At 40.1% G+C, this 72089-nt stretch overlaps 2 protein-coding genes across 2 annotated transcripts; one reads left to right on the top strand and one right to left on the bottom strand.

The window, feature by feature from the left end:
- Nucleotides 1–40466: 40466 nt before the first annotated feature.
- On the top strand, nt 40467–46087 carry LOC147612994 (uncharacterized). Its single transcript, XM_086782735.1, has 3 exons — nt 40467–41110; nt 41195–41382; nt 46024–46087. Exons 1-3 carry the CDS (start codon nt 40499–40501, stop codon nt 46085–46087), a joined length of 864 nt encoding a protein of 287 aa, XP_086638861.1. The 5' UTR covers nt 40467–40498.
- A 9547-nt stretch (nt 46088–55634) lies between these two features.
- On the bottom strand, nt 55635–59568 carry LOC147612993 (putative E3 ubiquitin-protein ligase BAH1-like 1). Its single transcript, XM_086782296.1, has 6 exons — nt 59131–59568; nt 58264–58508; nt 56969–57214; nt 56577–56714; nt 56187–56245; nt 55635–56078 (listed from the first exon to the last, which is right to left on the bottom strand). Exons 1-6 carry the CDS (start codon nt 59309–59311, stop codon nt 55973–55975), a joined length of 975 nt encoding a protein of 324 aa, XP_086638422.1. The 5' UTR covers nt 59312–59568; the 3' UTR covers nt 55635–55972.
- Between the last annotated feature and the right edge of the window lie 12521 nt (nt 59569–72089).

The raw sequence follows: 72089 nt of genomic DNA, 5'->3' as shown, positions 1-72089 counted from the left end.
ACTCCTCAAGAGTTGAACCGAGTTCAAGGGTACAGCTTGGATGAAGGAATTATGTATTATAATAACAGGCTATGCATTCCCAATGATGAGGGGACTAAGGGTCAAATTCTAAATGAAGCCCATGATAGCCTTATAGCAGGACATCTAGGTTTCATCAAGACCTACACGTCTGTAAAGAAAAGCTTCTTTTGGCCTAGACTAAAAGAGGATGTACTTAACCATGTACGTCTGTAAAGAAAAGCTTCTTTTGGCCTAGACTAAAAGAGGATGTACTTAACCATGTACTTAACCATGTACGTCAATGCTTGATATGTCAGAAAGTCAAAGCCGAGAGAGTAAAAATGCTTGGGAAGTTACATCCATTAGACATCCCCCAGATGAAGTGGGAATGTATCAGTATGGATTTTATTACTGGACTACCTTCAGTGCAATTAGGTTACAACTCCATCTTCATGGTAGTTTGATAGACTATCCAAAGTTGCCCATCTGATTCCAGTAAAAGAAACCTACACTGCAGTGGATGTGGCCAGAGTATTCCTCAAGGAAATCTTCAGATTGCATGGCCTACCCACCAGGAGAATAGTAAGTGATTGAGATCCCAAATTCATGTCAAGATTCTGGACTGCATTCTTTGAAGCAGTAGGAACTTTCTTGGATCTCAGCACAGCTTACCACCCGAGAGACTGATGGTCAAACAGAAAGGGTGAACCAAGTAATCGAAGATATACTTCGGTCATGTTGAGGCAGGGAACCCAAGAAGTGGCTAAGCTATCTACACCTAGTCGAGTTCGCCTACAATGCTTCTTATCACCGAAGTATCGGGATGAGCCCTTTCAAAGCTCTGTATGGACAAGACTGCCTAACACCATTAACTTGGTCCGACCCATTGATTAGCATCCGGATGTCCAAACCGATGCTTGACGACATGGAGCAGTAGATGCAGTCCATCCGTAAGGATATAAAAGCTGCCCAGGATCAGAAGCAGTATGCAGATAAGAAGAGGCCAGACAAAAAAAACAAAGAAGCAGATATGGTCTTCATTCGAGTATGCCCCAAAAGAAGTTCTCTATCTCTTGGGAAGTACAAGAAATTATCCCCCAGATACTGTGGGTCATATCTGATTACAAAGAAAGTAGGTGACTTAGTCTATGCACTTCTTCTGCCTCCTCATCTCAAAGTACATAATGTATTTCATGTCAGCCTACTTAAGAAGTATGTACCGAGCCCAAATCATGTGCTTAGCAATGAACTCTTAACATCTTCAATCCAAGGGCAGATGGAACTCCAACCTAAAGAAATCCTTGATATTCAAGAGAAGGTTCTCAGGAACAGAATTCTGAGAGAATTATTAGTCAAATGGAAGTTCTATTCTTTTGAAGACGCCACCTGGGAGAAAGAAGCCGAACTGATGAGGGATTACCCCCAGTTTGCGAGATGAGGACACCTCGCATTTTTTAGGTGGGAGAGGATGTAAGATTCCTCCCTAGCCCCTCAAGATGTCCAGTTTCTTCCCCTGTAAAATCCTCTTTTCAGAATAATAAAAGATCTTGTTTCTACCTGTTTTGGCCTAGAGAGAGAAAATGTTCTAGAGAAGGTAATTCAGTTTTTAGATATCTTTAGATGTAAAAATATCCTTTCTTATTAAAATAAATTTTCCCAAAACAGAAGTTTAAAAAGAAATTCCTAAGGTGCATTAGAAATAAATTATAATATGCACAAAAGACCTTAGCCTAAGGGTCCAGATTTTCTAAAATTTTTGGATTAAGGTTCTGGACGAATAAGATTAATCCAAATGTAGGGAGGAGATAAATTGAAGAATAAAAGGAAAACCCCCCAAAAATGAGTAAATGCTCACATAAGATGAAGAGTGGACTAAGGACCAAAGAAAAGATTAAAAACAAACTGAATTTTGACACCTCAGAGTGGGGATCTCCCCTCATGAAGTAGGCACCTTTTTCTCATCATTACTCTCCAATTTTAAATAAATTAAATGAGATATTTTATCTCTCCTCTCTCCTATTTCAAAACTAGATCCAAAAAGTAAGCTGAACTGACCCAAAAAATGGTCAAAAATTGACCAAAAAGATCTAGAAAATTCTAGAATCAGTTTGCTTGGTTTGAGGCTCAATTTTACCTATAAATAGAAGCCTCCCCCTTTGTAAAAGCTTAATGGTGTTTATGCACTGTTACTCTACTCCTGCCCTGAGCCGTCTACATTTAATTGATAACTCAATTGTTTTTGGCTTAATCCTCTCCAAAGTGAATTGGTGGCCACTCTTGCTTCAAACAAGAGTAGAATCCTCAATCCCTCAAGCCAAAGAAAAGCTTACAAGCTCCATGTAAGCTAATTTTTCTAACTTGTTTGATATTTAAATCTATGGTTTTCTTGATTTTCATGTTTTACTATTGATTAAATTAAATTCAAATGCTAAGCCTTTGAGGAAAAGGCCACCCCCTTCTCTTCTTTACATTCCAGCCTTTCTTAATCCTAGAAAGATTAACTAAAAGATTAATTAAACTTTTCTTATTGTTTACTCTCTTGAATTTTGAAAATTGTGTAGATTAGAGTCCTATGCATCTAATTTGGGTTAATTTAAGCCAATTAAAGAATGATAAAAATGAGAAATGGCCAGCCATATAAAGGAGGTTATGGCAAAATTTTTTAAAATTTTGTGGAAAAGAAAGTTTGTTTTTATGTTATTCCAAAAGAGTAATTACCATCATTTTTGCATCTAAAAGAAATATTCTAATTACTCCATGTACATATTCACCTATGAATATGCATGGATATAACTGAAATTAATTATTAAAATTGATTTCTATGCATAGAAAGATGCATAATGGAAATTTTTTTATTGTAAAAGTGTTATTCTCATTAAATTTAATTTCTATTTTTAGAAAGATGCATAATGGAAATTTTTTTATTATAAAAGTGTTATTCTCATTAAATTTAATTTCTATGCATAGAAAGATGCATAATGGAATTTTTTATTATAAAATTGTTATTCTCATAAAATTTAATTTCTATGCATAGAAAGATGCATAATGGAAATTTTTTTATTATAAAAGTGGTATTTTCATTAAATCTAATTTCTATGCATAGAAAGATGCATAATGGAAATTGTATTATTATAAAAGTGTTATTTTCATTAAATCTAATTTCTATGCATAGAAAGATGTATAATGGAAAATTTTTTATTACAAAAGTGTTATTCTCATTAAATTTGATTTCTATGCATAGAAAGATGCATAATGGAATTTTTTTAATTACAAAAGTGTTATTTTCATTAAATTTGATTTCTATGCATAGAAAGATGCATAATGAAAATATTTTATTATAAAAGTGCTATTTTCATTAAATTTAATTTTTATGCATAGAAAGATGCATAAAGGAAATTTTATTATAAAAGTGTTATTCTTGAAGAAATTGATTTTTATGCATAAATAGATGCATAAAAAAATTCTTTTTATTTTAAAAGTGTTATTTCTATTAAAATTAATTTTATGCATAAATAGATGCATAAAAGGATTTCTTTAAGTGTTATTATTGAAGTTGATTTTTATGCATAAATAGATGCATAAAGAAATTTTATATCAAAATTAGAATTCTCTTAAATTCTATGAGAAATTGATAAATGAATAATTAAATACTCTAAGAGAGAAATTTCTATCGTTTTATACTCACATGGATTGTAAAAAGAAAATTCATGAAATCTAGATCGAAATATTCAGATAAATGATTAATTTATTCCTTATTGGAATTCTTAACTAATTTAGAAATCAGTTAAGTGAATATTCAAAGAAAGAAATTCAGTAAAATAGTAACTGAATGATCAAACCTTTTCGAGAAAGATAGTTCAAGAAAAATCTTATCAGACTCGAACCTTGAATCAGACTATGACCAAGACCAAGCTCTTTCGTTAGTTTCAAGGAAAGAAGATGTGACTAGTTTAGAAAAACACCCTCAAAACTCCCGCCAAATTTGAAACTAAGTTTGAGACCCTTCGAATTGATCTGTGGATCAAGGTTACAGAATTCGAGGAATTCTGGTATGAAATTTAGAATTCCGTTCAAGAAGTTTTGGGGATACTGATTCAAGATACACTAATTGTATTCAAAAGAAAATCAAACTGAAAACTTGCATAGAAACCCCGTTTTCTTAAAGGACTGTGTTACGCCAGAATGCTGGAGGGAGCATTTGGTATATGTTTTTCTAAGGGAAGTTCGGTTGCAACAGCTGGCGGGGAGTGTTCAAAGGACAACTCACACGGCAAAGCCTGCCCAGGCCTTGACTAGCCTCAGTACGGTTAAATGGTATGCTTCCGATACGATGGATGAGGGCCAACGAAGCGGTCCCCTGAGTGAAGTGCCAGGACACCTAAGGAGGATCCTGGAGGGTTCTGACTAGGCGATGCACGGGCTCGCGGTGCCTAGGACACCCATGCATATGTCATCGAAGATATGTATGATGGACGAAATGATTATTGAATCTGTTATTGGATCTCGTTTGCTGATGAGCTGGTCTCAACGGAGAGTCCAAAGTGATACTAAATTTTTTTAGAAACAAGGGGCTGGATGGAAATTTTGAGTTATGACATCTGTAACCAATAACTATTTGTCAATGGATTGTTTTATAAGTTAAAGTTTTAAAGAGGAGTGTGTGCGTATCTGTATTCGAAAGCAAAAGGGAAGGATAGTTTAGTCTCTTGACCCCGTTAGAAAATTCGTTAAGAAAATAAAAAAAGTGGAATCGTCCCCATTTTTTGGGCAAGGGAAATTTTCCCGGTTTCGGTTTCAGAATGACCACCAGATTAGTCTCGTGTCCGGACATTCGAGGGCGAGGCCCTGAGTGGGAAACCCTGCCCCGCACAAGAGGAAGCTACTTCCGTTGCTAACAACTGGGAATGGGTGTGCGGAGGGGGCAGAAGGGTCTCACACACATCACATGTCATCCATTCACATCTCATCACACCACATCACATTCACATCCATTTACATCTCATAATATCACATTCACATCACATCACATCCATTCACATCTACCTAGATTCACATCACATCCATTCACATCTCATTACGTCACATTACGTCACATTCACATCCATTCACATCTCATTACGTCACATTCACATCTCACTGCATCTCACCGCATCTCACCACATCCATTCAGATCCATCATACCCATTCACATCTCATCACACCCATTCACATCCATCACATTCATTTCATCCACATCGCATTCATTTCATCCACATCACATCACATACATTCCATCCACATCTATCCATATCACATCACATTTATCCATATCATATCACATTCCATCCACATCTATCCATATCACATCACATTGATTCCATCCATTCATTCACATTCACATCTATCCACATCCATCCATTCATTCACATGCACATCTATCACTTCACATCTCATTCTCATCCATTTACATCACATCACACCCATTCACATATCATCATGTCTCATTCTCATCTTATCACATTCTTATCCACATCCATTTACATCACATCACATCTCATCCACATCTCATCATATGCACATATATCACTTCACATCTCATTCTCATCCATTTACATCACATCACACCCATCCACATCTCATCATATGCACATATATCACTTCACATCTCATTCTCATCCATTTACATCACATCACACCCATTCACATATCATCATATCTCATTCTCATCTTATCACATTCTTATCCACATCCATTTACATCTCATCCACATCTCATCCACATCTCATCACATCTCCTCAAATCACATTCACATCTTATCACATCGCATCTCATCTAATCACATCACATCACATTCACATCTTATCACATCGCATCTCATCTAATCACATCGAATCCATTTACATCCTATTACATTGAATCTACGTATCAGAGTGTTGTTGAAGGTTTAAAAAGGAAAAATAAACCTTATCAGAATTGAATAGTAAAAACTCAAAAAAGCATTTACATATTATATTTTCATTCCTTAAGCTTCATTAATGAGATCCATACATCCATTTTCACATCCACATCCATACATCCATTTTCACATCCACATTCATACATCCATATCCACATCCACATCCACATCCACATCATCCATTCATCCATCTACATCAACCCACATCATTCATACACATTGAACCACATCGTCCATCAATCTACATTAATCTACATCATTCTCACATCAAACCACATCATCCATTCATCCATCTACATCAATCCATTCATCCATCTACATCAATCCACATCATTCTCACGTCAAACCACATCATCCATTCACATCCTAATTCACAGAACATCACATCCATTCATCCATTTTTATTTATCTGATTCATATCGCTTCCATCCATCCATTTACATCTATCTGATTCTTATCACATCTATCTGATCTATTTATAGAATGTAAGAGAATTCTAATTTTCTGATATAAAGATTCTTTATGCATCTAATTAGGCATAAAGACAACTTTAGTAGGAATAACACTTTTATAAAAATCCTTTTATGCATCTATTTATGCATAAATTTAATTTTAAGAAAAATAACACTTTCGAATTAAAAATAAACCTTTTATGCAATTTACTATGCATAAATTCCATTTTTGATGAGAATAACACTTTCAAAATAAAAATAAATCTTTTATGTGTCTATCTATGCATAAATTCAATTTCAATGAAATATACTTTCGAAATAAAAATAAATCCTTTTATGCATCTATCTATGCATAAATTTGAAATTGATAAGAATAACTCTTTTGGAATAAAAATAAAATTCTTCATGCATCTATTTATGCATAAAATCAAAATTGATGAAAATAACTCTTTTGAATTAAAATAAAATTCTTTATGCATCTTTCTATGCATGAAATTGAAATTGATAAGAATAACTCTTTTGTAATAAAAATAAAATTCTTTATGCATCTATTTATGCATAAAATCAAAATTGATGAAAATAACTCTTTTGAAATAAAAATAGATTTCTTTATGCATCTTTCTATGCATAAAATCAAAATTGATAAGAATAACTCTTTTGCAATAAAAATAAAATTCTTTATGCATCTATTTATGCATAAAATCAAAATTGATGAAAATAACTCTTTTGAAATAAAAATAGATTTCTTTATGCATCTTTCTATGCATAAAATCAAAATTGATAAGAATAACTCTTTTGCAATAAAAATAAAATTCTTTATGCATCTATTCATGCATAAAATCAAAATTGATGAAAATAACTCTTTTGAAATAAAAATAGATTTCTTTATGCATCTTTCTATGCATAAAATCAAAATTGATGAGAATAACCCTTTTGTATTAAAATAAATTCTTTATGCATCTTCCCATGCATAAATCTAATTTAGTAGGAATTACACTTTTAGAATAAAAGAATTTCTCTTATGCATCTTCCCATGCATAAAAACTAAATCCAATGAAAAATAGTTCTTTTAAAATAAAAATATTTTTTATGCATCTATTTATGCATAAATTCAATTTTGATGAAAGTCACACTTTTATAATAAAATAGTTTCTTTTATGCATCTAATTTATGCATAAAATCCATTTATGATGAAAATCATACTTTTAAAAAATATCTTTTATGCATACAAATCATTTATGCATACAAATCATTTATGATAAAAATCACTCTTTTAATATAAAAGAATTTCTTTTATGTATCCATTTATGCATAAAAATCATTTATGATGAAAATCACTCTTTTAATATAAAAAAATATCTTTTATGCATATGTTTATGCATACAAATCATTTATGATGAAAATCACTTCTTAATATAAAAGAATTTCTTTTATGTATCCATTTATGCATAAAAATCATTTATGAAAAAAATAACACTTTTATAATCAAAATAACAATTTCAATATGCTCCCTTCTATGCATAGAATTTAATTCTAAAGAAGTAACACTTTTTTAATAAAATATTTTTAGTTTGCATTTATCTATACCTAGGATGAAAAATAACACTTTAAGAATACATTTTCTTTGGGAATTACTCTTTTTGAATAAAAAAAAGTAAAACTTATTTTTCACAACTTTAGAAAATTTTGCCATAACCTCCTTTGTATGGCTGACCATTTTTTAATTTTTAATTCTCTAAAATTAATTAGAATTTCACCAAGAGTATTTAAATCATTCTAATGTAAACATTTTCTACTTATTTAAGGGAAACATTATAAAAACTTGATTTTATCCAATAATCATTCATCTAGGATAAAGAATGGTTGGATTTACTAAAGAAGAGAGGGGAATGCCTTTTTTTCAATGAGGCATAACATCATAATCATTTTAGAGAAGACAAAAATCATAAAAAAACCATAAAATGAAATAGAAAAGAGAAGAATCTCCAACTTACAAAGGAATTTGAGAGCTTTCCTTTGGCTTGATGGTTTGAGGGATCTACTCTTGTTTGAAACAAGAGTGGCCACCAATCTTTAGAAGAGGGAAGGTAAAAAACTAATGAATTATGAGTAAATTCACAGTTTTTGGCTCTTCGGAGAAGCAGGGTAACAGTGCAAAAACACTATTAAGCTTCAACAAAGGGGAAGGCTTCTATTTATAGGAAAAAGTGAGCCTCTAACCAAGCAAACTGATTCTAGAATTTTCCAAATCAGTTTGGTCAATTTTTGACCATTTTTAGGTTAGTTTAGCTCACTTTTTGGATCTAGTTGAAACAGGAGAGAGGAGAGATAAAAATATCTCATTATTTGGGAGTTTAAAACTCTCCCACACATGTGAAATAGGTGTCTCCTTCATGAGGGAAATTCCCCCATACTAAGATGTCAAAATGCATCATTTCTTCTAAATATCTCTCTTTTTTAACTATTAACCTTGTCCTTAGTCAACTCTTCATCTTATATGAGTATTTACTCATTTTGGGGGGGGGGGGAATTTTCTTTATTTCTTCCATTTATCTCCTCCCTACATTTGGATAAATCTTATTGGTCCATAGGAACCTTAATTTAAAATTTTAAAAAAATCTTGACCCCGAGGATAAGGCCTCTTGAACAGATTATACTTGATTTCTAATGCACCTTTTGAAAATATTTTTGAACTTCTGTTTCAAGGGAACTTATTTTAATAAGAAGAGATATTTTTCCATCCAAAAATATTTAAAAACTGAATTACCACTCTCTAGAAGATTTGCTCTCTCCAGGACAAAAGTGGTAGAAACAAGATCTTTTATATTTCTGAAGAGGGATTTAAAGGGGAAGACACTGGACACCCTGAGAGGCTAGGGAGGAATCTTACATTCTACGTCCCCACTTAAAAAACGTGAGATGTCCTCATCTCGCAGGAGGTGGAGTATGATCTCTTTCATCTTCTTCTTTTTCTTCAATCACTTCTAGTGTTACTGCCTTGGAAGTGGACGGTCGATTTGGGAACAACTCCCTTTGATTTCCCCTATTCTGAGGTGGAGGTCTTGCATTACTTTGGATTGAAACTGCAGGTTGGATAGAGGGTCTACCTCTGGGATTTCCCTGATTTTGGCGGATAGAACCGTGATTACTCTCGAAGGAAGGGGTTGGAGTCTGGAATCTTGATCCCTGATTTCCCTGCCCTGAAAACCTTGATCCAAAAGGAGTTGGGAAATCCATACTGCAATGTCCAAATCCTTGACAGTTATAGCATTTCACTCTCTTGTTCAAGGGTGGAACTTCTGAAGTTGAAATCCAAGGAATTGAGTTTTGGGAAAAGGACATTTCTTCCATTTTGGAACTTCCCATATCCTGGGTTTGACCCTGATATCTCTTAGGCGGAGCAAGGTTGGAATCACCTTCTAGGAATAAAAAACTTTTGAAGGTGATGTTGTCATTCCAAGACAGCAGTAGACTCAAGAGTAAAAGGGAAACAACCTAGCAAAAGCAAAAGTCAAAAACAGGTGGGTGCAAAAAAAGCAATCGTTTTTGATGCTGAACAGAGGAAAGGATCAAAGGTATGGCATAATGGCATATTAAGTTGTGACCAGAGCAAGCCACCTAGTCGTGAAGGAGGACAATGCTTGGAACCCAATCTTGGACATTCCACTATGTCAAGTGCATGTGTGCACATTACATGCAAGACTCAGGATTTTGGATAAGCTATTGATGCTCCACATAAACTATGTCTGGAACATGGAGCCCGAAGATCGACGAGAAGAGTCAATACATGCACTAGAGGGTGTACTTTCCTCTATTGGACTACATGCTGGAGTAGTGGTCTTGACAAAGGACAAAAAATCAAACCCTACACAAGACAACCCTAATAAAATTTGCATGGGTGGATCAAAGGCAAGACACTTGCTATCAAACCACTTGGGTTCTCATAGCCACACTAACTTTGAAATTTGGAAGAAGATATGTGATGTTACAACATATCGAGGAAATGATGCCAGGCTTGGCCTAAAATGTGCACATGTATGGGAGGCGTGTGATAAAATGGTCGATCTTCTAGAGCGACCTCACCTGGATGACCATGGTATTGAGGCACTTAAACAAGCCACTTGTAGATTTACAGAAGAAATGGTCGAGGCATGGGGAGAAACACACATTACTCACTACATTGTAATGTTATATTTCTTGTGTCCTTGTAGTATGTTCTTCATACTATTTGTTGACTTTTTGTAATTTTCTATGCAGCATATATTGTATGCACATGGGCCATACTTTCTCGATAGATATGGCTCTTTAGCACTTTGGAGCAATCAAGACATGGAGAAATCACATTACCAAGCAAAGGCCGTGTATTTTAAGGACACTCGCCATGGTGGTGGCAAAGTCAAGAGTAATGCGCTCCATGAAATATTCAACTGGTTCTATCGCGTTCTGGTTGGCAAAAAAAGGCAAAAATCTTGCGGTAATTTGTCTCTTAGGCATCAAATAATGAAAACTATTAATGCAAGAAGAACTGAAGGATACAACCGATCAAATGCTAGGGAGAGACTACGGCAGTGGGTTGCAAGCAAGCGTCGGTTCGGTTCCTCATGGGCTTAAACTCTCTGATTATAATCTTTTTGTGTTTTTAAATTTTCTAAAAGTTTTTAAAAAATATATTTATAGACATATTTAAGTCATTTTTCATTTATAACCACCACATTTCATTTTCTTCTTTGTGCTCTACTCTCTCTTGCTCCCCCACTATCTCTCGCACACGTACATACCTAGGCCATGCCAGAAGAACAGGAGCAAGACGAGCGGTTTTTTGATCAAAACGGCCCACTACCTACTACAGCAAAAAGGACAAATCTACCTATAGTAACAGAGCAAGAGGCAAAGGAGATGAGAGAAGAAGAGGAGCGCAGGAAGGAGGCCGTAGAAGCGCAACGCAGGAAGGAAGCTGAAGAAGCAGAGCGTAGTAGAGAAGCGGAAGAAGAGCGGCATCAAAAAGAAGCCGAGGAAGGTCAAGGGCAACCACCCGAGATTGTTATTGAGGACGACACCCTAGAGCAGCTAGAGGTTATCCTACAGAACAGGGAGGTCGAGCTCTTGTCCTATGGCATCACGAAAGATATCATTGACAAAGAGTTTGCTCTTGTGAGGGCGGCTTGGGAGAAAGAAATGCAAAAGAGACAGCAGCCGAAAGAGGACACAAAGGAGGGCAAGCCAAGCACAGCCGCAAGCAGCCACAACATCCAGACATCCAGTCAAGACGTGTGGCAAAAGAATGGAGGGCAAGTTTTGAGACCAGCTAGAAGAGGAAGAGCATGCACAAAAGAAAAAGAAGTTCAGGTCTGAACAACCACCGTGTGGGAGAATCAAAGACCTGTTAAAAGAACGGTAGAGGAGGAGGAGACACACACACAGGAGCAAACCCTAATGTCTATTGCAAACCCTAACCATAGAGGGAAGCCATGTCCACTCTCACACAAAGCATAATGCACTAATCCATAATCCACACAACACACAATGAGTTGTGTCCACACTCTACTAACCCTAGCTAATGTCCACACACTATGACCAGCTGGACACGCGGTCATTTATGTCTCACACATGTTCCTACCTAATCTGCCAGCACATAGCATAGCCGGCTCACACTGACATATCGAGCTTGAATCTCAACAGCCCCTCTCAAGCTCATGATGTACTGCCGATGAAGATGTAGATGAGCTTGGGATATCAAGACTCTCAACACTCCCCCTCAAGCTCATCCCATGTACTCCCAACATAGTCCGGAAGTACTCAAACTTCTCCCTACTAAGTGGCTTCGTGAAGATATCAGCCACCTGCTCATCAGTCTTCACATAGTGAAGATCAACTGTACCATCCAGCACCTTTTCTCTGACAAAGTGATAATGGACCTCTATGTGTTTGGTCCTCGCATGAAATACTGGATTCTTTGCCAGCTGTATACTGCTCATGTTGTCACAATGAATGACAACTTTGCCACTAATAGGCTCACATAAATCTGCCAAGAGACTCTTTAACCAAACAGCCTCGCAAGTAGCAATGGCTGCACCCCTGTACTCAGCCTCTGTACTGGATAAAGCAACTGTAGGTTGCTTTTTGCTACTCCAACTCACCACAGCACTTCCAAGTGTAAAAGCATATCCACTAGTAGACCTCCTGTCATATGCGCTACCTGCCCAATCAGCATCTGTGTAGCCATGAATGTCCAAGCTTTTACCACTCTCATAAAATAGACCATAATGTGCTGTGGTCTTCACATATCTCATGATGCGTCTCACTGCATCCAAATGTGGTTTCCTGGGGCTCTGCATAAACTGACTGACTAGCCCCACTGCATAACTCAAATCTGGGCGTGTGATAGTCATGTATATGAGACTACCAACCATCTTCCTGTACATGGAAGGATCATCCAATTCCTCGCCATAATCAGCCCGCAACTTCACATTTTTCTCCAATGGTGTACTCATAGGTTTACACCCTGTCATGCCATACTTTGCCAACATATCCAATGCATATTGGCGCTGTACTAACCAAGTACCTGCATGATCTTTCACCACTTCAATGCCAAGGAAGTATCTCAACTCACCAAGATCTTTCATGTCAAATTTTCCACTTAAAGCTTTCTTGACATGGATCACATCTGCACCATGATCACATGTAATAATCAAGTCATCCACATAGATGACTAGTAAAACAATCCCATGCTGTCTTCTTCACATACAGTGAAGAATCTGCTGTAGAAATCTGGAAACCAAGTGAGATAAGATAGCTACTCATCTTATCACTCCAGGCACGTGGTGCTTGCTTTAGACCATACAATGCCTTTTTCAACCTGCATACGTGAGTGGGATATCTAGGGTGTACATACCCTTCTGGCTGTGCCATGTAGACTTCCTCTTGTAGATCTCCATTCAGAAATGCATTCTTTACATCCATCTGATGCATTTCCCAGCCATTAGCTGCAGCCATAGCAATGACTGCTCTCACTGTGCCCATCTTAGCCACTGGGCTAAACGTCTCATCATAATCCAATCCATGGGTCTGTGCATATCCCTTTGCTACCAATCTTGCTTTATGTCTTTCAATAGAACCATCAGATTTGCACTTCACTTTGTAGACCCATTTACATCCAATAACATTCTTGTCCTTTGGTAGGGCAACCAAATCCCATGTATCATTATGGACCAATGCATCCATCTCTATGTCCATTGCTTTCTCCCATACATGCTCTCCAATAGCCTCTGTGTAGCATGTAGGTTCCACATGCTTTACCATAGATGTCATGTATGCATAGTGCATAGCAAAATCTCTATATGTCAATCTGTCAACAGGATATCTGACTCTCTGGGATCTCCGCAATTCCTGCGGGTCACTCTGAACACCTGTAACTCTAGCATGAGGTGGCACATATCTATCCTGTCTAGCATCAGGTGTGCGTAAAACAGGTATGCCAAGCTCCTCATCCAAACTTTCAGAACTGGATGACTCATATCCTGTGATTCCAATTCCTTCGACTTTTCTCTTTCCTTTGTCCATAGCACTACTCCCAGTGCTCACACTCTCATGCCTCAAACGTCCTGACCATGGACGTACACTGCTACTCTCAGCTTCTGCTGTGCTGCTGGCCCAGACATAGTAGTAGAACTAGAACTTGCTTGTGGTGGCAAGTTCTCATGTACATCAGCCTCAAGTGACTCAATAACACCCTCATCTTTTGCTTTATACCAACTAGCAAGCTCATCAAAAACCACATCACGTGAGATGACCACTTGTCTAGTTTGTGGATTATAACACTTGTAGGCCTTTCGATCCTGTGCATATCCAACAAATATACATTTCTCTGCCTTAGGATCCAACTTCCTTCTTCTTTCATCAGGCACATGAACATAAGCTATGCATCCAAAAACTTTAAGATGTCCAATGTCTGGCCTGTAACCTGTGAGCCGCATCTCTGGCGTGCTTCCATGAATGGCTGCGGTAGGTGTTTTGTTCAATATGTATACTGCAGTAGCACATGCTTCTGCCCAATAGTAATCTGGCATGCTCTTTTCATTAAGCATTGCCCTTGCCACTTCACATATAACTCTATTCTTTCTCTCAGCCACACCATTCTGCTGAGGTGTATACCTGCATGTCAACTGTCTTCTTATTCCATGCTTCCTCAAGAAATGCTCAAAAGCTTTTGAGGTGTATTCACCACCTCCATCTGTCCTCAAACATTTAATCCAACAGCCATACTGCTTTTCTGCAAAAGCTTTGAAATCCATGAATTTTTCCAACACTTCACTCTTCTCTTTGAGAAAGTATATCCATGTCATCCTGCTAAAGTCATCAATGAATGTAACATAGTATAAACTGCCTTTGATAGATGGGTTTTGTGCAGGACCCCATACATCACTGTGCACGATCTCAAGTGGCCTGTTACTCATATTTCCTTCTCTAGGAAATCTCAACCTTGCCTGCTTCCCAAACTGACAGGCTTCACAAACATGCATATGTCCATCATATTTGAACCTAGGCAACCATTGACAATGCCTCTTGTTTGCATGTTCTTTAATCTCTGTATATTGACATGGCCAATCCTCTTGTGCCACATATCAATATCCTGTACCACATTCCTGCTCTTTGAGAACATGGCTGATTTTAGCTCAGGAATTCCAGCATCCAGCTTAAACAGTCTTCCTTCTTTCTTGCCTTTAGCAATCACTCTACATCCATGTTTGAAGTCTTCAACAAAGCATCCATGCTCGTTGAATCTAACCTGTAATCCCTGTTCCACCATTTGACCAACTGAGGCCAAGCTTTTAGTGATTGAAGGCACATACGGCACATCTGACATAGACTTTGTCTGACCATTATGCATGACCAATGGTACACTTCCAACATGTGTAATGACATGCTGGGTATCATCACATGTTTCCACATAGCCTTTGACATCCATTGGCTTCATGTGCTCAAACCATTCACCATGGCATGTCATATGATTTGATGCTCCTGAGTCCATATACCATGTATCATCATTCTCAGCATTTGTTGTCATAGAACCCACAACATGCTTCATGGCAAACAAATGATTTGCAGTTCCATCATTGCTACTTGATGCATAGTTGCCACCATGTTGTGCATAGTTCCCACCATAATGACCACCACGCTGTGCTCTTCCCCCTCTCAAATTATTCTGTTTGCGAAAGCAATCTCTCGCCATATGACCATATTTGCCACAATAATGGCATTCCACATCTTGCATAGAATTTTGTTGGCCTTGCCAACGTCCTCGACCACGGGGGGTACCTCTACCTCGCTGAGGTGCATAACCACGACCACCTCGAGCACCATAAGAAGGCTGAAAATTCTGTTGTGGAGGTATATCCTGCCATCCACGACCATTACCACCACGTCCACGCGATGCAAATCTCCCCCTGCCTCTAAAACCTCTCTGCGAGTAAAATGCCTGATTTCTGCCATCATCATGGCTAGTAGATGCATCCTGAAATGAATCATTGAGCTTGATTTCCTCAACCAACAAGAGGGAAACCAACTCATCGAAGTCGGGTAGACCTGTACTCCTCACTGAGATAGATGTATCAAAGGATTTGTATTCCTTGCCAAGACCACGCAAGGTAATATCCACCAAATCATCATCAGGCATGGGGGCATTTATTGTGGCCAATGCATCTGCAAACTTCTTGATTTCTTGCACATAATCATGTATGCTCCTTTTATTCCTTTTCACATTGTGTATCTGCTGTCGCAATTGAGACTTGCGAGCACTCGTATCTGTATCAAACATTTTGACCAAAGTATCCCATGCCTCTTTGGGATTCTCAGCATCCTGAATGTGTATGAGCATAGCATCAGATATACATATAGACAAATAATGCAGCACTTTGAATGCTCTCTCTGACCATTGCCTGTGGAGCAATAAGCTGCTGCTGTGTAGGTTGCCGAGGTAGCTCAGGCTCTGGCTCAGCACCTGTAATGAGATTCCAGAATCCTTTCCCTCCTGTGAGTGTGTCTCCTCCTCCTCTACCGTTCTTTCAACATGGTATCAGAGCCTTGTGCTGTTTATTAGGGTTTATGAGTGAGTGAGTGAGTGAAGAGGGAGAAGAAGAAGCTGTGAAAAGAAGCTGTGAAGCTGCCATTGGAGCTGTGAAGCTTGGAGCACACCAAATTATCAGATCTGAGAGCTTGGCCTACCGGGTAAGGTCTTCTAAACATCCTTGAGCGGATTGCAGGTGAAACAGGCAAAGGCAAAGCAAAATAGAGCAAATCAAAGCAAAGAAAAATTCTGGTTTTTGAAGCTTTCCATTAAAGCTTGGGAACATTGATGTATGGTGGAAATACATGTAAATCTGGCAAAGCAAACATGTATCTGACAATGAGAGATGTATTGGCAACTTCTATGCAAGCCCTACTGTGATTTTGGAGCAATTTACATGCATTTAATTGAGTGGAAAACTCTGGTTTTTTGACCTCTTACAAAACAGTGAAAAAGAAGCCAAATATTGATCAATTTTTTGGAGCATGTATTTGACAAAAATCCAAGCATTGATGGGTTACACACATGCCTAGGTGTGTTGGGCACCTATAGGCATCTTCAATTAGCATCAAAAACTCTTCTAAACCCCTCTACAGCAGGCGGCGCAGCATAGAAAAATATGCCGTGGTCTACAAGATCTCTATGAGTTCTTCCTTTGTAAATTTGTTCTTCTGCATATGCATGGAAAGCGTCAAAAATCCCACTTATACTCTCCACTGGTTGCCAGTCTATCCTATTGGATGATGGGTAAATATCTGCATTAAACCAAAACATTAGACATTTTTAAAACAACAATTAGGACACTTTTAAAACAATAAGGAGACATGATTGAATGGATAAACAACTGCATAATAACAATAATTAAACACTTTTAAAACAAAAGAATCTTTGACTGAGATAGTACTCACAGTTGGGACGATATCGTGGAAGACCAGGAGGAAACTTTTTCACCCTCAAGTCTACATGCTAGAAAACATGTTGTATTAGTACCTATGTCACATGCTTGCTAGATTCACATACCTTGAACTCTTTAACTTGTCCCTTGAATGGCTCTACAAATTCATTAGCATTTCTCCTCTTCCTCTTCCTTCTCTGTAAAAGTACCTAGCTCCCGATTGTAATTGTAGATGGTATCCATGTCCCATCGTCCATATTATAACTATTGAATACAGTAATAGCTAAAATGCTAGTACGAGGCTTTCTACAGGTTGCTATTTTGTGTAGAAAAAGACACACGGAAGAAGAAGATGAGAGCTTAATTTGGAGGAGACTTAGAAAAGAAAGAATGACTATGTCGGAGACAAAGAAGATCAGAGCTAGTTTTGGGGGGAAACTTAGAGATTCTCTATCATTAACTACCACTATCTTTTAGCTTACATGTATAGATTTGGTAGTATTATTTTATTATTATTTTAAGTTGAGTAAATGTTATCTTAAGTTGCATTTTGAGCATAATTTTACTCTATTTACTTGAATTCTTGCTTTAAAATGCTGAATTTCTCCGTATTACGGAAGCCTCTTCCTCATTGGTTGAGCATCGCTCTCTCTCTAAAACTAAAAAGGCCCAAAAATGAGCCCACATTTCTCCTAATGGTTATGCCATTCGGTCTAACCCAACACACCGGCCACATTCCAAAGACTTATGAATACTGCTTTTATTAAGGACTTTGTAAGAAAGTTTTGCGAAGATTTCTTGGATGATTTGTGCATTCATTCTTGGGAAGCGCATCTAGAATGCCTAAAAAGGGTGTTTGAAAGGTGTTGATTTTATCGCATATCCTTAAACCCTTACAAATGCCAATTTTGGGTGAAACACAGAGTTATTCTTGTGCATATAGTGTCCAAAAATACGATTTCCACTGATGAGAGAAAAATCAAGGTCATCTTGGAACTACCTCCACCAACAAACTACAAGGGAGTTGAGAGATTCATAGGCCATGTGGGCTACTATTGTCGATTTATTATTTTCTATGTAGAAATAGCTCATTCCTTTGTATCAATTGTATTTATATGGACCGAGGAGTGTCAACAAGCTTATGATGCATTGAAGCAAGCCTTGGCTAGTGCTCCAATCTTGCGAACACCTAACTGGGATATGATCTTTCAAGTACACATTCATGCCTCCAATTTTATAATTGGATGTGTCCTAGTAGCAACACAGTCAAGGGAACACAAATTGGATTATCCGATTAGTTTTGCAAGGTGGCAACTAGACAAAGTTGAAATCAATTACACCACACTGAGTGTGAAGAGATAGCAATGGTTTATGCTGTAAATAAATTTTGGCATTAGCTTCGTCCATTTAAGCTAGTGAGTGATCAAGGTAAGTTTTTCATCAACAATGTTATCAAAAATCTCACTAACACATTCATGATCGCACATCGTAATTCAACACCATATTACCCATAGGAAAATGGCCAAGCAGACAACACCAACATTTTGATATTGACAAAGACTATGAGGCTTAATGCACTAACTAGGAGTCTAAGTTCACAGTAGCTTTATGGAACTATTGCACATCATACAAACTTGTAATTGGTTGCATGCCATTTAAGATGGTGTATGGACTTGAGGTAGTAATGCCTTGGGAATTCATAATCCCTAGATTAAGGGTAGCTATATAAGTGAAAAGCTTTCTGGTAATGAATTAGCTGAGCGGTTGTTTGTTTTTAGAACAACTTATAAAGGAAAGACAAATTACAATGTAAAACATGCTTGACAGAAAAAGACCCAAGAAAGACATGGTTTGACCAAAATCTCAAGGACAAGGAGATTGATACAAGAGATCTTGTACTTATTTATGGGGTTCGCAGTGAAAAGATAAAGCTTAATCTTTTCACTGCGAACCCCATAAATAAGTACAAGAGATCTTGTACTTATTTATGGGGTCTACGAACCCCATAAATAAGGTACCATTTGAGGTTTGTGAAGTTACTCCAAAGGTACTATACATGAAACGGTCAGTTTTATTAATGGTAGTAAATTTAAAAAATACTATGGATCCCTTACCAAAGAATCCTTACATGCTTCTAAGAAAGCCACCATGGAAAGGGCCGCTCAAAAGAAGATCCCAACCCAATAGGAGGCAAGGGAAAGATAGGCAAAATTTCAAAAATGTCGAGAAGCAAGCCTTGGACCTACTGCACAAGCTTATGTTGGAGAGGTAATCAATAACATGGAGGATCACACCCCAGCTCTCAAAACACCGATTGAGTTTTGCTAGCCCATATGGTAAAGTGTTCTATAATGCGAAGCTTGACACGGGTGCTAGTCACAATCTACTCTCCTTTGCTACATGGAATCTCTTGTGCTACATGGAATCAGTTGAGTAAACCTCAACTTGAAAAGTCAAACATGATAATAGAGGATATAAATTCCAAAATACCAAAGTACTTGGTTTTCTTAGAACTATCATCTATGATAATAACGGGCACTTGGTTGGTATCTTTTTGGTCATGCTTGTAGGAACTTTAAAAGAACGTGTCATTCTTGGATGGACTTGGATGATAGTGGCTCAATGTGGAATTCACTGGGCCACAAGGAGTGTCTCAATGGCAAAAAATTCTAACCCTACACTTTTACACTCCATGAGCATTGCCTCCACATAAAATGTGTTGGACCAGCAAAAGCATTTGAATGCTGCTAACAAATCCTCAACATCAACATGATCCAATGTCATTCCCTCCCCATCGACATCCACTTCACCACCATAAGGTTCTTCATCTCTTCAAGCTCCACATCTGCATCTACCTCCATATACCGAACCAACTACCAGTAGGGCATCTACCTCCATATACCGAACCAACTACCAGTAGGGCATCAGCAACAATGAAAGCCACAACCTACCCTTAAGTGGGTCCCTAAAGCCTCTCCACTAGTTCTCAACCCACCAACCCACTATCAAAAACCCAAGAGACCCCATCGCAATCAACAAAAATTAATCCAAACCAAATGCTAGATCTCAATGGATTCCAACTCATCTTCTTGAAGCTCAAGGCTACTATGAGGGCAACACATGGATTTGGTTGCAGATGTCTATAGCCTCATCATTCATAGACACATATGTCGGCCAATCAACAATCTCGGCCAACCCTAATACGAGAGCAGACAAGGGAAAACAAATTAATATACCTTCATTGCCAACATCCCACAAGATTTGGATTCCAAAAGGTGTTCAAAAGATGGCCTGCCCCTTAAGAAAAGAAGACTCTGACAAAGCCTCCAGTTCCCATGAGGCCTCTACAAGTTCTTCAATCTCCATTTCCAAAAGTACTTCAGGAGAACCTAGTACTTGAGGAAAGGCTTGCAAACCAAACAAGTTCTTGCATCAATGTCAACACCTCTCGAAGAACCTTTAAGTCCTATCCATGCTTATGAAAGCATATTACTACCTTTAATGCTCATTTACTCAACAACATCAACAAACCAGGTGCACCCCAAAGCAAGAGTACCAAGTGGATATAAGCTGAAGAGGATGGCTACTACAAAAAGCTTACATAAGCCTCTGTGAAGTCTAGGGATGACCTACAATAGGAAGGGTAGAGTTTATATAAAGCCTAAATCTTTTCCCCCCAATTCTATTCCTCGATAAATTTCATGTCTGTATCAGGAGGGCGCCTGTTGGAAAAAGCTAACCCATGACAATATAGTTTGCACAAACATGTACAACAATATAGCACCTATACACATACTAAAAATTTGACTAATCCTAAAATTTTTAAAAAGATGATTAGAAAGAGCACATGTCAAAATAAGAGAATGAAGTATGCTGTTAGTACTACACACGCCGTAAGCATGGACTTTTTGTGGATTGATACGAGTGACCCTATCCTGGACTCGGATTGTCTGGAATGGTATTCCTCCTTTCCAAACCCACTCATGCTATTTTTATGCACCACTAGGGGAGCAATGTTGTGGAGCCACATTTGTGGACTTGTTCTACCTACAGTTTATAGTTTCATCCCCTTGCACCATGTTTTACCCTTGAGCATCGCATAGTGTATGCAGAATCCTACTTATGTTAGCACTGTAGAACTTATTTTAGGTGCTATGGGGGACAGGACTATTGCAATCCATGGTAGGAGAGACACCACAATGACATGATGACGTGAGTGTACTTTACCCAATGGGAGGACCCTATCAAATAAGAAATGAATAGGAAGAGCTTGTAGAGTAGGGGAGGAGGGCAAGAACTTGTGCACTTACACTGTCATTCTATGAAATAATGTTACCAACTCCTTATCCCTCTTGAAGCATGGTGAGTCATTTCCTAGACAGATTAGCTAGTGGTAGTATCTACTTAGCTCACTTACCTATAATACCCATGCCATACCACAGTGAGAATGCACTCAGACCGTTGCCTTGCATACCAAAGGAGACATATATATTAGAAGCAAATCCAAGTGAGGAAGAAAATCAACCTAGTGACATCTAATCGGAGCATGCTTACAAGCTATGGCTATCTAATGAGACGAACTTGCTAGATGATTTTGATTTACAGGTTATTGAGATGCAATCGTGCAGACCAGATCCATATTGACAACTTGCAGTGGACATGCACCTCGATATGGACTGGATTTTTCCACTTGCTCACGTGTATCTTAACTCATTCTCAACTTTGAAACTATTCTTGCACATCATTACATACATTCATGTGACTGGGTAAACTTTAAGACCATATTCTTCCTTAGACTTAGTAACATTCCTACCTATCCATGGCTGACCTTAAATTATGCCAATGGAGTATGCAAAGTACTCCCACTAAGCTTTTAGTGACCTTTAGCTTAGTTGTAGGTGAGAAAATAAACAAATAAACCAAGAAAAAAAAAGGAAAAATGAAAACAAAAAATAGAAAAGATAAAAAAACATACAAAAAAGACCAAGAAGATAACTATCGCTATATAGGATTATGGGTTCCTATTGATGGTACCTTGAGACTAATGCCTTGTTTCTTATGGGGTAGGACCTTGTGTCATGAAAAAACTAATAAAAGAGAGGCTAACCATTGCCGTCTTAGGAGATTCCTTTGCAGTCCTTAGATACTCTTGGTGGAGGTCTCTTCACCATTACCTTGGTCTCCCCATGGGTTGGTGCCTTATCCCTTATATTATAATTACTAAACAAAAAAAAAACCTTTCGACTTAGCTTTGTTCACCAAAGTCTGTGTAACTTGAGGCTGAACCATAACTATAGGCATACGAGCATATGAATAAGACTAATTTAGGTATGGATAGGCTTATTACTAACTTCTAAGTTAAATTGGCCTTACCTTTCCTCTTCATAGCACAACTTGAAGTTTACCTAGTCATTAAATTTTTTTTTGCATGCATAACTCTGTTTCATCTTCTTTTACAAAGAACTCTTTACTGGTTGAATTTTTTTTCACACAGGTATCCAACACTTGGCCTTCAACTATCATCACCTTCCTATCTACAGCATCGATTCATCTTCACCAACATATTCCGAGGATGGAATCTACATCAGGAAGGGGGGCATGTTAACCCTCATTGGACACCTCTCCAATGTTGACGTCTTCCATTGGCAATCGTCAACTTCATTTGGCCTTTGGCATTAAAAATGCTAATATTTTATATTTTATGTATGCAATCGCCACTTATCTATGAAAGGTGCGCCACAAGATTAACCATGGTGATTGCATGCTTAGATTAAGTGTTTGTACAAGCCTAGGCAGCCTTGGATATCCATGGAGATATATTTTAAGTATGGTCAATCAAGGTGTGAATGTGTGGGGCCATTATAAGGGTCAATTTGTATTCTCACCATTCATTCTCTTATGCATAACCAATAAAGTGTTCTTCTTCTCTACTCTTTTACTCTCTTGTTTCTTGGTTGCCTATTTTGATTTGAGCTCTTGTGTGCTCATTGCATGTGTGTGTGTGTGTGTGTGTGAGAGAGAGAGAGAGAGAGAGAGAGAGAGAGAGAATGTGAGATTGAGTGAGAGGAGGCGGCGGAGTGGAGCTCTCGAGTTCTCCTATGGTGGTGCAACCTACAAGGATCCCAAGCGCAAGTATTCTTTTGTGAGTGAAACACCTTGCCCCTACATTTGTGAGCTACATCGTGGAACATTGGCTTCTTGATTGAGCTATTTTATGACCTTAGTGTGGTTGGGCAAATCCCCATGACATTGGTTTGTTCCTACACTCTTTCTATGGTGCAAGGGCTTTTTAGTAAGGTGTCAATGTGTGTGCACACATACATGTGCGAGTGAGTGTACACATGCATGTGCATACACGAGGTGCAAATGTGTGTGCACGCACAAGCGTAAGTGTATGTGCACATGCAAGTGTATGCATGTGCATGTTTTTAGTTATTTTTTGATGTTTTTGGTTATGTTTTTGTGTTTTTTTCCATTTATGGTGAAGGTAGTAAACTATACACGAGCATGGGTGCTATATTACACATTTATAACATGGGCTTAGGGTTTCTAGATTACCATGCATGCAGGCAAGAGTAGAGAATTGCTTGCCCAACCACGATGAAGCTTAGACACCACTATGTTTAGCTTCACTAGTGTTGCTGAACTTTGGCCTTCCAGTTATTAGCGAGTTGATGTTGTGGTGCACAAGGGTGTTATGATACCATGGGTATAGAACTTGTGGCATGTCTTCTATTGCTTGCTTAGTTTGGCATGCATATCTTGGGTAATGCCATTGCTCTCCATTTTTTCTTAGAATTAGGGGGTGGCATTAGAGCAAAGGCCTTAGGTCTCCACACACACACACTTAGATCCATCGTTCAAGGGTGCATTTGGCAGGGGTGGAGGTTACCAATTTCTTTGATGTTGGCACCTAGATGTGGGGGTTTCCTTTGTAGAATCCTTGTAAGACCATATTAGGGAGTCTGAGAAAACCCCCATACTTTGGGGATTCCAAATGGTGGCACTTTTGATCTACTTAATAGAGTATCTTAAGAATACCAACTCCAAATTTATTGAAGATTATATATGTAAAGTGTACACATCAAGAGATTTCCAACAATAACCCACATGAGGGGGTTTTGATAAAAGATTGATAGAGTTCATCATGCTCCCCATTTGCAGATCTTTGCAAAGTGGGAATTGGGAATTTTCCAAACTCCCTAATATTTTCTTTTATGCTTCTAGAAAATTTGTAGGATCCAACACCCACTTCTCAAGTGGTATTGGTGGGTACTGAGGCTGTCATGTAGACCTTGCTTGGATCTTTTCTGCTTTCAGGGTTATTCACATGGACAGTGAGGTTTTTGGGACCCAAATAAACATGTTTCCTTCATAGAAGCCTTGGACTTCTAGTAGGTTGATGAGAAACAACGAGGCTTGGGGTTTGGATAGAACTCTATTGTATGGGGCTCTGGTTGTTGGGACTTTGGGCCAAATGGTGTCTGCTAGTTATTTTCTTAGGCGTCGAATCTGCCTTGGCTAGCTAGGGTACCTATGGGTACCCACAGTGCTCTCCCATAGAGATTTTAGAAGTTAACATTTTGGGGGTGGTTTTCATCTTTGTCAGTGAGTTTCAATTCTCCCATAAGGTTGGAGGAGGTTGTGGCTGATGTTGCCAGGCGAGAGGAATGATGTGTGTTAGAGGCTACTTGAAATGATGGTGCATGGTTGGATGATGAGGCTTGGGATGTTGATATATTTGGGATGATCTCGTTCATCACCAAAGTTACGGTAAGCTAGTTGACGATGCAATACATGCCACGCAATCAACTCCCTACTATGGAGGATGATGCTTTCTCTTATTTTATTTACCCATGATTCACATAAAACTTGCATGATGTAGGGTTATATCTAATAAAAAAACTCCTAAGTCGACGATCATGGATTAGGAAATTGTTACCATGGTAAGGTTTGAAAAGATGCAGGGGGGAAGAGAGCTTGAGCTCTTGCAAGCACATACACACACTCACAAAACCCTAATAGAGAACACACAAGGTGAGAGGCTGAAAATCTTCTTCTTCTCTACTCAACACTCAACACACCATATACAAGATAAGAGTACACAATAATATGAAAGGTACTCAACCAATACATACACGGGTTCTCTATAGTGTGAACCTGACTAAATGAGCTGGCGCTATAACTATGCCAGTCTCTAGAATGGCTGTCACACAGCCTGTCATCCCACTGGCCGCATATCACCCAAGATCTCACCAACCATGCCAGTGGTGTAAGTGTGGGGCCTATCCCCCAGTCAGTGGTGGCCACCGCCTCACTAGACGAGCTCGATATCTCAACACTCCCCCTCGAGCTTAACTCCATCTCATGTACACCAAGCAAAGCCCTGAATCTGCGGAGCTTCTCTGTACCCAATGCTTTGGTGAAGATGTCAGCTACCTGATCCTCTGTGCTGACATAAACAAGGTCAAGGTCTCCTGCCAAGACCTTCTCTCTGACGAAGTGGTAGTGGACCTCTATGTGCTTCGTAGTACGAGCATGAAAGACTGGGTTCCTGGCCAACTGTATACTGCTAATGTTGTCACAAAAAATGACAACTTGTCTATCCACTGATAGACCCAAATCTGCAAGTAGCTTTCTCAACCAAGCTACCTCACATGCTGCCATAGCAGCTCCTCTGTACTCGGCCTCTGTACTCGATAGAGCAACCGTAGGCTGCTTCTTGCTGCTCCAAGTCACAGCAGCACTCCCCAAAGAAAACATGAATCCACTGGTAGATCTTCTATCTGAAATACTACTAGCCCAATCAGCATCTGTGTACCCATGTACACATATCTCTGTCCCAGTCTCATAGAATAGTTCACAATGCAAAGTAGACTTCACATACCTCAGTATGCGTCTCACTGCATCCAAATGCGGTTTCCGTGGAACCTGCATAAACTGACTCACCAACCCAACAGCGTAGCTCAAATCTGGTCTGGTGATCGTCATGTAGATCAAACTTCCTACTATACGCCTATACATAGTAGGATCCTCCAAGATCTCTCCTGAATCTGCACTCAACTTGCCATTCTGATCCAATGGCACAGAAATAGGCTTACAGCCTATCATATCATACTTGGACAACATGTCCAAGCCATACTGTCTCTGCAGTAATCCAATACCATGTGGTGACCTAATCACCTCAATGCCCAAGAAATATCTGAGCTCCCCCAGATCCTTCCTCTCAAACTTCTGTCTTAGCAAGATCTTTACATCAAAGATCTCTACATCATGGTCCCCCGTAATGATCAAGTCATCTACATAGATGACAACAAGCACAAGTCCTCTATCACCATGTCTCACATACAATGAGAAATCTGCATTGGCTACATGAAAGCCAATAGTGACAAGATATTCAGAAATCTTGTCATACCATGCTCTTGGTGCTTGCTTTAAGCCATACAAGGCTTTCTTCAACCTGCAAACATGCTCGGGGTGACCCACATCCTCATAACCAGGTGGCTGCAACATATACACCTCTTCTTGCAAATCCCCATGCAAGAATGCATTCTTTACATCCATCTGATGTAAAGACCATTGCTTTAACGCAGCCACTGCTATCACAACTCTCACCATTGCCATCTTGGCAACTGGGCTGAAAATTTTCTCATAATCAATCAGATATGTCTGCGCATATCCTTTGGCTACCAATCTAGCCTTGTACCTGTTTATGCTTCCATCACTGTTATGTTTAACTTTGTACACCCACTTGCATCCAATGGCTTTCTTGCCTTCAGGCAATTGCACTAAATCCCAAGTTTCATTTCCATATAGTGCATCCATCTCCTCATCCATAGCTTTCTCCCAACACACATTTCCAACAGCCTCATCAATGCATGTGGGCTCTACAACCTACACAACCTTTGCCATATATGCATAGTGATGTGCCACATAACCATCATATGTAAATCTCTGCACAGGGTTCTTCACTCTCCCTGATCTTCGCAGCTTTTCATTCATGGTTTCCATAGCCTTCTTTACACCAGGTGTTCTCATAGCTGGGATCCCAAGCTCCTCATCAAGGCTCATATCTGAGCCACTAGACTCTCCATCAACATGAGAATGCCCTGCAGAAATGTCAGGCATACCAAGGGGCTCAACCACTTTCTCTTTTCCTTTACGTGATGTAGTAATCACATTTGCAGGACTGGTATTATGACGCAGCCTGCCACTCCATGGTCTATCAACAGACCCACTAGATGAGGACTCTCTTGGTCCACTCAAAGACTGTGATTGTTACTGACCTGCATTCTGTGCAACCACACTTCCACTCACATCAGCCCCGACAGCTTCTTTTTCAGCAGCATACCAGCTGCTCATCTCATCAAAGACAACATCCCTGCTTACCCTCAACTCACGTGTAGTAGGGTTATAACACCTGTATCCCTTTTGCTCAAGGGAATATCCAATAAACACACATTTTTCAGCTTTTGGATCGAGCTTAGTTCTCAGCTCATCTGGCACATGCACATATGCAATGCATCCAAAGACTTTCAGATGAGACAAATTTGGTTTTCTGCCAGTGAACCTCTCCTCTGGGGAGTTACATCATGTATGGCTGCAGTTGGTGTCCTGTTCATGATGTATACTGCTGTAGAAACAGCCTCAGCCCAATAGCTATGCGGCATATTCTTCTCTTCCATCAATGCTCGCGCAATCTCAGCAATGTGCCTGTTTTTCCGCTCAGCAACTCCATTTTGCTGCGGAGTGTATCTGCATGTAAACTATCTCCGAATACCATTCTTCTTCAAAAATTTAGAGAACTCATTGGAGAAGTACTCTCCCCCTCCATCTGACCTTAGGCACTTTACATATTTCCCTGTTTGCTTTTCAACCAAAACTCTGAAATTTTGAAAGTGAGTGAACACCTCACTCTTCTCCTTCATGAAATATACCCACACTTTCCTTGTGTGGTCATCAATGAAAGTCACATAATACCTGTAGCCTCCCATAGATATGGTCTTCATAGGACCCCATACATCTGAATGCACAACATCTAGTGCATTTCTGCTCACATATCTATTACGTGGAAACACATGCTTTGTTTGCTTCCCAAATTGGCATGCTTCACATATTTTCTGCATACCTTCCACTTTAAATTTTGGCAGCCGTGTCACAATTCCTTTTGTCTGCATAGACTTCAATCTCTACACATTTACATGTCCAATCCTTTTATGCCAAATGTCTGTGTCTGCAACAATTCCTGAACCATTTGCAAACATCGCAGCACTCATTTCAGGCATGTCTACATTTAATGTAAACATTCTGCCCACTTTGTTGCCTTTTGCAACCAACCTGCCCACTTTGTTGCCTTTTGCAACCAACCTGCACTTGTCTTTGAAATCTTCAACATAACACCCATCAGGGTTAAACCGAACCTGCAAACCCTGCTCAATCATCTGGCCAACTGAAACCAGATTCTTTGTTATGTTCGGTACATGACGTACATCTGCAAGGTACTTCACTTTGCCATCCTGCATAGACAATGGCACATCTCTAACATGGGCAATTGGATGAGCAGTGTCATCCCCTGTTTCCACAAAACCTGGTCTTTCCGGGTTTTTCATCTCCTTGAACCACTCCCCATGACTCGTCATGTGGTTCGAAGCGCCTGAATCCACATACCATATATTATCTTTTTGTGCTGCATCAACATTTTCAGACATGGCATTCACGACATGCTGCATAACAAACAACCTTTCATTATCCTCATTATTTCTGCTTGAGGATGCATAGTTGTTTTGTTGCACTTTCCCATTTTGCATGTCAGCCTGCTTCTTATAACATTCTGCTTGCACATGTCCAGGCTTACCAAAATAATAACATTCACGTGCATCATTATATTGCCTTTGCCAGCTTCCACGGCCTCTTTGACTCCCCCTGCCTCTAAATTTACCTCTTCCATCTGCGTGTTGTTGTTGTTGTTGTTGATTCTGGGACTGTTGTTGTTGCTGCTGCTGCTGACCATAATTCTGATTACCTGTTCGGCCACCTCCTTGACCGCGTCCACGGCCTCCTCTACCTCGTCCTCTTCCTGAACTCGTGTAGAAGGCCTGTTGCTCTGAACTGTTTTTGCTTTGTGAAGACTGTTGGTCTTCACCCAAGCTCTTCTCTTCGATAATCAGCAGACACCAAATCTGTAAAGTTGGGAATGTTTTCTCGAGTCTGAATAGACGTCTTGAACGCCTTGTATTGTGGCCCGAGACCATGTAGATAGACCTCCACCTTATCATCATCATCTACTGACACACCAATAGATGCAAGGGATTCCACAATACCCTTTATCTTCAACGCATAGTCATTCACAGACATGCTCTTTTTCTCCACAGTATGAAGTTCATTCTTCAACTGTATCTTACGTGCCTTGGTATTTGTTTCATAAAGCTTTACCAAGGTGTCCCACGCCTCCTTGGGGGACTTGGCATCCTGAATGTGCCCAATCATGGTGTCCTGTATACTAATGGATAGCCAATACATAACCTTCCTGGCTCCTTGGTTCCAGTCTTTAAACTCTTTCACATCTGCAGCAATCGGATTTATATCCGGTATCTCCGGTGCCTCTTCATGCTCACCTTCTATGTAGTCCCAATAGCCTTTTCCCATTAGGAAATTCGTCAACCTGAACCTCCAAGTATGGAAGTTATTCTTGTCAAGCTTCTCAGCCACAATCTGAGTTATCCCATCATTTGACATCTTGCCAAACACACAATTTTACCAGAAACTGCACTCTGGTTTTTCTGCACAAACTGCCGTATTTTCTGCACAGCGGTACTGTAGTACTCTCAAATGTCACAACCCAGTGACTTCAATGTGCATACATACACCCAATGGCAACTGTAGACCTCTTTGCAGCACCCACAGTGTCTGCACAGTCAATCTGTCTTCCTGCAGTTCTTAAAACAGAGTTCTGCAGAGAATCGATGACTTACCCGCAGTGCTTGAAATCGCCTGCTTTCTGAAAAACGGAGGTCCAAACGCGCCCGAAATGCGTTTTCGGCCTGAAAATTTCAGTCTGTAGGACTATATAGTTGCCCAATAGCTTTACTCCCGCGAAGAAATCTCCTCAATCAGAGACCGTTTGTCGGTGCCTCCCGTAGAGCTCCCGACAAGGGTGTAGTCACCAACACAATACGGAAGAGTAGTTGAAGCTCTTACCCTTGTACCGCTTCCTGTGGTTCTCTTGCTTGCAGCTCAGCCCTTAGCACGAACCAGGCTCTGATACCATGAAAAGATGCAGGGGGGAAGAGAGCTTGAGCTCTTGCAAGCACACACACACACTCACAAAACCCTAATAGAGAACACACAAGGTGAGAGGCTGAAAATCTTCTTCTTCTTCTCTACTCAACACTCAACGCACCATATACAAGATAAGAGTACACAATAATATGAAAGGTACTCAACCAATACATACACGGGTTCTCTATAGTGTGAACCCGACTAAATGAGCTGGCGCTATAACTATGCCAGTCTCTAGAATGGCTGTCACATAGCCTGTCATCCCACTGGCCGCATATCACCCAAGATCTCACCAACCATGCCAGTGGTTGTAAGTGTGGGGCCTATCCCCCAGGCGGGTCATCAGTGGCCACCGCCTCACTAGACGAGCTTGATATCTCAACAAGGTTAGCTCTGCCGAATGGTGAGAGGGGTTGGTGGGGCCTAACGAGGTCCATGTCACCCCCAAGATAAAATATTGTGGCTACCCACACGGTGTCCCCACAAAGGCTAGCCACATTGCTAGATGGTTTTCTTGGGGGAAATCCAACTCAAGACGAGTGGGTTTCGTGAGTGTTTTTGTTTTTGCACCATCGTGGAGATCGGTTGCATCATATACATAGACCTGAATGCTTGGGTGTCTATGACCTCTTTGGTTCTTCTTTTACCAAGTGATTGTGGGCAATGCAAAAAGTTGAACCTCTTGCGGAGGATTCCTCGTTATATGAATTACTAGCTACTCCTGGCTCAAAATCATTGTTAGCTTCCAAAAGGGATGTACTAAGTATGAACATGGAGGTGATTCCCATCTTGTCTAGTCATGTAAACCTTGTTCCAAGATTTTGTAGAAGAGTGTCCATGGTTGCCAAGACATGGACCCAATCCTCAGAGTCATCAGGCTTTCGTAGTTGTCCATAATCCTAATTCTCATCTTCACTATCCAATCCTCAGAGTCATCAGGATTCGGTAGAGGTTCATAGTCTTGGTTCTCATCTTCACTATCCAACAACTTGTTTGCCACATTTACACATGTTGATCAAATCAATTCATACCATTGTGAGACTCATTGGCGCTCAACCCATGAGATGATTCTTCTCTATCTTCAGGTTTATGTTTAAGGACTGGTTTCCCAATCATCAACTAGCCTTGTGTCAGACTCATTGGTGAAAATGCCTCAACCCATGAGATGATTCTTCTCTATCTTCAGGTTTATGTTTAAGGACTGGTTTCCTTTGCATATATAAATGTGATTGGTTTCCCAATCATCAACTAGACTTGCTTCTCTCATGTAAGGCATTCCTAGGATCATTGTATATGACCCTCTTCTTTGAAAATCCATCACCACGAATGTGTGGTGGAAGCCTAGTCCAAAGGTCTTGACTCTTGTGTCTTGTAGGATGCGGCGTTAGTGTTTGGCCAATGTTTCCATCAATAAGGTTCACCACCATGAGGCTGGTGTCTATGTGTGGGGGCTACCTTAGGCCTCCTAGAATTTCTTGGTGATTATGCTAACACCAGCACCACCATCCAAGTCCCTTTGTACACACGACTAGTAACATGACATTAACTTCATCGCTTTCAAAATAGTGCCCCATCCAAGATCGAGATCATAAGTCCCTTGTACATATGATTGGTAACATGACTTCATTTTGTTGCTTTTGAAATAGCGTTCTGACTTGTTCATGGGACTTTTGGCTATCCTTTGGTTTTGGCTATTAGAGGGAGAATGCTCAATGGGGCATGGTTTGTCCTCCTCCTCCTCTTAAGGTTCAGGCTCAATAAATTAATCTATGTGGGCTCTTAATTTCCCATTCATCCAGTTAGATAGGTCTCTCCAAATTCACAAATTTCCTTGGAAAAAAAGAGAACTGATCAAAACTCAAACTTTGGAGGACAAGAATGCTGTGAGGCCTACTCTATCCTGTGGACGATACTCGCACTCATCATTGGGTTCATACTCACTTTGAGGTGGGCTAGGACCTTAAGGTAAGTAAACCAATCCTTCCCTAAGAGGTGGTGCCTCTAAAAAGGGGACAAAATAAAGTTGTCGCCAATGAAAATGTTACGCTGGCTATGTGTTGAACCCATGAAAGGCTAACTTTCAACTCCCACTAAGTCCTCCCTCACACTACATCTAGCAATTTGGGGTGGTTGGATTGGTTCCAGAGGCAGAGGAAAAGGCTCTGGAATTGGTTCTGTTAGTAGCCTCTTAAGAGTGGTTATGAGTCTGTTTAAGGCCTTTGGTAAACTTTATTAGATTTCAAATTGGCTCTTGGATAGAATCTGGGATACACTTAAGTGGCTTTAGTGGTTTATACTCGACCACTTGCTCTATCACGTGGCTCGCACATTACTCCTCACAAGCTCTTAGGCTTGTTTCATTCTCTCTTTATCCAATATATACGAGGTTGAGGTACTCCTTGAGTTTCTTTGGAAGCTTTTTGTAATCTATGGGTTTCTTTTCCTTGGGAAGAGAGGGTTTGAGTGACATATTGCTAGTTGTCTTAGCCTCGAAGATCTCATCCAAACCACTTCTGATGGTCATGATGTCATTGCCCTTGACAATTGATCGTGAAGTGTGTTTTCATGTGCTCTTTGAGGTCTTCTTCTTTTGGACCTCTGGTTCTGGTTCTTTGGCAATTTTAGGGGATGCTCCAACCTTTGGGGCTTATGCCTTTAGGTTGGTTCTTTGCTGCTTACTTCTTCGAAGTTGAAGCCTAAGCTCTGCTTATTGGCAGCCTTGGATGTTTCTTTGGCTGTTTCCCTTATCTTAGCTTTGAGCCTTGTGATGGAATTAAGGAGGGATATATAAGTAAGTTCTCCTTATACACTTAACAAATTGAGACTCATCAAAATGGTAGCAAATTCCTTTACCACATGGGTGATTATCACTACGCTGGGACAATCCTTCTAAGCATGGTCGAATCCACACTTATAGCATGTGACTTCATAAGGAATTACATTGGAGTTTGGCACAGGATTTGGAGTGCTTAGAGTATTTGAGAGATTTGACGTAGGGTCTTTGTGAGGGCACTCCACAATACGGTGTGGACCTTTGCATCAAAATTATTGTGCATCGATGGCCTATAATGTACCATATTGTTGAGGTTTCTTACTCATAGCTTTGAAAAGAGAAGCATAGTCTATGGCTGAAGCCTATTCAGCTATTACTTTTCATATGGGTCTTTTTTTTCATAAGACTCATAGCTCTCTTGTTCCTGGTTTTCTATCTCAATGGTGGGCAGGGTCACCAAGTACTATTATACAATCAATTATTCGAGGAACCGATTGGGGTGGTAGTACCGAAGGTGGATATGACAATTGGGGCAATTTATACATACCTCAAGGTAAGGGATTCTGATCAGTAGTAGGCACTGGAGCTTGTTCCTACTAAAATGAATAACTAGTGGGGCCTACAAGGCCAATGGTTGCCTTGGCGTAGGGGGCATCTAACTATTAGGGTGCCAGAGTCCACCCTAATAGGTTTTTTTTGGTACCAATAATGAGTTATTTCATGGTTCCTATGCCATGGTGCGGCAATTGAACACAAAATTATTATTATGTAGGCCTTAGCATGGACACTATACTTTTATGATTTTGGCAAAAAATTATACACCAAATCATATCTCTTCATGGGAATAGATGTGGGTATCCTGCTTAAGGTGTTGGCTCGGGCTGGCCTTGAAATTACCCTTGGGATTGGCCCTACCTTGCTAGCCTAAATGATTGAGAAGATTCTCAAACAACTCAACATGCTCATGTCCTTGACTAAGACTCTAGCTAGTGCTATGAGGCACCTGATGAGGCTTTGGATGATGGTTCAAGTGAACACATTCTACATTATTATGGTTTGGGTAGCAGAACTCATCAAAGATGTAGTTCCTAGACTTGTAAAGATGATCGTGAAGCCTCTTGCTCTTAATACCAATTGAGTAATAAATCGTATGGGTGAAGTATCTCATATGGAGATACTTGGTTTTAGCAATGCAATCCCACATTATTTCTCCCTCCTCTTGCTTGAGGTTATAGATGTGTTCATGGGGCTCCATTTGGCTCCACTGGCGGGAGAATCCCACAATGAAAGTGTGTCTCAAGACCTCGTAGTTGGCCTTTTCAAGTGGATTTAGAGATCTAAACCATTATCTTGCTTTGTCTTCAAGGCAAAGCCCAGATGAGCAGATTTTGGTGGGATCAACAATTCATCCCATGGCCTCACAAATTTGATCAAACTTCTCTAGGTATTGAATGGGATCTCTAGTTTTATCAAATTTGGTCATCATCCTTGAGATGTGGATTGGCTTGGTTTTTCCCAACACTGAGCCTCTAGGTGCTATATTAGTTGTAACCCCTCTTTCCATTTTGAATGACATCCTTAGCATATTGTTTGTGTATTCACGTGGCATTGAAACACAAGGAGGTTGTTGCATGAAACCCTCTATTTTCAAGGTACAAAATATCTTGCCCCATGGGGTTGGGCTGTGCGATTTCCAATGGCACTTATCCTTTACCATCCAACTATCTTTGGGGCTATAGGCTCACTGCAACAATTGTGGACACATTACGAGAATGCTCTCATGGATCCCTTTATGTTGATACATTCCCGCACACCGGCTTTTTACCCTTCCCCAAGTTCCTTGTTCACATCGTCCAAACGAAGAAGAATTGGAACTTAGTTTCGTGGTAAAGGAACTTTTATAATGAGCTCATGTGGAGAGTAGGAATCCTACTTACGATGTTTGTGCTTCCTGTTGGGTATATTGAGGAACACTTGTCCCTAATGGTACATCAAAAGAGACATGTCCCATTTTCCATATTACCATTTTTGGGCTACTTGTTGTTGGTCATGGTTTGCTTGAGATAGACCTAACTTGGGGTTGACACCAAATGTTTGAAACATTGTGGCATCTAACATGGTGTGACTGCTTCCTGTGGGAGTAAACCTTGAGATTCCTGGTCCCACTCTCACTCCTTCATCTTTTGGAGCTTCCTGTGGGAGTAAACCTTGAGATTCCTGGTCCCACTCTCACTCTCACTCCTTCATCTTTTGGAGCTTCACTAAAAGATACGATGATTTAATGCCTTCTTCATAAATTTTATAGTAATGTTTACAAATCTAGTTGGTAAATCCAGAGCTCGGAGGACCATGCTGGTGGTTAGGTGTTCTGTTGTTTCTATGCTCATGTATGTGTTTCGTTGGCTCATTTCTTGAGATGCTTGCGATGGATCCGAAGGATTCTAGCCTTCTTAATAGGAGAGCACTCTGTTGAGTGCTGGTCACTTACTAGAATCTAAGGCTTGGTGGGTTTGAGAATGTGTGGTTTGAAGTGCTTAGTTGATTGTATTATCATTTCTAGTAATTAGTCCATATTGGGTTCTCATCAAAATATCTTTAGTGCTTCAGATGAGGTTTGAAAATGGTTTCACACACTTTTTTTTGCTAGACTCATATCTCCTCGGCTCACCTCTCTAGGTTCACACCTCTAGACTCATGTATGTAGGTTCATGTATGTAGGTTCAGATTTACAGGCTCACGTATCCACACTCATGTATCGAGGGTCATGCCTCTAGAATCACGTATGTAGGCTCACGTATTTTTTTGTATGAACTGGGCCCATGTGCTTTCTGAAAAGATGCAGGGGAGAAGAGAGCTTGAGCTCTTACAAGCATACACTCACAAAACCCTAAAAGAGAACACACAAGGTGAGAGGCTGAAAATCTTCTTCTTCACTCAACACTCAACACACCATATACACTTCAACACTCAACACTCAACACACCATATACAAAGATAAGAGTACACACATATGAAAAAGGTACTCAACCAAATACATACTAGGTTTCTCTATAGTGTGAACCCAACTAAATGAGCTAGCACTATAACTATGCCAGTCTCTAGAATGGCTGTCATACATCCTGTCATCCCACTGGCCGCATATCACCCATGATCTCACCAACCATGCCAATGGTGTAAGTGTGGGGCCTATCCCCCAGGCGGGTCATCAGTGTCCACCGCCTCACTAGATGAGCTCGATATCTCAACACTCCCCCTCAAGCTCAACTCTATCTCATGTACACCAAGCGAAGCCCTGAATCTGTGGAGCTTCTCTGTACCCAATGGCTTTGGTGAAGATGTCAGCTACCTGATCCTATGTACTGACATAAACAAGGTCAACGTCCTACCAAGACCTTCTCTCTGACAAAATGGTAGTGGACCTCTAAATGCTTCGTGCGAGCATGAAAAACTGGGTTCCTGGCCAATTGTATACTACTAATGTAGTCACAGAAAATGACAACTTGTCTATCCACTGATAGACCCAAATCTGCAAGTAGCTTTCTCAACCAAGCTACCTCACATGCTGCCATAGCAAAACCTCTGTACTCGGCCTCTCTATAGAGGTGCTGCCATAGCAGCACCTCTGTACTCGGCCTATGTACTGGATAGAGCAACCGTAGGCTGCTTCTTGGTTGGTGCTCCAAGTCACCGTAGCACTCCCCAAAGAAAACACGAATCCACTAGTAGATCTTTTATCTGAGATACTACCAGCCCAATCAACTAGAGTAGAAAGAAATTATTCTACTATTAGAAAGGGAAACTCTCTATCTAGACGTCTAGTGTCATCTAGCATCGAAGAAAGCTCTCTCCTGAATCTGCACTCAACTTGCCATTCTGATCCAATGGCACTGAGATAGGCTTACAGCCTGTCATACCATACTTGGATAACATGTCCAAGCCATACTGTCTCTGTAGTAATCCAATACCATCATTAGGAACTCAATGGAGTCTTTTTGGGCCCTTTAATTTGCCATTGCCTAATGGAGGTGATTAAGAAATAGACAAATAGGGAGATTACATGTGGACTGAAACCAATGGTTTGTAAGAGCCTAGAAGGTAGTGGTCAAACTTAGAATAATAGGCTAAATAGGCTCTTTTTAAATTTTCAAAATCAACTAAAACTCAAAAATTCAAAACGTTTTTGCATTTTTTCCCTATTTTATATAGAAAAGGATAGCTGCAGCCTGCCACCAGCCTGCAGCCATCATTAACTAAGGCCTCCAAAGTGATAGAGGCCCAAAAACGAGTTCCCATGCATTCAATGCACATTCCCCTTCACTTTCCACTATCCCTCTCTCCCACGTTCCCTCCAAAACGCTCTCTCTTTCCCCTGTCTCATAGCAAGGCGTTTTCCACTCTCCAGACTACTTCTTTTAGCTATCTACCTCTTGATCTACCTCTCTCTTCACTCAGAAACCTAGATCTATAGCTATGGAAGCTTGATCTGCAACCTGTTCTTAGAAGCTATGGAAGTTTGATCCTCACTTACATTTCCTTCCTTCATCCTTCTTCCTTGTCCAACCTCCTTTTACAGAGTGTAACAGCAGAGCTTAGCTATGGAAGCTTGATCTGCAACCTCCTCTGAGAGGCTATAGAAGTTTGATCCTCACTTACCCTTCCTTACTTCATCCATCTTCCTTGTCCAACCTCCTTTTACAGAGTGTAACAGCAGAGCTTAGCTATGGAAGCTTGATCTGCAACCTCCTCTCAGAAGCCAGGGAAGTTTGATCCTCACTTACATCCTTCTACCTTGTCCAACCTCCTTTTTACAGAGTGTGACAGTGGAGCCAAGCTATGGAAGCTTGAGTTGCAAATGCTTTGGCTCTCATAATCTTACTCATTGTCTCCTCTCATCCCCTCCAATATCCTCTTTCAAAGTGCAGTAATAGCACAGCCAAGCCCTTGGAACTTGCTCTACAACTCCTTCTCTTTTTTACATCTCCCTAGTCTAAGTTTTTTTCTCACCATTCTATTTTTCTTTGCCATCAAGGTTTATAATCTCTCTAATATATACATCTGATGTCTTCTTCTAGAGCTCGAAGGCCTCCGATCAGTATTCAATCTCTCTCTTGTAGCAGTGGTCAAGATGAGGATGGGCACTGGAACATCAAACAGTACGAGAAGTGGAATTGGATTACGATGCAGCCTAGTACAAGAGGAAGCCACAAGGTGTCAAAGCGATACGTTGATATACAAAGTCACCATTGGAAAGGGCGGATATTGGAGCTCAAACAAGATCGTGATGGAAAAAAGCTAGCCAAGGTCCAACATGTTTACAAGGCAATAGAGCTGAAACTAGCAGACCATGACCAACGTCAACGATTTCCTGCAAATTGTAAGTTATTTCACCACTTTATATTCTTGTTTTTAAATCAATTGTGTGCTAATAATGGTATACTGAGCACTGCTTCGATTGTTCTTGGGTTCCTGTGCGTAGATATTTTTCCCTCAAACTATAGTGAATGGGAGCCTATGGAGGCAATTTCAGGAACCTTTGAAGCATACCATGTGGAGCTTGGTAGTTTAATCTTTGGAGGATGTCCAGCTGCACAACTTCTAGCACGAAACATCTTCTTCTATGAGGATACATATGTGGTTCCCACGACAGCAAATGGTACTGGAAAATTAGTTCCAAAACCTACGCCAACTCTCACATCTATTGAATGGCCAATTCCAGACAATGCTTCAGTGGCCATGGCTTGTTTGCAAATCGAAAGCAAGGTGCAAAATGCTATGAAGTGCACATATGGATCTCACAAAGCAACCATAACCTACTTCATACCTCTACACCTCTTTGTGTACTTGTTCCGTACAAGTGACACACATCGTACCCCAACTTTATGGATTGCAAAGGGGGAGAGAGCTCTGACTTGTTTCTTATCACCTGCATGGGATAAAAAAGTTGTTCAACACAATGGAGACACCATCAGATGCGAAGTAATTGTTGAGAAGGTTGTGACGCGCTATCATATTGCCAAGCAACAGTTGTCCATTGCGTTTCCTTACAGGCGATGGAAGCTTACAAATGGAGAATGGGAGGCGTTAGACTCCGACACAACCTCTACAGAACAGGGTGTGCTACATATATCCATGCAAGGTGGGGATGTAGAAGATGTTACTGTGAACGATGACTGGTCCCTTGCCAACTTACGTGACTACTTAGTTCTTCGATTCTCACTCAGTGGTGATTTTGCTTTGATAATCAATGGTAGAGTAGTGCGCAAAAGGCAGGAACGATCTTTTCTTTGTAGAGAAATTACTTTCCCTGGCTGTGTAGCTATCAGATAACCACTAGATATGTAATCTTGAATTGAAGTAAATACAATTTCAATTTTTTTGCCTCACTGTCTTATTAAGAATTTTCAATTGTCTTGTGCAGTTTTATTTTTTTGTGATAGTGTAAGGTTGGTCACAGAAGCATCTGTGGCATGAGCCACTAATAAATTGGAAATGACCTTGCGATGAAAGGATACGTTCTTGCTTTCGCATACCATTTCTTAAAAAATTTTTGGTACTTACAAATTTTAAAAGTTTTTAAAAATTTTATAACAAGGTCGCCCATTTATAAACGATACTTTACTCATTTACATCAATTGACAATTATCGTTCTCTCCTAACACTTGCTCTCAATTTCGCACACCTTTCTGTATCACACACTCTCTATTTCCTCCAATCACTCATAGACATGGCACCTCTACTTGACGCACTTATTGCACAGCTAGGAAAGCTTGAGTTACTTCATAGGGTTGATGAGATCGTCCCTATGTTTGAGGGAGCAATTGATGTACGTGCAACAATGCATCTACACGCGGATGCTTTTACAGATGTCATTCAGTATATGGATGAACACATCAGCACGTACTCCATCATGTTTGAGGGTGATGAGGGCTTATGGGTTCCAGTTGACCTCATCAAGTACATATTCAGGGAAGAGAAGAATTTTAGATTTCGCCTATCCAGGTTTTTAAAATCCCTCACAGAAAAGGACTACATAAATGAGGAGGAAGACTTACTCCTGGATCTACAAATGGGCAACATCGGCACTTCTTTCCTAAGCTGGGACATGGTTTTGGTCCTTCTGTTACAAGAGGGTGTGGCGAAAGAAAGTGGCAAGGAAAAAGAAAAGGGCAAAGTAAAGCTAATGGAGCAGGTCCAAGAGGCCCAAGCTGAGGAAGAGAATGTTACAGAACAATGGGAGGCCTCAATGGCATTGGTGGCTCTACAAGATAATGTCCCCGAGGAGGTTCCGGACCTAGTTCTAGAGGGTGATGAAGTACTTGAGGAGGTCCCAGACCTTGTTATCAAGTCTTTGCATCCAATCATTATTGATGGGAAAGAGTTTTTGTTTTTGGATGACATTGCCAAGACACTCGAGTTTCGTGAGGATGAGGCACTTTCTATTATTGCCGTGAATGCTGGGGGTCAAGACAAAGGAAAAGTGAAAATCTCTTTTGAAGATGACAACCTCACAAAAGCGCTTGCATATGATATTGGTAGCAGTACCTTGGAAGTTGTAGTGGCCAAAGCGCTCGTTGAAATAAAGCAAGAAGTGCAATTCTATGAGAGCGTAGATGCCTTTGAACCACACATGCCCTTGGTTGCTGGCGATGCTCAAGACCAAGGAAGCATAAACTTGACGAATGAGCAACTAGTTGCAAGTGACGATGCAACTGAGGTATGTCCTTACTTCTTAGTTGTAAAGCAAATTATTTTTTGTATCATTTCACGCTTCCTAACTTCTATATTGACATGTTGACAGACTGCTTTTGAAGTGGACAAGTTTGCTATGCGCGTAGGAGGAACGCGGCCAAAGTCAGAGGGTCGAGATGCATCCCTTTGGCAATACATACCTGCCCTCAGAGCCGACATAGTGCGGGTTTTTCATTTAGAATATGCAGAGATCGCCTATGCCGAGCTCCTAAAATGTAAAGCACTTAGTGCAGTCTTGTCGGAGAACCCCTTAGCCTCAAACATAAATAAATGTATTTTGGTAGCTAGGGAAGCTGCCTTGTATTGCTTCATGGGCAACCATCCCGGCTCAGTTTTAGGCCATTGTGCCCTTTCTCAGGCTCAAGGAATCAATGAGCCGAGTGATGTATTCCAAAGCTTAGGCCAGAAACCAGCCTCTAGAACTCTCTCTCCTGAGCTCTTCCAAGAGCTTATTAAAAAGATGTAATGCAAACTTCTCTTCCAAGTTTAATAAAAAAATTTTGTTGTGCATTGTAAGTTGTGATTTTTCCTGGCGTACTTGTGACATACCATTTCAAGCATCGCAATTTTAAGATTTTGTTCATGTGTTCATAGAAAAAATTGTTTAGGATTTGTTTTAATTGAGATCGTGATTAAAAAAAGTAATCGAGATTGGGTTAGAGCGGTATGAAAAAATATTGTATTTATAGATGTAAACACACTCACATATATGTAAATTTTGGTGCTGTTAGGGCACCTAAATGGTCTTATGAGCCTCTCAAGGCAAAAAAAATTAAAAAAAATTTAAAAAAAATGCCATGTGCGCTACGGCGCGTAAATCTCCATTTTGACCTGGTCAAACTGGAGATTAACGCGCCGTAGCGCACATGGCATTTTTTTTAATTTATTTTTTATTTTTTTTGCCTTGAGGCACATAAGACACTGTATAAGTTTCTCTAGTTGACTTTATAGGATCTACATTTTTTGTATATATAAATATTCATATATATATGTGTGTGTGTGTACATATATATATATATATATATATATGTGCATATGTATATATATTTGTATATGTATATATATGTGTGTGTATATATGTTTGTGTGTGTACATATATATATGTGTGTGTGTTTGTGTGTGTTTCTTCCTGTGTGTATAGTGCTTTTATATTTTTTAAATGAAATGTTCATTGGCACTGAGTATACAAAAAAAATGGACTCAACAAAGAATGTAACTTGTAACACAACTCAAAGTTTTCATTAATGTGTGAAAAAGCTACAAAGAAATCTGGGAACATTACAAAATTTTGTAGGGAGTATTACAAAATGGGTTAGCCTATTGAGGTAGAAGGCTACGCTCTAAACGTAGACGTAGGGCTAGGGACATATCTACAGGCTTCAAAGTAACTCTCTTGGCATGTACCATAGCCAGCACTAAGTCTTCAAAAACAGAAACTACAATATCTTCAGCAGCTTCTTGAAGAGCTTCAAGAGCTGTGCTCTGTATGCGGTCAACCCTGTCAGAATATTTTTCCATTGTTGCTCTCACCAGTCGAGAGAATGGTGCCTTGGGGATGAGAAGATCTGTGCTTTTCTGATATTTCCTAATCTCTCATAGCGCGACTGTCCCTGGCCTCCATTTTCTCTTCTTCTTTGTAACTGGTGGAGGCGGTGGTGGTCTTTGATTCTCCCACGGTGGTCGTTCAGACCTGAACTTCTTTCTCTTTTGTGCACGCTCTTCCTCTTCTTGTTGGTCCCGAAACTTGCCCTCCATTCTTTTACCACACTTCTTGACTGGCCGTCTGGATGTTGTGGCTGCCTGTGGTTGTGCTTGGCTTGCCCTCCTTGCGTCCTCTTTGGGCTGCTGTCTCTTTTGCATTTCTGTCTCCCAAGCTGCCCTCACAAGAGCAAACTCTTTGTCAATGGTATCTTTCGTGATGCCGTAGGACAAGAGCTCAACCTCCCTGTTCTTCAAGATAACCTCTAGCTGTTCTAGGGTGTCGGCCTCAATAACAATCTCCGGTGGCTGCCCTTGACCTTCCTCTGCTTCTTTTCGACGCCGCTCTTCTTCTGCTTCTCTACTAGACCTTGCTTCTTCAGCTTCCTTCCTGCGTTGCGCTTCTTCGGCCTCCTTCCTGCGCTCTTCTTCTCTCATCTCCTTTGCCTCTTGCTCTGTTACGATAGGTAGACTTGTCCTTTTTGCTGTAGCAGGTAGTGGGCCGAGTTGATCGAAAAACCGCAAGTCTTGCTCCTGTTCTTCTGGCATGGCCTAGGTATGTACGAGTGCAAGAGATAGTGGGAGGGCAAGAGAGAGTAGAGCACAAAGAAGAAATTGAAATGCGGTGGCTATAAATGAAAAATGACTTAAATATGTCTATAAATATAATTTTTTAAAACTTTTAAAAAATTTAAAAACACAAAAAGATTATAATCAGAGAGTTTAAGCCCATGAGGAACCACACCGACGCTTGCTGCCGTAGTCTCTCCCTAGCATTTGATCTGTTGTATCCTTCAGTTCTTCTTGCATTAACAGTTTTTATTATTTGACGCCTAAGAGACAAATTACCGCGACTTTTCTGCCTTTTTTTGCCAACCAGAACGCGATAGAACCAGTTGAACATTTCATGGAGTGCATTACTCTTGACTTTGCCACCACCATGGGGCGAGTGCCCTTAAAATACACGGTCTTTGCTTGGTAATGTGATTTCTCCATGCCTTGATTGCTCCAAAGTGCTAAAGAGCCATATCTATCGAGAAAGTATGGCCCATGTGCATACAATATATGCTGCATAGAAAATGACAAAAAGTCAACAAATAGTATGAAGAACATACTACAAGGACACAATAAATACAACATTACCATGTAGTGAGTAATGTGTGTTTCTCCCCATGCCTCGACCATTTCTTCTGTGAATCTACAAGTGGCTTCTTTAAGTGCCTCAATACCATGGTCATCCAGGTGAGGTCGCTCTAGAAGATCGACCATTTTATTACACACCTCCCATACATGTGCACGTTTTAGGCCAAGCCTGGCATCATTTCCTCGATATGTTGTGACATCACATATCTTCTTCCAAATTTCAAAGTCAGTGTGGCTATGAGAACCCAAGTGGTTTGATAGCAAGTGTCTTGCCTTTGATCCACCCATGCAAATTTTATTAGGGTTGTCTTGTGTAGGGTTTGATTTTCTGTCCTTTGTCAAGACCACTGCTCCAGCATGTAATCCCATAGAGGAAAGTACACCCTCTAGTGCACGTATTGACTCTTCTCGTCGATCTCCATGCTCCATGTTCCAGACATAGTTTATATGGAGCATCAATAGCTTATCCAAAATCCTGAGTCTTGCATGTAATGTGCACACATGCACTTGACATAGTGGAATTTCCAAGATTGGGTTCCAAGCATTGTCCTCCTGGTCACGACTAGGTGGCTTGCTCTGGTCACAACTTAATATGCCATTATGCCATACCTTTGATCCTTTCCTCTGTTCAGCATCAAAAACGATTGCTTTTTTTGCACCCACCTGTTTTTGACTTTTGCCTTTGCTAGGTTGTTTCCCTTTTGCTCTTGAGTCTACTGCTGTCTTGGAATGACAACAGTAAACACATGAGAATATAGTATTCGCACCTGTTTTACAACCCAACATACACTTTAAGGTTTTTAGATCGCTACCCAAGTGCCATTCAACATTAAAGCAGCCTATTCCGGGAACATCAAGCTTCTGACCATTGACCTGACAAGAGACGACATGTTGAATGCCAGACCGTTCAAAATACCACCTCAAGGTATCATGGTTCTCTTTTGGGAGGACCCATGCTGCTTGCCACCAGATGTTCTTCTCTGACTGAATGCCGTAGTAGTCCTGCTTATGCCCTTGACCCCTACTGTTGCTGTCTTCAGTTGCATCCAACTCTTGGGTCTCTAAAGGCCTTCCTCTAAGTGCTCGGCTCATCAAGGTTAAACTAACACGCTCCAGTCTTTGACCTTTAACCACTTGACATTCATCCAGCTTCAAGACAAACACGGCATTTCCACCTGTCTCTTCAAGTGTGACGCCATAGTACTGAATCATTGCTTTTTGTAGCACTTCCATGTCAATGTAGACATTGTTATATGCATTGTATTCAAAGGGTTTGATTGTTGGCATTGGCATAATATCCTCCACCCACTTGTACCCACCCTCGAACATGGATGCAATATCACCATTAGCACACTTCTTTGCCATCTGTAAGCTATAAAGTGTTGGAAGCAAGGATTGCATAACTCCCTTTGCTCGCAACCCTAAAGTGATTGACCTGTATATTGCTCTGTAACCTTTCTGGCTAATACCTGCTGAGTCACATATATCAAGCATCTCTTTGGGGGTGACAATTTCTTTGATTTCCTTCAAGAAATGTTGACGAAGGGTCTCCCGCAGCTTATCATTACCAGAACCTGTTATCATTTCCATAATATCCTTCTCCTGAAGGACATGCTGAAGAAGGGAGGCATTAACATTGTCCTCAGCGTTGTTACATCCTAGTATAGCTGTTGCACAAGCCCTACAATCACAATGGTCAACCATGAGAGATGCTTTATTCATTAATTGCTTCTCAAAGCTGCTATAATTCCTACAAAAATTTTTACCTGGTTGTTTGTTTACGTCTCTTGCATGTGCCTGCTGTCTTTGAAAGCAACCCAATAGCTTTACGTTTTCTTTGCCTTACGTGATATCCCATGGGAAGGTGAGTGAAATGGTGAACACGACGTCGAAGATTACGAGTGGAGTGTTGAAGACAAACATAATTATCGGTAAATTGATTTATTGTGCGTACACGATCCGCTAGATTATTCTTCTGCACCTCAAGCTCCTCTGAGAGCTCTTTAATCCTCTGCATCAAACCATTGATCTGCTTAGTCGATGCCGCTTGAAGCTGGTCAAAGACAAATTGTGTTTGTCTCTTTTCAGCTACTTCATCTAGCCACAACATGTGTAATCTCCTACAATAGCCAAGAAGCCCATTGAAACCATCACCAACAAACATAAGAAAACTTGTAATGCTTTTGAATGGTGGAGGGGCACCAGATATTGGATCTGGTGGATAAAGATTTCCATCAATCCAAAGATCAATGGCCTTTGCTCCTTGCATTCGAAGCTGATCATATGAAATATTGGGTGCAACATGCCTACTGCGTAGGGTTGCGTATTCTGTCTCCAAATCAACCTGAAGGCGGATCTTAGAAGGCTTATTGGTGATGTCTTGTAGTGCCATCTACAAGAAAGTAGGCTTGTAAGCTTGGGTTGAATAGGAGTGGAAGGATCAGGATATGGTATCAAAAAATAATGGAAAGAATGGAGATGAGGGTTGCTTCTCTAGAGCTGCATTGTGGATAGAGAAAGAAGCCAGAAAGGGAGCCAAAGAAACATAGAGAGGGTTGGCAATGGTGAGACGAAAATGCAAAGGAGACAATGCATCATGGGAAGCTTCTTTAGTGCAAGCTATGGCTGCTAAGCAATATAGAGAGAGAGAATACTTCATGAAAAGGTTCTTCTGTGCTACTACTGTGGGTTTGGAGAGAGAACCAAGTATTGTAGAAAGAATGCTCCTGGTAAGCTTCTTCCTTGCAAGCCATGGCTACTACTGTGGGTTTGGAGAGAGACGGCTCATTTAGGAGTACAGACCTACTAGCTATGGAGAGAGGACCAAGTACTGTAGAGAGAATGCTCATGGTAAGCTTCTTCCCTGCAAGCCATGGCTACTACTGTGGGTTTGGAGAGAGAAGGCTCATTTAGGAGTACAGATCTGTTAGCTATGGCTTTTGGAGTAGAGAAAGACGCTTTTTTCCATGGAGAAGGAGTGCAGGGCGTTTTAGAGAGAAGATTTAGAGAGAGAAAGAGATCTGGTGTACACACAAAAAAGGGGGGAAGAAAGTGACGAATTTTTGGAATGTTTGGAGTTCGAAAAGGTTGCTACAGGCTATGATTACTGACTGACAGCCCATTACAAAGCTTTAAAGTCACCTAGGTGGCCAGATCTAGGAATATCTCCTTTTTTTTATTTATTTTTTTGTTTTTGTGAAAAATCAAATATATGCTTTTAGGACTAGGCCTCTAGGCTTGGTCAAAGATGGATTAGCATTTTAAGCATTTCACTAAACGTCCAAATTAAAGGGCCCAAGAAGACTCCATTGAGTTCCTAATGGTGGTGACCTAATCACCTCAATGCCCAAGAAATATATGAGCTCCCCCACATCCTTCATCTCAAACTTCTGTCTAAGCAAGATCTTTACATCAAAGATCTCTGCATCATGGTCCCCCGTAATGATCAAGTCATCTACATAGATGACAACAAGCACAACCCCTCTATCACTGTGTCTCACATACAGCGAGAAATCTACATTGGCTACATGAAAGCCAATAGTGACAAGATATTCAGAAATCTTGTCAGATGATGCTCTTGGTGCTTGTTTTAAGCCATACAAGGCTTTCTTCAACCTGCAAACATGCTCAGGGTGACTCACATCATCATAACCAGGTGGCTGCAACATATACACCTCTTCTTGCAAATCCCCATGCAAGAATGCATTCTTTACATCCATCTGATGTAAAGACCATTTCTTTGACACAGCCACTGCTATCACAACTCTCACTATTGCCATCTTGGCAACTGGGCTGAAAGTTTCCTCATAATCAATGCCATATGTCTGCGCATATCCTTTGGCTACCAATCTAGCCTTGTACCTTCTTATGCTTCCATCACTGTTATGTTTAACTTTGTACACCCACTTGCATCCAATGGCTTTCTTGCCTTCAGGCAATTGCACTAAATCCCAAGTCTCATTTCCATATAGTGCATCCATCTCCTCATCCATAGCTTTCTCCCAACACGCATTTCCAATAGCCTGATCAATGCATGTGGGCTCTACAACCTGCACAACTTTTGCCATGTATGCATAGTGATGTGCCACATAACCATCATAGGTAAACCTCTGCACAGGATGCTTCACTCTCCCAGATCTTCGTAGCGTTGCATTCATGGCTTCCATAGCCTTCTTTACACCAGGTGTTCTCATAGCTGGTATCCCAAGATCCTCATCAAGGCTCATCTCTGAGCCACTATCCATCAACATGAGAATGCCCTGCAGAAATGTCAGGCATACTAAGGGGCTCAACCACTTTCTCTTTGCCTTTATGTGATGTACTAATCACATTTGCAGGATTGGTATTATGATGTAGCCTACCACTCCATGGTCTATCAACTAAACCACTAGATGAGGACTCTCCTGGTCCACTCAAAGACTGTGATTGCTAACTTGCATTTTGTGCAACCACATTTCCACTCACATTAGCCCCAATAGCTTCTTTTTCAGTAGCATACCAGGCTGCTCATCTCATCAAAAATAATATCCCTGCTTACCCTCAACTCACGTGTAGCAGGGTTATAACAGCTGTATCCCTTTTGCTCAAGGGAATATCCAATAAACACACATTTTTTAGCTTTTGGATCCAGCTTAGTTCTCAGCTCATCTGGCACATGCACATATGCAATGTATCCAAAGACTTTTAGATGAGACAAATCAGGTTTTCTGCCAGTAAACCTCTCCTCTGGAGTTACATCATGTATGGCTCCAGTTGGAGCTCATGATGTAAACTGCTATAGAAACAGCCTCAGCCCAATAGCTATGCGGCATATTCTTCTCTCCCATCAATGCTCGCGCAATCTCAGCAATGTGCCTGTTTTTTCGCTCAGCAACTCCATTTTGCTGCGGAGTGTATCTTCATGTAAACTGTCTCCGAATACCATTCTTCTTCAAAAATTCAGAGAACTCATTGGAGAAGTACTCTCCCCCTCCATCTGACCTTAGGCACTTTACATATTTCCCTGTTTGCTTTTCAACCATAACTCTGAAATTCTGAAAATGAGTGAACACCTCACCCTTCTCCTTCATGAAGTATACCCACACTTTCCTTGTGTGGTCATCAATAAATGTCACATAATACCTGCAGCCTCCCATAGACATGGTCTTCGTGGTAGGACCCCATACATCTGAATGCAGAACATCTAGTGCATTTCTGCTCACATTTCTGTTACGTGGAAATACATGCTTTGTTTGCTTTTTTCCAAATTAGCATGCTTCACATATTTTCTGCATACCTTCAACTTTAAACTTTGGCAGCCCTATCACAATTCCTTTAGTCTGCATAGACTTCATTCTCTACACATTCACATGTCCAATTCTTTTATGCCAAATGTTTGTGTCTGCAACAATTCCTGAACCATTTGCAAACATCACAGCACTCACTTCAGGCATGTTTACATTCAATGTAAACATTCTACCCACTCTGTTGCCTTTTGCAACCAACCTGCACTTGTCTTTAAAGTCCTCAACATAACAACCATCGGTTAAACCGAACCTGCAAACCCTGCTCGTGTCATCCCCTGTTTCCACAAAACGTGGTCTTTTAAGGTTTTTCATCTCCTTGAACCACTCCCCATGACTTGTCATGTGGTTTGAAGCACCTGAATGAACGTACCATACATCATCTTTATGTGCTGCTTCAACATTTTCAGACATGGCATTAACAACATGATGCATAACAAACAACCGTTCATTTCCTCATTGTTTCTGCGCTCGAGGATACATAGTTGTTTTGCTGCAATTTCCCATTTTGCATGTCAGCCTGCTTCTTATAACAATCTGCCTGCACATGTCCATGCTTACCACAATAAAAGCATCCATATGTATCATTATACTGTCTTTGCCAATTTCCACGACCTCTTTGAGTCCCCCTGCCTCTGAATTGGCCTTTTCCACCTGTGTGTTATTGTTGTTGTGAATTCTGAGACTGTTGTTGTTGTTGCTGCTGCCATAATTCTGATTACCTGTTCGACCACCTCCTTGGCCGCATCTACGGCCTCCTCTACCTCGTCCTCTTCCTGAACTTGTGTAGAAGGCCTGTTGCTCTGAACTGTTTTTGTTTTGTGAAGGCTGTTGGTCTTCACCCAAGCTCTTCTCTTCTATAATCAACATAGACACCAAATCTGTGAAATTGGGGATGTTTTCCCGAGTCTGAATAGACATCTTGAACGCCTTGTATTGTGGCCCGAGACCACGTAGACAGACTTCCACTTTATCATCATCATCTACTGAAACACCAATAGATGCAAGGGATTCCACAATACCCTTGATCTTCAACGCATAGTCATTCACAGACATCCTCTTTTTCTCCATAGTATGAAGTTCATTATTCAACTATATCTTTCGTGCCTTGGTATTCGTTTCATAGAGTTTTACCAAGGTGTCCCACGCCTCCTTGGGGGACTTGGCATCCTGAATGTGCCCAATCATGGTGTCTTGTATACTGATAGAGAGTCAATACATAACTTTTCTGGCTCCTTGGTTCCAATCCTTGAACTCTTTCACATCTGCAGCAGTCGAATTGATCTCTGGTATCTCCGGTGCCTCTTCATGCTCACCTTCTATGTAGTCCAACAACCCTTTCCCATCAGGAAATTTGTCAGCCTGAACCTCCAAGCATGGAAGTTATTCTTATCAAGCTTCTCAACAACAATCTAGTTTATGCCATCATTTGACATCTTGCCAGACACACAAATTTACCAGAAACAACACTTTGGTTTGTCCTGCACAAACTGCTGTACTTTCTGCAGCGATACTGTACTACACTCAAATGTCACAACCAGTGACCTGAATGTGCATACATACACCCAATGGCAACTGTTAACCTCCTTGCAGTACACACAATGTCTGCACAACCAATCTGTCTTCCTGCAGTTCTTAAAACAAAGTTCTGCAGAGAATCGATGACTTATCCGCACTGCTCGAAATCGCTAGCTTTCTGAAAAACGAAGGTCGTAACGCGCTCGAAATGCGTTTTCGACTTGAAAAACATAGTCCGATAGGACAATATAGTTGCCCTATTGCTTTACTCCCGTGAAGAAAGCTCCTCAATCAGAGATCGTTTGTCGGTGCCTCCCGTAGAGCTCCCGACAAGGGTGTAGTTGCCAGCACAAATAGGGAAGAGTAGTTGAAGCTCTTACCCTCGTACCTCTTCCTCTGCTTCTCTTGCTTGCAGCTCAACCCTTAGCATGAACCAGGCTCCGATACCATGAAAAGATGCAGGAGGGGAGAAGAGAGCTTGAGCTCTTGCAAGCACACACACACTCACAAAACCCTGAAAGAGAACACACAAGGTGAGAGGCTGAAAATCTTCTTCTTCTTCACTCAACACTCAACACACCATATACAAAGATAAGAGTACACACATATGAAAAAGGTACTCAACCAAATACATACTAGGGTTCTCTATAGTGTGAACCCAACTAAATGAGCGCGCTATAACTATGCCAGTCTCTAGAATGGTGGCCATCACATAGCCTGTCATCCCACTGGCCATATATCACCCATGATCTCACCAACCATGCCAGTGGTGTAAGTGTGGGGCCTATCCCCCAAGCGGGTCATCAGTGTCCACCGCCTCACTAGATGAGCTCGATATCTCAACACTTTCCTTTCATGAAATAAGTCTACCTAGGGCACAAATTTCTAGGAATTGGGTGTATGACAGGGTTAATGTGCACTTATTGGGTAATAATTATACTTTAATTTCACAATAATAACAAAGTACAGGAATTTTCCTTAAAATTTTAGTTGGTACAAATTTTGTGCGACATAAAATCCTCAAATAATATAAGTAAGTATGTCCTTTATGGGTCTTCAAGAAGGCAATAATTAGTCGTCGATACAATGTTAGGTATACCAATCTCTAGACTTACATCTTCAGGCTTATGTCTAGAGAAGGGTAGTCGTCCATGCTCACACGACTCACATGTCCAAGCTCACGACTCACGTGTCCAAGCTCATGTATGTCTAGAGAAGGGTAGTCGTCCATGCTCACACGACTCACATGTCCAAGCTCACGACTCACGTGTCCAAGCTCATGTATGCTAACTCACATGCCTAGACTCACATCTTTTTGCATGGGATTGTGGACTCACGTTCCCAACCCGAGAGCTAGTTTGGCCTAGTTTTTTGTGCTTTTTGAGATTTTTTGGACTTGATGGGGAGTGATTAATGGTCTTAGTCCTAGTTAGTATTTTTTTATGTATGTAATCAAGTGTTTGTTGATTTTTTTTTATATCTTTGCATGCTTCTAAGCTACCAATTCAACAATCTAAGAAAACTTATGAAAGAATATGAAATACATGAACACAATGAGCTATCCCACTCTATTCCACCCAAATGGAGCTTAACACTCATGTTTTTGGAGTGGATCCCACTTCTAATCATAATTGTTAATCTATTCCTTGTCTCAAAGCAATGAAATATAAGCCTCTTGGGCTCCAATTTCATGCAAATCACCAATTAAATCAAGGTTTTGTTGTTCTTCCAATAGATAAAAGTAGAATGCCCTAATGCAAATAAACTTCAAAATAAAAATCAAACACAACAACTAAACACATCCAATGATTCCAAAACCATGTGTTTTTTAGAGTTTAACCTCACACCGATGGGCATCCCAATAGCTTGGATGGATGAAGCTAATCCCTAGGCTAGTCCCCTCGATAGTCACAATAGTGTCAAATATATTCAAGTCAAAAGATTACCTTAGCCTTATTGAAGAATGTGTCTTTGGGTCTTACCTTAGAGCCATAAACTGTAACTTGCCTATGTGGATGCACTAGCTCGTCCGTTGCATGCTCACTCCATTGTCACATCAAGATGCTTCTTTGCCAAAGGGGCGAAGGAAGAGTTTTCTATGCCTAGATGGCGGCAATAAGATATGGTCCTTTGCGATGGTTCTCTCCCATAAAATGTAGGTGAAGAAGGGGAAGCTAATGCAAGAAGACAACCATCAAATAATCCTATCTAACAAGCATCCATCAAACATGCAAGATTCAATAGCATACAAGTAAGCAAGAAGAGAGAAAAGAGGAGCTCACAAGTAAACTATTACAAGGGAATGATTTTGTATTGCTTATTATAAAAATGGACTTATATACAAGTGACTAGTTTTCACGCTAGGCTGACTAAACTTTAAAATGGTTATATTCCAGCAGCACAGTCTTACAAAAGATAAGTGCTCATTCGAGCGGGTAAGATCGCAAAGCGCCTTTCGGTAGGTCAGTGCCTACTACAGAGGAGTGGTTAACACAAGTTTTGACATGGCTCACTAAGGGACCAGTACCCTCTACACAGGTCAGTACATCTAGAGTCATTTTGGTGGTTTCAATAAGCTCTTTATCGTGGATACAGCCACATCTATATCAGGTCTCCATGGAGAAGATGGGAGGCATGTCCTCCATACGCCCGTACCTATCACTCATGCACCAACAACCACCCTGTCTATCTCAATAGCCTCGACTCTACTCACGAGCAACAACAACCAACCTTCTATATCCCTCTGCCTCTTGCCTCTGTATCCATAACACGCTCACAAAATCTTGGTGAGAAATCTCCTACCCTTAATTATGTAGTTTTTTGGATTTGTATTGAAGTCAAGAGCTTACCTTAGCCTTACTGAAGCATGTGCCATTGGGCCTTGCCTTAGAGCCACAATTGCAACTTTCCTACATGGGTACACTAGCTCGTTCATTGCATCCTCACTCCGTTCTCACACTAGAATTCTCCTCCTCGATGGGGTGAAGGGAGAGCTCTCTTCGCCTAGATGGAGGTAAATATAGATGGTCCCTTGTGAAGATGAAGGCTAATGTAAGCAACAAACCTACAAACAATCCTATCTAGCAAGCATCCATCAAGTATGCAAGATGGCAATAGAGCACAATCGAGCAAGAGTAGAGGAGGAGAAGAGCTCATAGGTATTTTACTGTAAGGAAATGATTGTGTATTGCTTATTGTCAAAAATGACTTATACACAAGTGACTAGTTTTCACACTAGGCTGACCAAAGTTAAGAATAATCTGGCCTATATTACTGGTCTTAAAGCAGGTATGTATATGAAGTCCTTAGACTTTCCATATTTGACATAAAGCATAAGGCAAGGCCACTTTATATATAAGTTGCATTCAAGTGGGTAAGATGACAAAGTGCCTCACCGTAGGTCATGTAGTTGAAACCATGTTAACATACGGAGTGGTTAACAATTTGGTTTGTTTGGTCTTCTTCTTACCTTTGTTGCAAATTTACTTTCCCACTCAGCCACACCTATTTTTGGCTTCATTACCCACTTTCTAGGCTATGCCTTGGAAAGACGAACCTCCTCCCTCTCCTCCACTACTGACATCAATTTCAACACGCACCCAATCCATTTGAAGGTAAGCGCTCACACGTGACACCAACCCACATTCCTTGGTTGTCACATCACATGTTATTACAAGCTCTCACCAAAACCTTGTTGGTTACCACTTGTTTCTGCTTTCTCATCAATCAATCTACTCTCAGCCTCAACATTCCCAATGTGGGACCGCTCACGCTTGTCCAATCTTCTGCATGGTGTCTTGCACTTATCCATAGTAGTGAGGGAATGCCTAGTATGTCATCTCCTTTGACTTAATCATGTCTCATCAAACACTCCGAAGACGCGTCCACTTCCACACACAGAGATGAAGCCATTGTTGAAGGCTTCTCTGACAACATCTTCAACACTACAACTCTCTGTATATAATCTCAAAGCCCCCTTTGATCCAGGCTAAGCATGTAACCCAATCATGTACAAAGTATAGCATACTCATGCACTTCGCATATTCCCTCACAAAACCATTGTTCGGTTGTAGAAAGGGGAAATGTTAAAGTATTAGTAACATCTCACGCATTCACACACATGCCCTTAGGCACCGGACACTTGTCATTAGCAAACCACATCATGTAATTGCCTCACTATATCTAGAGGCACACCTTGTATACAACTATCATCTCCTTGTACACATCTTGGCTTTAACACCTCATTCTATGCGTTCTCTCTAGCTTGTATCTCACTACGCAATGGCCCTTGCTTCGTTATCTAGCCTGTATTCCTTAGTACTGAGGTATCGAGAGATGACAACATACAAACATGTCCACAATAGCTTTGATACAATTTCTAGGTAGGAGAGATTACAACCTCCTATGAGTATATTGTATACAATAGCTTTGATACAACTTCATAGATACTACATGTTTACGGTTTACGAAGGGAGAAGACACACAAAGCCTCTCAGGTGTGCAATGTCCCCCACGAAAAGACAGGTTTGCTTTATCTTGGAGCTTGCTCAACTTGTGAAAAACCCACCTCTATCTTGATAAGCTCTATCTTGAGTTTCTTCAAGGAAAGAAGTCTCTATTTATTTGGTATCTTGAGTGTGTGAAAGGAAAAATAGTTTGTGACATGCAAAACTAATTGAATGACCTCAAATAAAAATACTTTTTCCATTTTCCTTAATGGGACAAAGACGGTTGAGAGCGAGTAAACTCTTATTTCATTTTTTTTTAAATGAAAAGCAAACCAATTGAATGATCTCCAAAGCCAAAGCAGATAAGATGGTGTAAACGAGAAGGATCAAAACAACAACAAAATAGCAATGAGTGGTCTAAATCCCAAATAGTTCAATCAAAATTGAGAACATTAGATGTCAAGGAGGGTAGATGAGACCATCCTTCCAGAGAGTTTTTGGAGAATGATTTTGTTAACCCTCTCCTTAAAGTGGATTATAACATTTTAATCATTATCCTTTGAGGCAGGCTTATAAATAAAGATGGAGCCATACTGCTGCTCTGAAACAGCTTTGCTTGGGTTTTTTTCTGATCAATGTACATGAGGCTTATGCATGCATGAAACATCTTTGCTTGGGTTTTTTTTCTGATCAATGTACATGAGGCTTATACACACAGCAGGAAACAGAAAACTGAGCCTAAATTCCTAGCACTGCGCGGCATTGCTCGTTCCAATGTTTCTTAACTTGTTCAAGCCGCTCCACTCTCTCCCTCTGTAGCCTTTTTTCCCAATAATCTTTGCATCTGGAAAGCAACATAAAAAGCAGAGGGTCAAGATGGATAGTGCAAGCACAAGGGATAGTAAATTATATTTATTCAGTGGTCTCTTTAAATGCTGCATTCTGTTCTGACCTTGTACTTATCAGCGTGCCCAATTCTGTCAAATGAACGGCATCCTCATATACCCTTGCCTACACACCCCCAAAAATCATAAGACTGGATTCTACTAACCATATAGAAACAGAACTGGAACCAAATACAGTTAGGGTAGCTTCACTAAGGGCAACCCCATTTGGGCCCACCTGTCCCGCCTCCGCCTGGACAGGTTAGTACCCATCAGATTGTGTCAGAAAAAGAATGGAAGCTGGAGGGCAAGCACCCTCCAAAGCCACACTTAGATCTTACCAAGACTGGATCCCACCTGTTCCTACTAGGAGGGAAAAAGATTGCCCATCCAGTCTTATGGGTGGTCATGATGGGTCCCCATGGACGTGTGTAGCCAGCCAAATGCACTAAACATACCTGTCTACATAGAGGACACTTTGCATTTCGGTCTGCCGATTTTAACCCTGCCACGGTTGGAACTGATGCAGCAGAGCAAGCACAGCTGTTGCAAAAGATGTGCCCACATCTCAAAGACACAGGGTCAAAAACCATCTCCTGCAAACCAATCAGACAAAGCCCATCATGTTATAGCACCAAAAAATCACCAGTTTCACCTCTAACCTTGAAAAAAAAAGCACATCAAACATCTGATTCTGAGATAAGCATAGAACTCTTAAAAATCTCTCAAATGTGGTGTAAGCATAAAAACACCTTGGCAATGCTCATTACACCCTTCACCATGCTAATTATACCATCAGAACACCGTCACTATCCTAATTACACTATAAAGGGGGGATAACATTAGTTACCAAGCAGATGGAGCAAGTAAGATCAATTTCGATCAGGACTGAGTCTGACAATGTGCAAGAGATCGTGGGCTTGGAGCTCTCAAAATTGCACAAACAGTGTGCGAACATCTCAGGTGAAGCACACGCATTCGCTTTCAGATTCAAATGAAAGGCTATCAATTCAACCATCCATGGTGACTGGAGCAGCTCTACATGCATCGTTTGCAGGCGGCTCTTGAATGCCCGTCCCTTCCTTGACAAGTGGACCTTATAACCAAAGGAGCTTCAATGGTGTTAATAGATGCATGCATAAATACACGCATGCCAAGGTGGTTAGAAACATTAGGTGAAATACGTACAATTCATGTTCGATACTACGAGGACATTGATTTAGTTTTAGTACACTAAGTACACCACTCTTTTTCAAGTTTGAATAGCAGAAATATACAATCTTGGGAAAAGAAATATAAATTATGGCACATTGAAATCATTTGTGTACACAAAATACACCCAAGCTATATGGGAAAGCGTGTGGAATGCATGGATCAGCTGTCTATTAACCTCTAGGACAAATTGGAGCTTCAAAATTTATATAGAAGCCTGTGCATTTTGTATGGTGTACAGAATGCTCCATATGTTACAAATGTGGGGTATGTAATGTGTTGTGCGGCTCGACTTGGAGTATGGAATGCAACTTTGGTATGTAATATATTGTACGGTTAGAGTTCGAGTACGGAATGAAACTGTGATACATGCAAGCATGTAGTCTCTCTCTCTCTCACACACACACACACGCACATAGGCTATGGTGTTTGGTACCTTTGGTGTTATGTTTGGTGGCCATAAGCTCTTGTTGGAATAGCGGATGCCTATGTTTATGCTTTGGATGTACATGCCAGTCATTTTGACAGTGTTGCGTTTGGTTTCTAATGGGCACAAGCACTCTCTATCTCTCTATCTCTCTCTCTCTCTCTCTCTCTCTACACACACACACACACACACACACACATACATATATGCATGCATGCATGTACCTTGTCTTTCTTCACATCTCTCTCTCTCTCTCTACACACACACACACACATATGCATGCATGCATGTACCTTGTCTTTCTTCACATCTCTCTCTCTCTCTCTCTCTCTCTCTCTCTCTCTCTCTCCACACACACACACACACACATACATATATGCATGCATGCACCCTGTCTCTCTTCACATTTCTCATCTCACACTCTCCTCTCTCTCTCTCTCTCTCCCCCTGCAAAGGCAGGTGGCTTGTTTTTGCAACACAAGCTTTTGGAAGGGAGAGGTCCGTACCTTGTCGTACTTCTTGAGGATTTTGCGGATGGCGAGGGCGTTCATGTGGACGTAGGCGACGAGCTTCTGGCCCTCGTGGATCATGTCGTGGTGGTTTCTGGCATGCCGGTACCTCAGCCGCAGCACGTACTTGTGGACGCCCGAGGCTAGATGCACCTGCAGCAGCTTCTCAACCCTCGCGTTGAAGCACCCCATCACCGCCGCCACCTCTTTCATCAACAGAGGAAAGAATGTCTGGTCGCACACTATGAATATTTTCCAAAACTCAAAAAAATTAATTTAAAAAAAAACACACAAAATGTGAAACATAACACTTACCACTCAATTATTCATGGAAGAATCATTAAATTACAAATTAAATTCCTTATTTCTCTTACAAAGAGGAAAGTCGCAGGACACAAACATCGAAAATGCATATCCTTCATAGACTTGGAAAAAAATATACCAGCAAAAAAAAAAGTCTTGTTTTAAATTCGCTATCCCAAAAGATTTTTTTTCCCAAACAAAGTGTGTTGAATCAAAGGAAAAAAAAGGAGTTATATTCAGTATGGAATACAGAAGAAAATTTACGTTATTGTCAGAAAATTCCTGTTTTGATCTACATTGCAGTAACTTTTTTAAAAAAATCTTAGTATTTGCCAAAATTCATGTTTTGATGCACATTATATTAAATAAAAAGATGTGCCACAAATTATGATACCGTTTATTTTTTGGAGCAACCAATCAGAACCGCCCAAAGAAATTCCTTGGAGAAATTATTGTTTTGGGATGCAGATTGCACCACTTTTGCACAAGATTTGAATTTCGGAGGTCTGATTAAATATAATTAAGAATGTGAAATAACAGAACGAGAAAAAAGAAACCGACCTGCACAAGAAGGGGGGCATTTGTGGTCTAATTGATGATTAGAAGAAGAAGAAGAAGAAGATTCATGGAGGGGGCAGTGTTTTAATAGCTTTTTGAGGCGCTTGAACTCCACATAGGAGAGCCCCGGGAGAAGGCTCTGCTGTGTTGCAATGTATGCAGAGAATTGCTTGTTGAACTTCATGACAGAAATTAGCAGAATTTTTGTGAAAGGAAAGAGCAAAATAAACAAGGATTAAAGAAGTGAGATCATAAACAAGGATTAAAGGATTAAGGAAGTGAAATCAAGGCTTAATGCAAGGGGGAAAAAACCAGATGGGCACAAGAGATTAACAGGGGATTAGAGAAGGTTTAGCAATGGGGGAGATGATTAAGCCAACGTGGGTGGGCGGAAAAAAATACAGCGACTTAACGTGCACGCATTTGTGATTATATAAACAAAAAAAATGGTAGAAACTGTACATGTATTTTGATTAAAAGGAAAGCAAAGTTTAATTTTTTAATGGACCCCGAATCCCACTGTGGTGCACATTATTATTTATTTGCCACTATAAAAGTTCCCCACTCATGTGACTCACCCAACCACACGAGGACCTGTGGACTCGTGACGCCCCCTAATAATCGGAGGCACTTGTCACCGTATCCTTGCTCTACACAAACCGTATCCTCGTTGAGCATTTCCACCGAACCCCCCTTTCTCCTCTCCTCCTCCCAAAGCCCTACCACATAGTTTCTCAAAAAGGTAGCCTCGGGTTTCAAAAGCACACATGCCCCATCAAGAACCCCCACTATCATTCTCATGCGTTGGGGTGGGGGTGGCCAACATAGATACATAAAAAATGAGTCCCTTCCCTGTCATCAAATGTGTGTGTGTGTGTGTGTGTGTGTGTGTGAGAGAGAGAGAGAGAGAGAGAGAGAGAGAGAGAGGCTTTTAATGTCATAACCAAGCACTGTTATCACATACAATCCTTAAGTTATCTCTTGACTAGGATCACGAAATGTTGACCGCACATGCAGAGAGAGAGAGAGATAGAGAGAGACTCAAAGAGGCATTCAAGTCATAGCCAAGCAAGTGGATCACATATAATCCATACCATTTAAGCCTAAGGAATTGGCACTTATGGATCTCTTACTCGAGACCTTGACATGTAAACCATCACATACACATGCACGCACATGCATGCGTGCACACACACACACACACACACTCACACACAAAAGAGAGAGAGAGCCATTTCCTCTCTATTAATTTTTTAGTTGTGCAAAGCTACTCCAACCCATAATCTCTCATACACATCATATGAAATGTGTGCATGTGGGCATAAATGTGTGTGTGTGTGTGTGTGTGTGTGTGTGTGTGAGAGAGAGAGAGAGAGAGAGAGAAAAGGTAGGAACACTTTATCCTATCATCATAACCTATCGTCCCTCATAAGATTCTCTCATCTGCTCAATTTCATTATTTCAATCACAAGCTAGTCAAAGAAGGAAACCTATTATGGTTACAAAATCATATCATCATAACCTATTATGGTTCCAAAATCCTATCATCATAACCTATCATCGTAAGATTCTATCATCTGCTCAAATGAACTATTATTGTCTCATTCAATGCCAGGATAGACAAGCGTTCAAACAACGCGAGGTTCTTTACTACAATGATACTATAACGTGCTTCATCGTGCATTCCTTTCTTAAAACACGTAATAACAAAGATAGAAACTTCCCATTGGCTAGCATACCATTTCTACAGAGACTTGTATAGATACCTTACAACAAGTCTCCAACCACTACGTATAAATTCTTTCGTTCCTTGGCTTTCTTTTAACATAAGTTTTTCACCACCATCATCATGTTCAATATACATAATCAATTTCGTGTGTGTGTGTGTGTGTGTGTGTGTGTGTGTGTGTGAGAGAGAGAGAGAGAGAGAGAGAGAGGTTGTGCAATGACCATCACTGATTTATTTGTTTATCAAAGAAAAAGGATGGCTTAACACACACACACACACATACACATATGAGAGAGAGAGAGAGAGAGAGAGAGAGAGAAATCATCATAATTGACAAAGAATATATGTTGATATCTACCACTATGGTTAAACTCTTAAGAAGACACAATATAGATTAAAAAACAAAGTTTACTTTACTTTTTTTCACCCTTGTCTTGATGTTTCACATGACTTGTCTAAAGGTCTTTGTGATTTTTTTTTGGAGAAGTAGTTATTGTATTGTAACAAAATCTAGTGCCTGTTTGTACTATAGTTGTTTGTCCCACATTCATTTACGTCAATATAAGGAGTGAGCACCTATCATAATGAAACAATAAGACCTACATGCGTACCTTTCTTTATGTCTCTTCACTGTTGCATGGTGTGATCACACCTTTTATCATTGCATATTCTTTACAGCTGTACATTCTCTAAAAATGCTAAAAAATTCTCCATTGAAGCAAGACTGTAGAGGTCTAGCACCAAGCCTACTTGAACTCCTTTAATCCACTAATTTTTCTTTTATGAGAGAGCATACTAAAGTTTAGATGCCACTAGGGCATTACCTCCTTGTAGAGGCATGAATGCTTAAGAGCTAAAGCCAAGGAGGTGACAAAGTACATACTTAACCCAAGCTCATCTTGTCTTCCTATGTACTTGAAAAACTTTATAATAAGAAACACCTTTCTTAAATTAAATTAATACTTTTAACATATGCATGAATAGGGATAAAGTGTCATATAAGAAGCTATATATATTGATGCTTTTGATAAATTATTTTGACTTTTAATGTTCGTTAAAGGAAGATTTTGTTGAATGACTATGCAAATCCATTGATACAGTCAAGAAGTTGCTTTAATTGAAAACAATGTAATATGAGTGCATGATAGTTGCTCAAGTTAATCACTCATGATAGTGCATTTGAGTGGGTCTTGAAGTAATAATTAGTCATATACTTTTTATAAATTCACTAAAGCATCAACTACTTGTTTTTAGCATGAGGTAGTGATAATGCATGTCATTTTGGTTTGGTTTCATAGGAGATAGGTGTTTAAAAAAACTTACGCAATAGCCTCCAAGACTTCTTTCGAATATATCACAAAATAATGGCATCGTTCTAAACAAAAACCGTATGTATATGCTCATCACGATGTATCTACTACTATAAAATGATTATCTAATTAAGCATAACAAAAAAACTAACATGTTAATAAAACAATAAATAACTTTTTGCTTTTTCTTTTTAATTATCTTTTATGTGATAATATGTTGAGTTTCCATGCCTTGGTACATAACTTTGAATAATAACTTTACTTTTGTTATTGTAAACACATTTTTTTCCAATTTCAAAGTAATTCTCATTTATAATGTTCACATGATTCTTATTAATTATATGTTCATTTGTCAAGAATCACACACACAATTTATGCAACTTAAGCATAAAGCACTAATCATTTTTTTTCAATTTCAAAGTGATTCTCATTTATAGTGTTCACATGATTCTTCGTAATTACACACAATTTATGCCACTTGAGCATAAAGCACTAAGCATTTACAAACGAATATGCAACTTACAAAAGAATATGTTGTCAAGAATGTCAAGAATCATGCACAATTTATACAACTTGAGCATAAAGCACTAAGCATTCACACAAGAATATTCAAAAGAACATGCAACTTGCACACTAAGCATTTACACAAGAATACCATACCTCTTGCAAGGATTTACACGAGAATATTCAAAATTTTCATACCTCTTGCAAGCATTTACACAAGAATATTCAAAAGTTTCATACCTCTTATACAAGTAACATCAAACATATATGAATAAACAAATCTTTAATCATTAAAAACTATGCCTTCTTCTCTACTTTAGGGGAGATCATACATATTCACAAAAATCACTATTTTTGTGGAAATGATACATCATAAAATCATTAAAAATTATGCTTTCTTCTCTATATCTATTGTAATTCACAAAAACCACTATTTTTATGGAAAGGAAACAGTATAAAATTGAGAATAAAGATATAAACCTCATGAGACATGCACATACAAAGTTGATATCAAGTCCTTATAAATATGAAATGTACAAAAGAATAAAATGACCTTAACATCAAATTTACTTGGTAACTTAGAAAAACCTCATGTATGAGAAGTACACCTTTAGGGTGGTCATTCATGAAACCTCACTTCAAGACCCCCCACTATCATTCTCATGCATTGGGGTGGGGGTGGCCAACATAGATACATAAAAAATGAGTCTTGTCCCTGTCACCAAATGTGTGCGCGCGTGTGAAAGAGAGAGAGAGAGAGAGAGGGGGGGGGGTTTTAATATCATAACCAAGCACGCGGATCACATACAATCCATGTAAGGATACCATAGCAAAATGGGGCTTAAGTTATCTCTTGACTAGGATCAGGAAATGTTGACCACACATGCAGAGAGAGAGAGAGAGAGAGAGAGAGAGAGAGAGAGAGAGAGAGAGAGAGAGAGAGAGAGACGCAAAGAGGCTTTCAAGTGATAGACAAGCAAGTGGATCACATATAATCCTTACCATTTAAGCCTAATGAATTGGCACTCATGGATCTCTTAATCGAGACCTTGACATGTAAACCATCACATACACATGCACACATGCACACGTGCGCACACAGACATACACAAAAGAGATAGAGAGCAATTTCCTCTCTATTAATTTTTGAATTGTGCAAACATACCCCAACCCATAATCTCTCGTACACATCATATGAAATGTGTGCATGTGGGTATAAATGTGTGTTGTGTGTGTGTGTGTGTGTGTGTGTGTGTGTGTGTGTGTGTGAGAGAGAGAGAGAGAGAGAGAGAGAGAGAGAGAGAGAAGAAAGGTAGGAACATTTTATCCTATCATCACAACCTATTGTCATAAGATTCTCTCATCTTGCTCAATTTCATTATTTCAATCACAAGCTAGTCAAAGAAGGAAACCTATTATGGTTACAAAATCATATCATCATAACCTATTATGGTTCCAAAATCCTATCATCATAACCTATAATCGTAAGATTCTCTCATCTGCTCAAATAAATTATTATTATCTCATTCAATGCTAGGATAGACAAGCAAACTATTATTATCTCATTCAATGCTATTATCTCATTAAATGCTAGGATAGACAAGCGAACTATTATTATCTCATTCAATGCTAGGATAGACAAGAGTTCAAACAACGCGAGGTTCTTTACTACAAATTATAACGATACTATAACGTAAAAGGATTCTAAATGCTGCTTGATCGCGCATTCCTTTAATAACAAAGATAGACACTTGCCATTGGCTAGCATACTTTGCAACCATTTCCATAGAGACTTGTATAGATACCTTACAACAAGTCTCCAATCACTACGTATAAATTCTTTGGAATGACTCCTTTCCATATTTTTGTTCCTTGGCCTTATTTTAACATAAGTTTTTCACCACCACCATCATGTCTAATATACATAATCAATTCCGTGTGTGTGTGTGTGTGTGTGTGTGTGTGTGTGTGTGTGTGAGAGAGAGAGAGAGAGAGAGAGAGAGAGAGAGAGAGAGAGGTTGTGCAATGACCATCATTGATTTATTTGTTTAGCAAAGAAAAAGGATGGCTTAACACACAAACACATATGAGAGAGAGAGAGAGAGAGAGATCATCATAATTGACAAAGAATATATGTCGATATATCTACCACTATGGTTAAACTCTCAAGAAGACACAATATAGATTAAAAGACAAAGTTTACTTTACTTTTTTTCACCCTTCTCTTGAAGTTTCATGTGACTTGTCTAAAGGTCTTTGTGATTTTTTTTAGAGAAGCAGTTACTGTATTGTAACAAAATCTAGTGCCTGTTTGTACTATAGTTGTTTGTCCCACAATCATTTACATCAATATAGGAATTGAGCACCTATCACAATGAAACAATAAGACCTACATGCGTACCTTTCTTTATGTCTCTTCAGTGTTACATGGTGTGATCACACCTTTTATCATTGCATATTCTTTACAGTTACACATTCTCTAAAAATGCTAAAACTTCTCCATTGGAGCAAGAATTTAGAGGTCTAGCACCAAGCCTACTCAAACTCTTTTAATTCACTAATTTTTCTTTTATAAGAGAGGGCACTAAAGTTTAGATGCCACTACGGCATTACCTCCTTATAGAGAGGCATGAATTTTAAAGCTAAAGCCAAGTAGGTGACAAAGTAACATACTTCACCCAAGCTCATCTTGTCTTGCTATGTACTTGAAAAACTTTATAATAATAAGAAACACCTTTCTTAAGTTAAATTAATACTTTGAAGGTATGCATGAATAGGAATAAAGTGAGGCCAAGTGAAACTTAAACATATATAAGTTAACATGGTAAATATTCTCAGATGGCACTCACTATTTTTGCACTACAATAATTAGAAAGATATGAAAGTGGCTTCTTCCCCTTCATCTAAATGTAACCTAACTACTACACGGGCTGCAAAAAATTGACCACTTATCATAAGCAAAAGCTACATCAAACTAACGACACTACAACATATCGAGGGCACAACAACATTTTGGAAGAGGGAGTGTTGGGGTTCTTAATGCTGCTGCGCAGTGAAAAAGTGCTGCTCAGTAACGATTTTTCACTGTTGAAAATGTTGCTCAGCAGCGCTACTAGTAGCGTTTTTTTGCTGCTCAGCAACGTTCTTAGCAGCAACAAAACGTTGCTACACTGTAAAAAAATAAAACGGTGCTCAGCAGCATGGCCTGGAAAAAGTAATCCCGCTTCTTTTGTTGCCACACCGATTTTATCATTTAAATTTCCTAACCTTGATACATGGGTTTTTTTGCAGGTTCATATCTAATCTATCTCTCTACCTCTCCTACCCTATCCTCCTCAAGCTCAAGAAAGGTATGTATTCTCTTTTCCTTCATCTCCTATGCAAACAAGCTTTCCATGAAAGTTTTCTTGTGAGTATTTCTCTTCTCTTTCCTCTCATTTAAGTTTTTCTTTTCTTCTTTTTCCCTTCTCATTGAAGCTTAACCCTAACCCTAGCTTCTACATAGAAACCCTAACAGAGAGCTTTGATGATGGAGAGCTCTCCATCAAAGCTCTCTATTATGTTTTCTATGTAGAAGCTAGGGTTAGTAGGATTAAGCTATATGCAAAATATTTCATTAAGATTTCTATTAAGATTAGGGTTTTATATACACTTTCTATTAGGGTTGATACTTTTTTTTTCTTTATTCGGTTTGATTTTATAGGTTATCCACACATACAAGCCTCATAAGGTAAGCAATCTCTCCCTTTTATGTTTCCTCTCTTATGCTTTTACATGTTATAGTGTTTGTAAGTTTTAGGATTTGTTATTTTTTCTCCCCTCTATGGATAGCATAGCTCCTCTCAAGAGGTGTCCATATGCCTTAGCCTCATGTATGAGGCTAGTGCATAAAGCTTCTATGTTAGCAATATGCATAAGTCTCATACATAAGAGTAATGCATAAACCTCATGCATGAGACTTATGCATTACCAAACGCATAAGTCTCATGCGCATAAGGTTTATACATAAGGTTTATGCATGACACTTGTGCATAAAGCCTCATATATAAAGCTTATACATTAGTGATAAGCCTATATGCATAGCCTCATACATAAGATTATGCATGAGTCTTATGCATTAGCCATACACATAAGCATCATGTATAAAGCAATATGCACAAGCCTTATGTATAAAGCTTATGTATAAGTCAAGTACCATTAGGAATTTTTTGGACCCAAAGAGGGCCTCTTGGATTAACTTTTGATTTAGGAATGGACCAATAGGAAGAGGGATGGGTGCACATTTTTGACTTTTTTGACCCTAGGGGGCCTAGGCTTTGGTTTGCTAATGGGGCCTAATTACTACTCTTGTCCCCCTACCTCTTGGGCCCAAACTTAGAGGTCCCCCCACCTAGAATCGTGCAGATTAAAAACCCTAAAAATTGAAAATTTTAAATTTTTTCCCAAAAGTGTGTTTTCCCTCTCAAACTTCCCCCCAACATACTCTAGGTTTGGAAAGCTCATTTTGAACCTCTTCCTTCCTCTTCTAAGCTCTCCATTGCTGCAAAAACTTCATACCTCTCAAGCTCTCCCTCCTTGTCAAGCTCCCTCTCCCTCTTTCTTCCTTTTCTAAGCTCTCCATTGCTATAGAAACTCCATCCCTCTCAAGCTCTCCCTCCTTCTCAAGCTCCCTCCCTCTCAATCTCCCTCTCTCTCTCTCTCTCTCTCTCTCTCTCTCTCTCTCTCTCTCTCTCTCTCTCTCTCTCTCTCAAGCTCCCTCACTCTCCATTGCCGCAAAAACTCTATCCCTCTTTAGTCTACTCTAGGTTCACGAAGCCTATTCAGCAGAGGAAGATGAAGAAGAAAAGAAGAGGAGAGAAAGAGAGAAGAAGAAAGAAAAAAACATTGTCTAACCCTCTTTTTCCATTGCTGCACTGAAAACCCTGAACTTGCTTTCCTCTCCACTCCTCTGTTGTAAAACAAGCTTTTCTTTTCCCTTCTTCTCTTTTCTTACCACCATGGCCTCTTCCAATAATGTGAAAAGACCTAGGGAGAAGGTGGAAGAGCTTGTGCTGCATAACACAAGAGATGAGAATGGAGTTTGGGCTCCAACAAGATTTAGGGTTGGGGCTTGGGTCTACATGCAGCCAAGCTCTAAGGGACTACATCGAGTGCATCAATTGGGGAATATGCTACATCATTGGAAGAGGCGGCTACAAGGCTTCAAGCATACTAAGAAGAAAGGACTGGCTGCCATAGTGCAACATGTGTATACCCTTGGAGACCTGTACATTCAAGGCCAACGAGCAAGGTTTCCTTCAAATTGTCAGTGTAACATAAACACGGCTTTAACAACATGCTAATATTGGATTTTTTGTTTCAAATTTTTTGATGATTCTCCATTTTCTTATGTCTCTCTGCAGATATTTTCCCCTCTAATTATGTTGAGGAACAACCACTCCAAAGCCTCACTGGAGTTTTCTATACTATGTATGCATCCATTGGAGAGGCAATGTTTCTATCTCAAAGCCCAAGTGATCTTGTACTACAGAACAATATCTTTTTCTTTTCTCACTCATATTTTGTAGATAAAAAACCAGGTTTATTTGGCAAGCTAGAAGAGATCCCCAACCCCCCTCTTAACAATCCTGAATGGCCCAAACCTGATGCTTGGACCATCTTATGCTTAAAGTTTAAGATGGTAAGTGATATCAAGACATCACTCAAGTTTTCAAAGGCATCTAAATTGGTTTTTTCCTTTACATATTTTTGTGCACATGTTCAATTCCATGCCAATGCACCAAACAAAAACAATGTATATTTGTAAGGAGGTATGGTCTGACCTCATTCAAGGTAATCTAGGAGAGGGTTGGGAGGTTAATGAGGGGGGTCACATCAAGGTGATGTGACCCCCCTCATTAATCTAGGAGAGGGTTGGGAGGTTAATGAGGGGGGTCACATCAAGGTGATGTGTACAAGTGCAATGTAATAGATTCTACAGTGTCTTTCAAGTTCTTGAAGGCACGCTCTATTTTGTACATGCGTCTGCACTACCAAAGATGGATGCAAAAGCATGGGACATGGATCCCACTTCAAGCCTCAGAAGAAGAAATTATGCCTATTCAGGTAGCTGTGATGATGCAAAATGGATGGATTGAGCGAGTGGCAGCAAGCAAGCATTGGAGCCTAGTAGACTTGCGTCAACACTTTAGCATCATGGGCTTTGACAATGTGGAAGAGTCAAGTTTCAAGTTGATGAGAAGAAAGGTATATCTGATTCCACTACATGTCTAGAATTAACCCTTACACTTTCTGGTTATTGTGCCACTTTCTATATTTTTACAGATTATAAATGCATCAGAAATGATCCTGAGTGGCTAGGGGAGAAGTGCCAGAACAGTGCGAATTTTGAGCCTACATCGCTGTTTTGCAGAGGCCAAATTTGCACTATTCTGGCACAGCTTCCTCAGTCCTCCAGGAGCATTTCTGATGCCTTGGGTGACAAATTGGCACATGATAAACACTCCATGTTAAACAAACATGATGACACCAAGACATTGTAAGAGAAACTTAAAATTTTAATTATCAGAAGGTTACAAATGAAAGCCAGATAGGCTTGTTACAAAGGGGGGTTTGAAACAAAAGAGTTGCTTCAAAAAAAAGGTTAACATCTAAGATCTCTAGATCATGTCTCGCTCGAATGCGCCAAGCTAGTTGCATGTCCTTGGCAGATATGGTAATCCTCTTTGCATGTATTGCGAGGAGGTTGGTGTCTTCAAAAAGCCCAACAAAGTAAGCCTCGGAGGCTTCTTGCAATGCTTCAAGGGAAATCCCCTCCACACGGAACTCTGTTCTATATTGTTGGAGAATCTCCTTCACTGTGCAAGTGAAAGGGGCTCTTCTTATCAGCAACTCAGTGTTCCTCTGATAAAACTTAATTTCTTGTAGAGCCCTATGCCCTTGGCGCATCCTTCTCCTTGGAGCTCTCTGTGTTGTGTTAGTGCGTTGGCGAGGTTGGGACTTCCTTGGCTTGAAGAGCTTGACCTTTCTACGCTTGCGCGCACTTGCAAGAACCTCCTCTTGGTCTCTCATAGTCTGAATCCTCCTCCTCCTATTGTTGTGGTACCTGTGTATCAAGTTCCTCCCGGGTAGGTAGGGGACCCTGTCCTGGTAGTAGGGTCTTGCCACCTATGGTGCTGCGTGATGTAGGAATGTTTTCACCAACCCAGTCGAACTACTCATCATTGGCCTCTCTGTCTTGATCTCTGGGGTGGCTACATTGTGGGGTCTTCTTCACACGCTTGCTCCCACTAGAAGGGCCTGCATGTGTGCATTGGTGTTGCTGTGGGAGGAGGGTTGGACTCTAGTGATCCCATTGGGCGTGTCCTAGAATCCAAGGGGTCACTCTCTTCCATGGTGTCGCCACCAGTATGTGGTCATTGGGTGTCTTGCACTGTGTTTTGTGAAGGCATGGTAACACATGCGGTGTTCTTGGTGCGTGCCATATCCATGTACGACTATGGTAACGTGGTGTCCTTACGTGGGTGTCTACGTAGATCTTGAGCTCAAGCTCTCTAAAAAAGTGAAATGAAAATGAAGTGAGAGAAGAAACTATTAATAGTTTTTTTTAAGGGGAAAAAAAAACCTAACTAAACTTATTTTCTTAGCCTTATTATATCTAGATTTATGCTGGTGCGTGCACAACCCAACACCTCCCTCGTCTCCTCATTCGTGCACGCTAAGCACCATGCCTATGGGGAGCATTGGTTTGCTACCATTCAAGCCGAGCATGACTTTTTGCAGCCTTGCATGCCTTTTGCGCAAGCTTAGATTGTTGGGCTCGCTCCCTAACCAATACCCTTCCAAAGGTTGTGCGATAAAACCAATTGAACATCTCTTGTAGATAGTTTGTACGTGTTCCTCCTACACCTCCATGTCTTGTATTTTTAAAATAAACCCCTCTTGCTTTATAATGTGATTTCTCCATCCCTTGGGTACTCCACATGTCGAGCGATCCATACTTGTTCACATGAAATACGCACCATGCGCATAAACTATGTGCTGTACACATGACAATAGAATTTAATTAGAAAAAATCAAGGTTAAAACACCAGTTTATTTTTTTACTGTACAACTTTTACCATATAGTGTGTTACTTTACTCTCTCCCCAAGCACCTAGCACACTTTTTTGGTGAATTCTATGATATGTTGTTGGAATGATGCTCGGTCTTGGGCAGTTGTGCTACTTTGATTCATAATGCGAACCATGTTATTGAAATTTATCCAAAGCTGTTTGCGCATATTTACAAGAGCTGGCATTGGACAATCTACATTTGTGGTGATTGCACACAGGTCTCTCCAAAGTCCCCAAGTCTTCTTTGGATTCTCTATGTTTGCTGGCTTCTCCAAAAATCTCCTTGCCTTTGATCCAATCATGGAGACCTTTTGAGCAACCTCGTATGATACCAGAGGCCTGCTTATTCACTTCAATTTTCACGTTTCTGCCATGGTAGCCTAGAGAATTCAAAAGATGCTCTAGTTTACCAAGGGCTACAACTTTCCTCTCTTGTGTAGGCATTGTGAATGCATAATCGATATGGCACTTAAGCAATCGATTGAAATTCTCATGAATGCATGAAGTGTGCAAAAGTGAATATTCTTTAGTGGAAAATTAATGATGAGGCTCCAATTTGAATTCCCGTTTGGTTCTCCTAGCATATCAGGAGACATGACACCTTCCACCCACCCATCTTGCATTTGGTTGTTCCTCATCTTCATCATCAGTTGACTCGGTTGGATCTACTGCATCTTCTTGTTGCTTATTCTCTTTTTTGGGACCTTTCAAGGCATCCTTCCCAACAGAACCAACCTTCTGTATACCTTTTCCATTTGTCTTTTTCTGCCTAGGAATATCAATCTGAGCATTGCAGTATGGACAAGGCCATCTTGATGTCGCGCCTTGAGCACAACCCATCATGCATTTAATTGTCTTCAAATCTCCCCCAAGATGCCAATCCACCTTGAACTTTCCTATGTTTTCTACATCTAAAAGTTGACCATCAATTTTCTTTTTGATTACATCTGTTATCCAGGGAGTCCTTTCAAATATCCATGTCAATACCTCATGTGTCTCTTTCAGTACCTCGAATGCACCAAGCCACCAAATTCTATACCAGCCAATGTCTTTTTGCGTTCACGAGCACCATTTGGCGTTGCTTTGAGTCGTTTGATAAGTTCCTCTAGCCTTTGAATCTTTGCATCATTCTCCACATTCTCTGTGAGGATCTCTTTCATTTTATCTAATGATGTTTTAAGTCCTTCTTGACATTGTAAAAGACTAAATTGTGATGCTTGCAATTGAGATTGGAGAATATGGGTTTGCCAAGCTCCACTTGTAGTCAATCTTCTGCAGTGTTCTAACAAGCCAAGCTCTCCTTCA

The sequence above is a fragment of the Cibotium barometz genome, chromosome 44, assembly GCF_041138505.1.
Source record: "Cibotium barometz isolate CiBa-2024 chromosome 44, ASM4113850v1, whole genome shotgun sequence".
NCBI classification, from domain to species: Eukaryota; Viridiplantae; Streptophyta; class Polypodiopsida; order Cyatheales; family Cibotiaceae; genus Cibotium; species Cibotium barometz.
This window is presented reverse-complemented; position numbering and strand designations above follow the sequence as displayed.

What these genes read in the sequence shown, in the direction of transcription:
- LOC147612994 (XM_086782735.1), top strand. Translation starts at nt 40,499, where the DNA reads ATGGTTTTGGTCCTTCTGTTACAAGAGGGTGTGGCGAAAGAAAGTGGC. An exon ending in CAAGTGACGATGCAACTGAG is followed by an intron (nt 41,111 to 41,194) that starts GTATGTCCTTAC and finishes ACATGTTGACAG; the next exon opens with ACTGCTTTTGAAGTGGACAA. An exon ending in AAAGCACTTAGTGCAGTCTT is followed by an intron (nt 41,383 to 46,023) that starts GTCGGAGAACCC and finishes TGATCTGCTTAG; the next exon opens with TCGATGCCGCTTGAAGCTGG.
- LOC147612993 (XM_086782296.1), bottom strand. Translation starts at nt 59,311, where the DNA reads ATGAAGTTCAACAAGCAATTCTCTGCATACATTGCAACACAGCAGAGC. An exon ending in TTACTTGCTCCATCTGCTTG is followed by an intron (nt 56,715 to 56,968) that starts GTAACTAATGTT and finishes ATTGGTTTGCAG; the next exon opens with GAGATGGTTTTTGACCCTGT. An exon ending in AGTGTCCTCTATGTAGACAG is followed by an intron (nt 56,246 to 56,576) that starts GTATGTTTAGTG and finishes GGGGGTGTGTAG; the next exon opens with GCAAGGGTATATGAGGATGC.